Raw genomic sequence first — 72,089 nt, forward strand, 5'->3', positions numbered from 1 at the left:
GATATGTTCCGTGTTAAGAAAATGCTGAGATTTCAATTTTTTTTTCCTTTTTCCGCTACAATGGGAGAAGAGGGGATGGAATAGCCGGCTGCTTGGTGCTTGTCTTAATCGGCACATTTACAGGACAAAGACGCTGACGGAGAGGTGTGAACGGATTTAAGTTGGGCCGGATTTGCAAGTTTTCTCGTAGGCTCTGGTAGTTCTAGTGTTAATGCATGGTCATTTGCCCCTACTTCAAGTTAACTAAGATAAAGTTAGTTTATATGTGTTTGTCCAGTTATCTGATTCCTTAACACAGAAAGAATAAAAAAGCAACAATGTAAAAAGGATTTAAAATTGCAGAATTATGCATTTGAATTTTTTTAAAAATGTGAAGAATACGAAAATAATTTAGGTGAGCTTGAACAGAAAGCAGTGGAATCTCTGACTTTACAATTTAACAGAGCAGCAGAATGAAGATGCCAGTCTAGTTTTGGAAGTCGAGCTATTGATGTCACACATCATATTGGCTGTTTTCAAGCTGACACAACATCATATCCAAGACTTGTGATTATAATGTTGTTTTCAGGATCTGCAAGACATACAGTTAGAAAATCAGCAAAAGTCTGTGTTGGTTTTTTTTTTTTTTTTTTTTTTTTTTAAGGCCAACAGACTGTGACTTGTTAAGATCTCTCAGCCCAGGAGAGGAAGGCAGTTACTGTTGGTGCCAGCTATGGCATACCATAGCGAGGGATAGAAAGGAAGAAAAGATGGCATTTGAAATTTGTGCAGTTGTGCCTTAAAAAAATATGTTTGTTTGAAGTTATTGTTATTACTACTGTTCTATATATGCTCAGTGTAGGCTTTTTCTTAGTGGGAAGATGAGATGTGGTTTTCAAATGGAACAATAAAGTTAGGAAGGTTTTCTATTTTGGAAGGCACTTTTAAAGAAAAAACACTTTATAATGAGAGAGATCAGTGTAGTCGATGGTAAACATCAGTTATGGAAATATAGCAGTTTAAACTCTGGAGTATCTGTGGCTCTAATTACAAACTTTTAAATAAAATTACTGTTAAAGCGGTTGCAGATTTTAACAATTTTCTTGCCTTATGAGGTTGAAAATATGACTAAGTTACAAATGGATTTAAATGCTATATATGAAGAGAAAGCAAAAGGAGCGTTTAAGGTTTTGAAGTCCGGTAGGTTGAATTGGGGGAGAATAAAATACCAAATACTATCTGGTAAACCTCTGTCAATTAGGACACTAATAATTAATAACTTGGACACTGGGAATAGAAAGTAACTGATATCATTTGTAACACATTTTTATCAAAGGCTATATACCTGTGTTATGGTTTAAAATTCTGATATAAAATGATATCTTAGTTTCTTGCAGTGATTTTGATATCAGTAAGAAACATTTGTAATAAATAATTAACCAAGTGAGAAGTAAGGGGTAAAATTAAAATTAATGTATCACTAGTAAATGATGCATTAGTTAGTAAATTTTATAAAGCCAATGAAAGATCCTATTGTAGGTTCTGATAAAGAAGAGCTGCCTTCATCAATGAAACAAGTGTGGATTACTCTTATTCCAAAGTCTGGAAAGGGGATATTGTTTTTAGATAATTGGAGACCTATCACATTATTTAATACTGATGTAAACTTGGTTGTTCTTTTGCTTGCCAATAAACCTAAATTAAATTTACATTCAAAAATTGATGAATTTCAATTTAGGTTTCATAAAGGGCAGACATATTTATTAACAATATCAATTTGGTTCTTCATCTTATTGATTACATCAATTTAATTAATGGTTTTTATGAAGTATTTCATACAGTGGAGTATAATTTCATGTTTAAAGTGTTAGATTGTTAAAGTGTATTTTTTTATCAAATGCTGTTTGTACATTATATAAAGTTACAATAGTTCTATATATTTTAACTTCAAAATGTCAAAGACAATGATGTCCGTCCTCCCAATTTAGTTTAATTGGTTACTCAGTGTTTGGCACTTAAAATAAAAAAGAAAAAAATGAGTGTTGTGGCAGTTTTGAATAAAGAACTGAAAATCTGGCAGCAGATGATAATTTTTGAAAGATACAACATAGATATTTAAAGCTTTGAAATGCAGCAAGTAGTTTTAATTGGTTTCTACTCTATAGATGAACACAAACAAATGTGAACTTTTTCTATCAAGAATTCATGTATTCTCAAAATGAAAGACTGTGTACCATGTTTAGGTATTAAAATATGCAGAGATGAACTTCAAAGAAGCAGATTAAATTTTGAACCAATTATAAAGAAGACTAAGGGATTTAGTCCTGATTTAAGAGGTGGCTACTCCACCAGTGCTCTCTACAAAAATGCTCTTTTTAGAAGGATTTCATTATGTCAACTTTAGTTAAAAATTGCTTTAAGTATGATAGAAACACTTTGATTAGATATTTGAAAGTTGGAAGGAATGGCAGTTTTTTTTTTTTTGCCAGTTTGGAACTTGAACCCAAGTAACCACTTTAAAAAGTACTTTAATCGATGCACTGCCTGACATGCAAGCTGTATTTTATTTTAAAAAGACCCTTTGGGTGCATTGTAATGTGACTGTTTATAACATGCTTGTTTTTCTTTCTCTTCTTCTTCTTGAGTTTTCAGAATACTCATAAAATAGGGTACTGTATTGCTGCTCACAAAAACAATTGAATCTGGCTTCTAACTTAAATTGTTATTTGAATGGATGACTACATAGTTCTTCAATTTAGTCATACTTTTACAGTCAGTCAGTCAGTCTGTAAGTCATTGTCCAACTCACTATATCCTAACACAGGATCTCGGGGGGTCTGCTGGAGCCAATCCCAGCCAGCACAGGGCGCAAGGCAGGAACAAATCCCCAAGGCAGGGCACCAGCCCACAGCAGCATACTTTTACACTTTTTTTTTAAATGTCATCTTACTAACTGCATTATTTACATCAATCTAATATTCAGCGTGCAGAACACTACAGTTTGAAAAACAATCTTTAAACATCGGAGTTTCAGCCTTTGCGGGGACTTTTCTGTTATGAAAATTGTGTATGGGAAGATAGGGGAGGATATATGTGGTTGACGCAATCTACCAGAAACGTCAGATTGGACATTGAGCCAAGGAGTCACCTGCATCATATGGGTTGTTTCAAGAATGCTTATTGGTTTTGTTGCTATGGGGTTTGCTGGTTGTTGTGTGGGGCTGACTGGTTCTTGCTGCCTTGGCATGGGTTTGGGGGGGACGACTCTAAGATCAAACCTTTATCTCTTGATTCTGATGCAGCTACTCTGCCCTTGTGACATTTGGCCACACCCATCTCATACCATACAAAAATGCCCTTTACTCAGAATTTGATGACATCAGGGGCATGGAACTTTAATATGAGTGCACTTTCATTAAAGACAGCATTAAGTATGATAGAAACACATTCATTAGATACACAAAAGCCTTAAAGTAAAACTACCTATTTCTTGCCACTTTGGGAATCTCACTTACCACTTCGGGAACTTGACCAGGTTAGAAAAGCAGTGCTTTATTGGTGCAGCACTTGATATACTGGATTCAGTGCACTGTATTTATTTTGGTGCAAACTTGGGACCTTGTATTGTGTCCATCTAGGACATGCTTGCTTATTTATTTGTTTGTAAATTTATTTATTTTGGAAACCAGAATCACCATAGCAAATAGGTCTCTGAAGTTGGAGCTCCAATTCAAGCAATTTGGAGAAAACAGTTCTATGAGTTGCAATGTTAAGCTGACATTTCACATTAGTAAATTGAACAAAATAAACAGTATAACCTATTCAGACAGAAATTCCATTTTTTGTTTGAATTGTGTTTGGAACGAAGTAACACGTTTAGTTTGCAATCTGTTTTCAAGGAAATACTGTAAATAAAGCTTGCATCAACTGCTCTTTTACAGAGTAAGCAGCAAATCAGCTGGATGATACGAGAAACTGGAAATTTGTTTGAATATACTTAAGTGGGCAGGTGATAATTAAAAAGTTCAGTCTCTTGGCACAGAAATGCAGCATTATACTCACTTCTATGCAATTACTTAAAGACTTTACTACTTGCTTACAGAACACCTTAGATATTCCACTGAACAAAAACAATAGCAATAAAATGGCAGTAGTGTGTTTCCTAACATTTTGGGGATAATGGAGCAAATTTAGCTCTTTTTACCACAGCCAGTTAAAGGATAACTGTTATTTATTCACAATTAAGGTTTTTTTTCACTCTGCCACTAAAACTGTGTTCTAAAATGAAGTGTTTTTTATACATTTAAAAAACTCGGGGACTTCACTCCCTGCTCGCTTTGCTTGCCAACTCACAGGGGCAGGCGCTTGGTACCCACTATCTCATGGCTGAGCCTCTCAAAGGGCGTCGGGGTGCTCCTCTGTTAGAGAAAGAAAATGTATTTAAAGAGATGATGTATAGAAAAGTATGCGGGGCACGGGAGGAAGACGGTTTGGTGCTTAGCTATTATAGATTGAAAATCAGTTACTTGAGTATGTCACTTCAACTGTCTATTTTAAATGCTAATGAATAATAAAACATAGTAAAATATACAAGTAGAAGTAAAAAAAGTAAAATGTAATAAAAGGAAATAACTTAAAGTACTTTAACACCTCATCAAAAACATTATAATGAATTACTTCATCCTCTAAATTACATTCTATAACCATTGCATTTTTGCATTTCTGTTTGCATATTGTTTGGGATTTTTTTCTCTTTTTCATTTATTAGACGATTGTCTTTGTTCTTTGTTCATTTTTTATTCTTTATCAGCTCTTGCCACTCTTTTTCTATTGCAATCTAAAATTCAACATTCTTGAATACATAATTTGTTTTTCTGCCTTCCCATTATAACAGACTGTGTTGAAGAGCGAGTTAGCAGCACTGAGAAAGTCATGGGGTGGTACGGAGAGAGGATGTATATAGTAGGAGTAACAATAGAGCGAGCAGTATGGAGGGGAGTGGTCAAGGCTGAATATTGTGGACATGACGGAAAACTTTTTTAATATAATGGAGAGATACCCTGTCCCTTTTTTGCTGCTTTCCATGGAGATTAAAGATATGCATGGCCATAGGTGAATGAAAAAGCCTTAAAACTTACCTAACATGTCTACTCTGAAGCAGGAAAGGTTTTAATTTTAGAAAATATTAACATTCATCCTTGTTTATAGTGAAAGGAACCTAGCAAAATTTATATATATAATATTGTGGCAGACGGCCAGGACCCATGTCCGGCTGGGACACCCCTTCAACACTGGATCCGGGGGAATAGCCATGGGGTGCACTCTATATTCCCCAGAACACTTGGTGGTAGCGGGGCCATTATCTTGGAATTCCGGAGCTCATACCTGTTGGGCTTCATGGCCACCACCCGAAGAAGCTGCACAGCTTAATGAGCCTCAGTGGGCTGGAATGCAGCCACACCCGGAAGTGCAGCCTAATTAGGCCAATTACCACCTGGAGCACTTCCGGCAGGGCTACAAAAGGAGCCTACAGTCACTACTCAGGGCACCAGAGTCAGGAGGAGAAGGACGAAGCTGCCTGGGAGTAGGAGCAGTGGAGGATGAAGATTGTGTTGTGGTGACTTTCTTTTGGGGGTATGTTTTGGGACTGTGTTGTGCCTGTGGGACATGGGGAAGACGTGTCCCACAGGTGAAGAAAAATAAAAGTTCTTTTTGTTTATTTTAATGTGCCTCCGGTGTGGGTCTGTGCCACTATATATATATATATATATATATATATATATATATATATATATATATATATATATATATATATATATATATATATATATATACTATATCATTGGATATTAATACAATAAAAAGTTTTTGAACATTTGCCCAGTTGTATGGTGATGAAGGTAATTTATTAATTCATTCTCATCAATGTTGCCAGATGTCACCTGAAATCATTTTAAGCCAAAGTTATCAATATTATTAAAATATTATTTTGCTAAATGAAAAACAGAACATCATGTTGCTTCTTAAACAACAGCCTCACATCAACAGGGAAAACAGCTTAATCAGGTACATGTTGTTTGTTTTATTTCTTTACTGTGATGGTCTTTAACTCACAACAAATTGTTTTGCAGTTAAAATAAAATCTTGTTGTATGTATGGTACACATACAGTATTTTGTGAAACCCAAATGAGTTTCAGAAGGTAAAAGCTTTGATCAGCCCAAGGTTTAGTAGGTCTTCACCTCCTGTGGCATCACTTCCAAGAAACCCTGTAGCTTCTTAGTGAAGATATCTGTAAAATAATAAAACCAACATGTCAAACGTATCGTTAACAGAAAACCATAATTTCAACTTCTCTGTTTGCTGTCTTGAAATGAGTTGATTGTTATGTCTGATTAGGAACCGATTAAATTGAATGCTGTAAAAACAAAGTTGTTTACCCGTAAATATTCACATACAAGTCTAAGATTTGTAATATGCACAGTTTTGAACACACTTTTTGCTTAAATAAATCAGTGACATTATTTGAAATCTTTCTGAACTTCTCTGGATAAAACAGAACTTTTCCTGTAATATTTATAAAGTGTACATTTTAAATACACATAATTGTTTTCTATTAAAACAGCTTATTCTGTTACTCGGTTACTACAAAAAGTACCTTATCTGTTTAATGCTTTTTTATTTGATTAAGATATCCTTAATATTATGAATGGCAATTAGTTAACTAGAAAGTGTAAAAAGTTCTTTGGCATTGTAAGTCAATAATTTTAGGAATGCTGCTGTGGGATTTTTTGTCTGTGAGAACTAAGGAAGTGCATCTGACACAAAGTTACAGACGCATGTTACACTATAGCCTACGGTCCGTAGCATATGAGTTCTGAGGGGACTTCTCAGAGACAGGAAACAGTTTTTAAAAAGCAAATATGTTTTAGGGAGAGGATAATGAGAAATAAGAAAGTAGGAAAAGTGAAGTCAACTCAAGAATGCTCTGACTTACTGCTGACACTTAAAGCAACATAAGAAATGAGTAATTTGGAAAAACTGAACATGTAACAGTACCAGGTTGTATGGTGTGCATTGACATACTTTATTACACACTTCACACATTTAAAAACATCTTTTTCAATATCTTGCAGCATTTAACCATTATCTGCATGTAAGCCTGGAACATACAATAAAAAAATTAACTAATACTACAAAGTTAGTGTACAACAAACTTCTTCACCCCCACAATGAACTTTGTGTCTCCCTGCTGTCTATAAATCAGTATTTTAGAGAATCAAGTCTCATAACACCAAAATGACACAGTTTCTATTTCAGTCTGTTAAGCTGCTTATGTACATACTGTTCACTCCTCTGTCTGAACTGTGTTAATGTGACTCAAACTCCCATCATGCAAAGTACCTGCACTGTTTGCACAACTAACTCCACTTGTACCTCCGATCTTATTTTGCTACTGCTCTATCAGTTTAGTACTTTACCGAGTTCTTACTTTACATTTAAGTTGGTTACATATTACAATCTGATTTATTAGCAAATTAACATTATTCAGTTTTTACATTTGGAATTGTTAATTTGACATTATTACATTATCATTTATTACTTTTATAAATGTTATGTTTATTGATATGTGTTTGATGCACTACATACTTGTAACATGCCTTGTATTGTTCAATGTTTCTGTACCTGTTGGACTGTAATGTCCCTGAGTATAATGAAAATAAATTCAATACAAAGAACCAAATTTTTATATTATGTATTAAAAAACAGCAAAATTATCATATCTTGGTAAACACCTTAAAAACAGAGCTTTATTGATTTTTCACTGAACTACATATCTATTCATTTTCTTAACACCCAGTCTCCTGGGAGTCACAGCCTATCCTGGTAAAATGAGGCACAAGGTAGGAAGCAACTGTGGATGGGATGCCAGTTTATCACATGTTCTCCCAGTATGTGGATTGTAATACCCGGGGAAATAGGACTATCGACCTACTGTATGCAAACATTAAAGACGCATACAGCACCACCCCGCTGCCTGCGCTTGGAAAAGCAGATCATAACCTGGTTCTACTTCAGCCTCACTACAAACCAAGAGTGAAGGTGCTACCTACAACCAAATGATCATTCAGGAAGTGGTCCCCTGAGGCAGAGCAGGCTTTGAGAAACTGCTTGGGAACTACAGACTGGGATATACTGTAGGGGTCACATAGAACATTGAAGAGGCTGTTGACTGCACAACTAATTACATCAATATTTTTTTCTGTGAATGTCCCCTTGGGGTTAATAAAGTATCTATCTATCTGTCAGTCTAGGGAGAAAATGAAAATGCCAAACACTCAGTAACTGGGCAATAAATTCAACCAACTCACCCAAAGTTGCATGGTGACAGTGGTAATTCTGTACCACTGTACTGTCTACTAAAATTGTCTCTTATTTATGACATCTTATTAGCAACCTCGGACAGGACTGATGCACAATTTTGTTAAAGGCTATGAATTTTAAAGATATACCAGGAAAATTACAAAATACCAAAGTCGATAGCAGAATCTCAGAATAAATCCTGCTGGCTACTTACGAAAAGCTCTGATGAAGCATAAAGGCAGTCTCTGCTTCTGAACCACAAGGAAATAGACTGGGACACCAGTCAGCGTGAGGGCAAAACCCATGCCCGTGTTGAGTGGATCAGAGTAGAGGGATATCCCCACAATGAAAAAACATACAATTGAGAAAACAGCAGGGATGAATAGATTAACCTGTGCAAGAAGACAGGGAGAAAATATTAGCACTGTGCTGAAAAAAATACACAATTCATTTACAGTTCAGCTAAACTATTAATGAACCAACCGTCAGCTTTAATAGTTAATTGAACCAGTTTAAGAAGAACTTAATAAATTACCTATAAATGTGAGTGTGCCAGTGTGAGATTTCCTTTGGGAGCTCCAGTTTTGCTCTCAAGTGCAAAAAACGCATAGTATGTCAACTGGTAACCCCAAATTGGTCCATTATGAGTGTGTTTGAGTTTGGGCCCTGTATTGCTCTGATGATCCAATGAGGAAAATGTAAGGTTCCTTTACATAGTGAGCTGTTTGCTGCTATAATATGAATTTGCTCCCATGGCCCTTATGATGATTATAAAATGAATGAATTGAAAATAAATGTGAAAAACAAAACTAATTAGAAAATACACATACAGTAAACGTACACATATACGTGTGCCTGTTTTTTTTTTGTTTTTTTTTAACTTTCTCCATGTAGCATATGGCAGGGTGAGCGTGCATGAGTAGTGGGCCCTCTGATGACCTGGCACTCTGTCTACAGTTGCATATTGCCTTCTGCAAGTAATGCCTTATCAAACTCCAGACCCTGAATTGAATTAAAAGGGTTTTGGAATGTTACCTATGTTATATAAAGTATGTTATGTATGTTGTTGATTAAAAGGCTAAATGCAGTTTTAACATTGTATTATAAACACTATATTTTGGATCCACTAGAACTCTGTCTCCTTGTCCTTCTATCATTTCAAGTAGTACCGTACAAGTTTCAGAAAGCATTTGAATACTGTATTATTATGGCTGGTTATCCTGTGAAAGTCGATGCTATCGCTCTTTCTGTAATGTTTTGACATTTTCCGCAGAAGGCAGTCATGTCTGTTTGCAATTCATACACTTCAAATTATTTAAGAATAGCAAAATACCCGCACTTCGCAGCGGCGAAGTACTGCATTAAAATTTTTATTAAGAAGAAAATTAAACCTTTTTAAACTGAGGGAAAATATGCCAATAATTATTTGTTAAGGATCGCTTTGTATACCATGTTGTCAGTTCGGCCCTCCGGCTGTAACATGACCAAGCTGTGCGCTGAGCTTAGTTTTAAGCATGTAACTTACATGTGAACAGTAATCTTGTCTCAAATCTCACAGCTTGGATTGCTGCTGTCATAATCACTTTGAGTTTCATGGTTTGTTTGAATTACGACAGTATTTGCAGGATTTGTTGTGTTGAAGTGACATTTGGCATCTGTCAAGCATTGTAAGCACACAACCGGTTTCATCGATAAAATCACATCCAGACATCCACATAAACATCAAAGTGTCCACTACTGAAATCGTCACCTGTCAATCTAAGATGTTTAAGAGGGATTGGCGGTTTCGAAAGGTGTAAAATATTTGGCCATTTTGGTAAACTTGAAAGCGACAACCAAACAATTCAGCGGCAGCCAATCAACTCACATGCAGAACCATAGGTGAAGGTCTTAAGCATTTCACTCTTATAGTGCTCCTTTGTAGTATAATTATCTCCTGTACCATCATCAGTCCACAACTTGAACCTGTCCCAGTCATTCAATACACAAGACAGAATGTTCCTCCAGATATCAAGAGTGAGCCTGATATGGCCATGCAATATGTAACAAAGAGAATGGAAAAGGTAGGTGCTATCTCCGGGCATGGAAACCACTCGGTAAGTGACAGTTCTTTGATCGATAGTGATCACCTCGATAGACATGGTAATGGGGGTTGGAATGATAAAGGAAATGGGTACCTGAGCAATGTAAAGTAAGTCTAAAATACCTACACAATAACTATAATCGTAATAAATGAACAATAAAACAGCGGAGAAGTCGTGGATTAAACACAAAGGCTGTAGTTATCAGTAGGGAGACGTGAATCCCGTGGCGAAGCAAGGAAGGGAATGTAGAGACCGGAGCGACGGACGGCCTTATATAGGCAGGCAGCCAACAACGTGGGAGGCATTGGGATGGGGGACCCAACGCCACCTCACACGGTGACCGAGGTGCAGGCTATGGACATGTATATGTACGTAAGTCGGATTCAGTTAGCGTTGGGAACCCGTGTACCAAATTTCTTGAAGATGGGCCCATAAGTAACAAAGACTGTTGAAAAGTCCAATATGGCGGCCGACAGTGGCATCATACCACCGAAATAAGTACGTACATTGGTTTCGGTTAGTGCAGGGAAGCCGCCGACCAAATTTCGAGAAGATGGGGCCATAAATAAGAAAGTTCAACATGGCGGACGTTGTTGACCGTTATGACCATTACGCGTAGAATTTCGAAATGAAACCTGCTTAACTTTTGTAAGTAAGCTGTAAGGAATGAGCCTGCCAAATTTCAGCCTTCTACCTACATGGGAAGTTGGAGAATTAGTGACGTTGGAAAGTTCAATATGGCGGCCGACAGTGGTGTCATACCAACGAAATAAGTACGGACATCGGTTTCTGTTCAAAGTTCAATATGGCGGCCGACAGTGGCATCATACCACCGAAATAAGTACAAAATTTCAGCCTTCTACCTACACGGGAAGTTGGAGAATTAGTGACGTTGGAAAGTTCAATATGGCGGCTGACAGTGGCGTCATACCACCGAAATAAGTATGTACATTGGTTTCGGTTAGTGCAAGGAAGCAGCCTACCAAATTTTTATTTTCATTTTAACAGCATCACCTAATCCTAGTGAGACAGAAAGATGTAGGCCAGTCATCCTCAACAAACTGCAGCATCTGCCAGTGAACTGGGAAAAGTTTACTTGATAAGACTGCATCTAATTAAAAACACAAAAAAAATCTTCATATCACAAATAAAACATCTTAAAATGAGTGTATTTTACTGCATATTCAGGAGTCTTGAATGGTTTGATTTTGGAGACAAGTAAATATGCCACTGCCTGCTCCTCCTTAGACACGGTAACAGGCTTGTCTCTTATATTGGTAATTTTTAAGTCAAAATTTTCTTGAAATTGGACTTAAAAAGTCGGATAACTCAAGACAAGTTATTCTGAATTAAGCAAAATTATCTTAGAAAACAAAATGTTAGATATATTTAATCTTACCTGGGATACTATAAGAGATATTCCCTCAAAAGAAGATAATAATACTTGCTAAGGTAATCACTTTTTTGTGCTGAACTTTTATAAAGGTTTCGTTTTCTAGGTTTTGGTCTAATCATTAAATAATTAGTTCTTATTCTTTTTAAAATAAACCTTATTTGAGGAACATATTTTGACCCCATGATGAAGAAATATTTCCAAAGGAAACTTCATGTTGAGGATTTGTAATATTAATTTTAATATATAATAATAGGAAATGTAAAATAATAAAAATATATTAAAATTGTCTTAATTAAAATGTTTTTCTTTGTGTTATAGAAATTATTTAAAAACCTTCATGTTATTGTGTTGTAGCGGGTCCACAGCTCATGTGAAAAAGGCAAATTTTTAAATAAATAGTCGCCGCGCTCGCGGCTTAGAGAGGGGGCATGGTGAATTTGTGATGCAGGCGATCCTCACTTAAGTGCACAGGTGAGGAGTCATCCACATCCGTAATTGATACCGGGAGCTGCTAATTGCCACACCTGATCCATGTCCCCGTGATAAATAATTAGAGCGTGATGCGGCTAGGGGTAGAGTAACAAAATGCGAACAGAGGTTAAGAAGGAGAAAAGGCAGGAAGCAGGGAGGAGAAAGCTGGTGCATGAGCAATGAGCGAAGGTGCTCGTTGTAGAGAACAAATACAGCTGAGCAGTGAGCCTGGGTGTTTGGGCAGTCGGTAATAGTCTCTCCCGCTGAGCATTAATGAGGAGTGGGAGTGACCGGAAGGAAGATGGTTCACCGCATAAGGCCGAGAAGGCAGCGGGAGTTAGGACTTGGGAAATGAACCCCCTATCGTGAGCTCCCTGGTCGCTGGGGAGCCCATGTCATGGTCTGGTGAAGCCCAGGTTGACAGACTGGTGAACAGACAAGAAGAAGGCAGCACAAAGAAGGTCAGCTGCAGGTAGGGTGACTCCCCTGGTGCATAGCCTGGACGGGAGAAGCAGGGGAGTCACCAGTAGAAAGAAGGCACTGGGCTTTGTTTTTAAAAGGATGGCTTCAAACCATTATTTTAACCTCATTTTTAAAAGGATTTATTTATTTTGTTAACCTTCACAGTTCACCTGTTTTTACTGGATTATTTATTTAAAGATTTTGAGACACTGCACCATTTATTTGGACACTGCTTTTGATTTTGTTGTTTTTTAATAAAAGCACTTTTTGCATCATTCCCTTGCTTCATTGTTGTGCCTCACTGTCCAGCTCATCGGTGACATTACTGACGGTGTCGGGTTCAGAGCTCCCAGAAGCAAGATGGGAGCATGGAGCAGAACCCACATCGTCACAGTTACACAAGAGTTTAGTCAGAGTATTTGCCAGATTATTTTGCTGTGTTTGTGTATTACTAGATTAAAACCAACCAGAGTGCAAATGGTGAAAATAACTTCTCTGACTATACTGAATGAAATGTGTTTGGCCTTAACCTTACTTACTTCAGTGAATAAAGAGAATTCAACATTAAATGCATCCCTTCTCTACTTATAAAGTATTTTATAGGCAGAAGAAACAAAACGATATAGAGTGGATAATAAAACCTGGTACCTTGAAAGGCCTTGGAAGATCAGGGTTCCGATAGCGATGGACAATGAGGCCCATAGTACTCAGGCCCATAAACAGCCATCGAGAAAAGCTATAAAAATTTAACAGTCCAAAAACTTCACTGACCAAAATCATGAAGACCATCATGGGATACTGCAAGGAAGTGAGTAAGGGCATTAATCCCACAAATTGCACAAATCATATTACTTAAAACAGTGCACGAATGAAAAAACACAATGTAATTGCAATTTTATAAGATTTAGAACTAAAATTAGCTTTGTATCGACAAAGGAAACTGTTAACTAAATAAAGCAAGGCTTCTTTCAGTGAGAGATACCTGCTGTAGTAAAAGCAGGCTGATTAAATTATATACTACATTTGCTGTAATCAATGAGCAGATAAAGCCTTTGTTCAGTAGAAACATCCACGAACATTATAAGTAAGTCGCATGTTACCAATATAAGCACTGCCGGTAGAGGAGTGTGCCTTCGAATGTGAATCATAGAGAAGAGAATAGGCCACTGTCCTTCTCTGGAGGCAGAAAACAGCATCCTGCATAATCCAAATGAGGGTAGAAATAAGACAATGAGTAAGATTTACAAGAAAAAAGCATCATGAATTCTGAACAAAACTTTAAACCAATCTATCATTGTGGGCTGGGCTAAATAAAATCATACGCATAAACAATAAGGACAAATTAATAAGATAAAATGGCCTTAATATTCATGTTGAATAAACAAAATAAAAAAATAGTGCTGAATTCCCATCATCTAGAAGTATACAATTTTTATGCAGATATCTTTTTACACAATGTTTGATTTGGCCTACTATATAGTATATAGCATTCTAAAGTCATTTACTCTGTGCCCACTGTATGAAGAGCCTTCAAACTCTGGAATCGTATTAACACAAGAAGAGATGAGAATTTAGTATCAACGCTCATTATTTTAGCACCAGTAACGGTTTCCGCAGGATAACGTGCACTGAATACACTTGACTTGAGCATTCATAGTTTTCATGCTCTTTCTATGTACATTTAGCATTCGTTTGCTCAGAGGTTAATGTGCTGGTGCTCTTCTTTTCTCCACCCTAGTGGTTCGCTTCTTCTTTTCTTTCGTCTGCATCTTTTGGTGTTAAAACTGATTAAGTCAGTGTTTGTGTTGCAATTACTTAGTCCGTTTTCTTTAATTTTTCACTGAAACTGGCACTTAGGTATTCAGTCTGCCTCAAGAATGATTTAAGATAGGAAGAGGTAGAGGAAATGACGGCAAAGGTGGTAGGGATGAACACAGCGCCCATACGCATGCTCCGGATGGCTGCCCTGCTGCTGAGTTGATTCTACAATAAAATAAAATAAAAATAAAAAGAGGAATAACCTTGGAGGTCAATCGTCACCCGAAAGCGGATATTAGACGTCATGTAGTATATGTGTACTATATTTCAGGTCAATAGTTCAAACGGTTTGCGAGCTACAGGTGATTTAAAATCCTGGACAGACAAACGGACAGCCGCAGTGGCATATTATATAAGAAGATTGTGTAGTCATATCAGAGCTGCTGCAGAGACCATTTGAATAATTTAGAACATCAAAAGTTTGATAAGCCATTGAATTACATGTACATGTTGTGTATTTAATGCTTAATTGTTGTTTTAGTGTTTTTCTCATATCTTAAATACAAAGTTTTTCTATTTGTTTTTATTGTCTCCTATAAATTTAAATGTATGGCCATTCTGTGTACTTTGTGGGTGAAGCCTCAGGAGAACTGGTCATCCTGGCATCACATCCACACTATAATTTTTTAATTTAAAAAGAATCTTTTAAACAAAAAGAATCTCCATCCACTCTGGAGTTTTGGCATTTTTTATAAAAATACCAAAAACCGCATATGACTTAGACTTTCACCTACACTGGGCATGCACATGTTGTATTGAAAATCCTTGAAGGGACTATGTAGTGAAAAATTCAGAACCCTGTAAAAATCAGATTCCCTTGTGTTTTATGCTCTTTCAATGCTATCAGAATATGCAGGACCCAGTGCATTCACAACATATTGAAAAAGACAGAAATTATTAAAGGGGCCATAGTGTCATATTCATGCACTGATTACAGTTGAAAGTAACAATCTTCAGAACTGGAAGTGGTTATCTTGCCATTAAATAAAAACACTGCAAATGTTAAAGCGACACTTTAAAAAAGCAATCAGCTCCATTTTCATTTGCAAGAGTATTAATTCTAAGCAGTCCACAGTAACCGGAATGCATCTTTTATCAAATAACATCTATAAATCTGAACAGAATAAACATATAAATGTGTGTACAGCTGTGTGTGTTTATAACTTTGCTTTTGTAATTGATCAAAATTTGGTGTTTATAAATAAAAAAGACATTTCTGTGTGTTATTTTTAGAAAAAAAAAAGGCAATAGGAGATGGGGCAATGTTTGACACTGAGATTACAGTATAGGTGAAGAGGCTAATTTCCAGGGTTATTTTTTTACAGGATATTGTTGATAGCCATCTGTAGAACATTGATATTTACCAGTCTTCAAAAGAGTCACTTGCTCTAATTGGTATTTGCTTGCTTTGAAAATTAATGCGTACTGGGAATACTGGTCTCTAATGAACATACATTGGTATGTGTACATCTTGATAGTTACCAACAATAATATTGTTTAACCAATGAAAGTTTGTATACTCCATTGTTAAACAAAGGAAACTGGTATGTACTATTGTTTAACTACCCGACATGCTGATCTAGGCAGAGATTCAAGCAGTTATACACCATATTGCCAAAAGTATTGGGGCGCCCCTCCAAATCCCTGAAATCAGGTGTTCCAATAACTAACATGGCCACAGGTGTATAACATCGAGCACTTAGGCATGCAGACTGATTCTACAAATATTTGTCAGGAGCTCAGTGAATTCCAGCATGGTATCGTGATTGGATGCCACCTGTGCAATAAGTCCATTTATGAAATTTCCTCACTACTAAATATTCCAGGGTCAACTGTTAGTGGTATTATAACAAAATGGAAGCAATTGGGAACAACAGCAACTCAGACACAAAGTGGTAGGCCATATAAAATCACAGAGCAGGAACAGTGCATGTTGAGGCGCACAGTGTGCAGAAGTCGCCAACTTTCTGCAGAGTCAGTAGCTCCAGACCTCTAAAAGCTCAAGAACAGTGCATAAAGAGCTTCATGGAATGGGTTTCCATGGCCGAGCATCAGTATCCAAGCTTTATATCACCAAGAGCAATGCAATGCGTTGGATGCAGTAATGTAAAGCACACCGCCACTGGACTCTAGAGCAGTAGAGATGTGTCCTCTGGAGTGATGAGTCACGCTTCTCTATCTGGCAATCCGATAGATGAGTCTGGGTTTGGCGGTTGCCAGGAGAACGGTAGTTGCCTGACTGAATTGTGCCAAGTGTAAAGTTTGGTAGAGGGGCGATTATGGTGAAGGGTTGTTTTTCAGGGGTTGGTCTTGGCCCCTTAGTTCCAGTGAAAGGAATTCTTAATGTTTCAGCATACAGAGTCATTTTGGACTATTTCATGCTCCCAACTTTGTGGAAACAGTTTGGGGATGGCCCCTTCCTGTTCCAACATGACTGCACACCAATGCACAAAGCAAAGTCTACTGTATAAAGAAATGGATGAGCGAGTTTGGTGTGGAGGAACTTAACTGGCCTGCACAGAGCCCTGACCGCAACCCAATAGAAACCTTTACGATTAATTAGAGCGAAGACTGTGAGCCAGACTTTCTCGTCCAACATCAGTGCCTGACCTCACAAAGGCTTGCTTGGAAGAATGGTCAAAAATTCCCATAAACACACTCTTACACCTTGTGGAAAGCCTTCCCAAAGGGTGGGGCAACTCCATATTAAAGCCTATGTATTAAGAATGGGATGTCGTTAAAGTCTGCAGTGGGCTGGCGCCTTGCCCAGGGTTTGTTTCCTGCCTTGCGCCCTGTTTTGGCTGGGATTGGCCCCCCATGACCCTTTAGTTAGGATATAGTGGGTTGGATAATAGATGGATGGATGTGATTAAAGTTCATGTGTGTGTAAAGGCAGGTGTCCCAATACATTTGGCAGTGTAGTGTATATACCTCTAGGCAAATCGGAACAAAACTAAGTATGATTCCCAACTGCTGCCTGCTCCTTTTATGCTTTCAGCACCTCACTGTTGCAGCTACACCCTGTAGCAGCAGTGGTTTGTACCTCGCCCAGGTTCTCTTAGGCCTCAGGCCAGGTAACACTTTACTGCATTGTGCTTTGATGTCTGTGTCTTGTAATATTATAAGCTCAGCTGCATTTTTACATTCATTCACTTTGTTAAATGCTTTGTTGTTAATTTTTCTGTAGAACAGATTAAGTTTAAGTAATAAAGATTGATAAGAGGCTGTCAAATTAGTTAATTAGAATCTGATTTTTACTGGATTCTAAATTTTTCACTACAACAGTAATGCAGTTGGCCACAGGATTTATCACAGAACCATGACAGCCAGTAAAATATTTGTTTTTTGCATATGTAAGCAGCATCCAAACTGTACAAAACACAATTAGATGTTTTACAGGCAAACAGCAAAACATGTGCCATAGAAAACAACACTTCTATGCCTGACCTGCTATAGTAGAATAATTTTTCTTTCCTTGAAGGGTGACCAATCGGTGAATGAGACATTGTAATGATTGAGAATCAGGGAAGGGCCACAAAATAAGCAGAAACCAACCAGAGTATTGCTTTCAGAAAAGCCAGTTTGTGCCCATTCATCTTACAACACTGACACTGTAGTTACAAATGTATTCAGCCCCGGAGAACGTTTTTAAAAGTCGTTCTTTTCGTCAGTTGAAAATGCTGAGCTGGTGTGGTTGAAAGGTGAAAATAGGGGGAAATCTGTTAGTTTTTAAATGAAAATGTGTTAGTGTGTATGAGACTTCAGTCAGGAAAGTGAGAATAGTCAGCAGAATATGAAGGTTGTTTTAGAGTTTGTGTGAGTAATGCATATCTTATTATTTATTCTGGTATTTTGATTTTGCTTCTGTTTTGGGATTAGTGTTACTGGATCTTGCATTGGGCCCTTTTGCTCTAAAGTGCCTTTTTAGGCAAATTCTTTTGCCTTGTTTGTTTTTGCTTTAAATTTAATTTTTGTTAATGAATCTTTACTTATGAAGATTATTGTGAAACATGGTCTCTATACAAGTCAGAGTTTGGCAGTGTTTGTCTCCCTGCTTAATGCCTGCTCTAACTGAAACCAGAAAGATAGTATTTGGGGCCTGGCTGAGTTTAGAGGAGTTTAAGAAAGATCATGATCAGTTTTATGGGTCTTTTGGAGGCCTTATACTCCCATTTGCCATATTTATGACAATTCACTACCGAGTCACTCAAGCTTGATTGGTTGCCTTAAATATGCCCAGATACTTTGTAAAAGTTAAACAATTTTGAACTCCTTTTTCTTTTAATTCATAGTCAAGGGAAGGTGGCAAATTAGACAACATCAGTTGCAAGTTGGGAATCCAATCCAGGACAGGGCACCTTTCCACTCATGAACACACTAACATGTAATGTATTGTAATGTAGAGTCTGTAATTAATTTAACATGCATGTCTAAATCCACACAGACGTGACAAAATTTACAGATGCCACACGGACATTGACTGGGTATGGGGCTCAAACTCATGATGCTGGATCCATGATTAAAATGGAAGGCATTAGATGAAGTAAAAGTTTTCAAGTCAGTATTGCTATTTTATATATATATGAATTTGAATCTGAACCATCTAGATAAAAAAATCATAACCACTAGACTATATGGGACACTGGTTTCTTAATAATGGTGGCAATCATTGTGATTGCCTGTTACTAAACTTTTCCTTTCCTTTTTCTCTTCCTGTTGTGGCAAATGGTGCCATTTACACATTAACCAAAACACTTCAGTTTTCCTCCACATTGAACGGAGACAATGACATTACTGGTGTCAAAGCCAACATCAGACCATCAAATTATTTTTAAAAATTGTATCCGATACTCTACCACAGTATATCACAGGCCGATGAGACAGGACTGGGAGGTCTGCATCATATATAATTTTGTTTTGCATTTTCACAATTGTCAATGAACTGCTGAGAGTCATGAAAAGGGAAATGTAATGTTCTTTTCTTTTGTTGACATCTACCTTTAGACTGGCTTACTTCAAATAAGTTTATTTTGCATAACGCTATTTACTAGTCTTTTAGATCTATGAATACACTAAAAGAGAAAAAAGTTCAAGGATCATAAAGATTAAAAGTTTGTACTTGTATATTTACAGTATATTTGTATGTACTTCATATGTTGCATGATATTTTCTATTTTACTTGAAATTAAATTTAGCGAGAAACATATATAGAAATATGAGCCTGTGTACTATGTTTAGAGTAAACTAACTTAAACAATTCTGATTATGGGACTTGATAAACACACATTTGCTAAAAGCTAAAATTTATAGATGGAACAGGTATCTCAGGAAGATGACTTTTTGAACGAAAGACTTTAATGGTGATGGATTATCTGGTTACACACATGGCAATTATGTGACTATTATAGGGCAGACAGACATATGATAGATAGAATGCATTTCCATCCTAAAAGACAAAGCAAAAGAGAATCTCCTCTCCATAAGTCAAGTTTTAGTTGTCGTCTCTAAACAAGCATTTAAAAACCAGAGGATCAAGACTTCGACTTGAAGGTGCCATACTGAGTCACATTACTTGGAAGCAGTTAACTTCTTGCTTAAAGACGATCTGTGTTATCACACATGTGTGCATGGGAGGCAGCTAAAGGGCCTGAATTAGAGCAATTCCATGAAAGACCAGGGGGTGATGGACTGCGCTAACTCTTTCTCTCAATTTTCTGCAGATCTGTTATGGGAAATTCTGCCTGGCCCCAATGATGTCATTTCCGGTTCCGGTCCTATTGACATCACTTCCTCCAGTCTCCTTTAAAGTTGCAATCTTTCTACAAGCAAATCAGTTCTGTTCTGGACTCCAACCAGTACACTTCAATACAAGTATTTTCTAAATTTGCAGCCGGGAAATAATATACGGGTGGCTGTCCCAAACCTTTTTGTGGCTTATTGTCGAGTTTGTGACAATGTTCACTACCCTTTTTTTCTTTAAAACACTAAAACAGTTTCACTGTTTTCCAGCGCTTTTATAGACCAATATGGGCAAATTTATAGAGCTCTGTACTCATCTTCAGTATAAAATCCATTTATCATTTTCATAACTCCGAGCCATAGAAATCATATGCCTTCAGTCAAACGTTGTGGAATTATCTTAACCTTTTGAACCTCTAAAATGTTCAGTTTTATAAAAATATTCTGGAAATACTCCTTTGCATACTCCACTCTTCTTTATAAGCAGAATTATTCTTAGCTTTACTTTATGTGCAGTTCCGTTTCATAAAAGCTACCTTAGATTTAAATATTAAACTCTGATATTCGCACCTAATCAAAATGGTTTGAAAACAAATATTTTTACCTGGGAGTAGTAAAGCATCCTCTGATCAGAGCTCCCAAACAGGACACAGCAACAAGGATGGGAATTATAGACGAGAACCTTTGGAGTGCCTTGTCAGCAAAAGTCTGAAAAAAATTAGATGAAGAAAAAAGTAAAGTAATGGAAATGTGCTAAATACTGTGGCGCATCTGTGCCATATTGCTAGAGTCTTGGGTTCAAAACCAGCCTGGTCACTCTCTGTGTAAAGTTTGCTTGTTCTCCTAGTGTTGAAGTGGGTTCTTTTGCTGGTGCTCCATTTTTACTCAGACGTCTCCGTGACATAATTTTTAGGTTATTTGTGAAACATTCAGCCAGTTTGTGGCTTTTGACAGCCTGAAATAAGGGCTGATTTCTATCTTGAATCCAGTGTGGTCAGGATAAGCAGAGACCCCATTGTGACCTTGAACTGGACAAGGAATGTGCAGATAATGGGTCGATGGATGGATTTAATTATAAAACAATAATGCATATTTGAATGCAGCAACATTAATAGCCATCAGATCCCAACGTCAATGATTAGACAGAGCAGATCATGCAGTTTATTGTACTCATTTGGTTTCCTCATAGCTGTCAGTTCCAATCAACTCATCCTACCATCCTTCACAAATGTCCAGTCACCCTTACTTATGACTGCCTGCCTCTATCTTCTCTTTCTTTCATTGCCTGATTTAATTTCTTCATCAGGGATATCCTGACACAGCTTTGAAATGAAGTCTAATAATAAATTACCATCAGCATCATATAAAAGAGGTGAATCTAATTACACAAACTGATTTTAATCTACAGTATAAATTAATATTATGAAGAATACTGAAACCTAGAAGATTGTAACTGACACAAGGCAAACTCACTAACATCTTTTGGCACAAAGAGATGCTATTGTGTGTTATGTGCACAGTGCAAATTAATACAATGCTTTCTGTTCTAATTTGTGCCACTTTTTGATTTTTTTTAACATATTGTAATGTAAAACGTTACGATGAATCACCGGTGGAAATTACTTATGAAGGACAGAAACTTGCCATTTGTCAAAAAAAGAAAGATGAACTTCTGGCAAATTGATCAGACCACTTAAGACCTCTACCTCTGCCCCTTCTGCCATAGAAGCATGATAGCATCTGTTGTTCAATACAGCCACATTTTAAAATGCAGTGAGAAACACAAGATATATGTAAATGGATTAAAGCGCTCATATTTATATATATATACTGTGCGTTGTGGCCAATACAGGGCATATCATAAACCCCATATCCCAGTCACAACTTTTTTTTTTTTTTTACTATTATGAATAATTAAGAATTTGTGTTTAATAGGAAAACGTTGAGTGTTTTTGGTCGGGAACCAAAGTACAAACATGGGAATAATGAAATAAATTTGAACGTGAGCATAAGTAGGCTTTGGGACCTAGGAACCACGTTTACCTGAACTATTGTATAACATTTCAGTAATTATTTACCACTCTGATGTTGATCTTTCTGATCATAAAATAGGCCATTACAGTAGCAATTGATTAGAAAAATTCGTAATTAATTGTAGAATTTCAGTATCTGATGGTTCCTCTAGATTGCCTCTTTCTCTTGCACAATTTGGCTCAAAAACTAATCAGCACATTGTCATCTCATAACAGGCTTAAGTTTTGATTTTGGTATTTTTCTGTCCAGCTGTTTTAGCTCTAGACCATCCTCAAGAAATGTGACACACACACACATACATAGACAAACACACACTCCTCATCGTCTAGATATCGATGTTTTCAGTATCAGGTGACCCTAAAATGTTTAGATCCATCAAAAACCGGAGAATGTAATTTTTGACTAATCTGATGTTTTATGCATAGATGATAGGTTGTGATGGTGGGGGGGTTCGCAAAGCAAAAGTGGACAGAATCAGCCTTAGGTCAAATATTAAAAGAAATGACAAGACAAAAATTGATTGTAAAAATCTGAAAATGATTGGGAAAATAAAATAAAAAAATATGGTAGAATTTCCAAAACCTGTCTGATGTTTTCCTTTCCTTAACCAAGCACACAAAATAAATGGTAGCATTTGGATATCACACACCTGTGAAAGAAAAATTAACTGCTTGCAAGCTACTTAGGGTAATAGCTGACAAAGCCATTTTGCTGTAACGGCAGGTTATTCATACAGGCGTCTTTCATAAGACAGGGTGCAGTAAGCTGACCTAGGACAATTTTCAGTTTCTTTAGGAACGTGTCTATTTGACACAGGAAAGAAGACCTTTCCTTCTTTAGGGTCTATCTGACAAGTAAAAAAAATAGAAACAGATGGCCTATTACCATAATAAAATAAAATGCTTAAGTTAACGATATGTTTTTTTGATGAATAAGGGGAAGTGGGAGGAAGAGGAAAATATAAAAAGCCAATTGGAAAATAGAACTTTGCTCTTCTGCTTTGCAATGCATGAATCCACATACTCATCTATGACTGCATAAAAAAACTGATTGATTTGAACTGTTCCTGTCTTCCTCGGAGGTTTCTTCCACACACCACACCCATGTGACCTGCAACAACATAAACAATGTGGAGGAACATTTGCCTAAATGTGACGACAATACAAATTAATGACTGCTAAATTAACATCTCAATTTTATTGAGGTCCAAAAATAATGCTATATATAACTAATATTGGAGGAATCAGGGATGGATTTAGAGGTCATGCTGTTCTATACGTAGACTTTATTAGGGTCCTATTATTTTATCAAAAATTAGATCGGATTTTAAAAGGAAACTAAAACCTAACAATGCTGCTTTAGATTTCAAATGTAAATTTTTATTCACATTCTCTCATCCATTGCTTCTTAAACTCAGTTCTGGAGACCCCTTGTGGCTGCAGATGTTTGTTCAAACAAGTTGTTTTTTTAAGTGGACTCCTAGCCTAATGAAGAAAGCTGTTATTTGTTAGTAATTGAACTAAGTTTGGTAATTTTTTTTATCAGAATCTGCCAAGCATTTATTTAAGTTACATGTTAATCATCTAGTGTTCTTTTTTACTTAGTTTTTACAGTTTTCACTCAACATTATTTACTAATGAACATGTTAATGGGGCAGACCCATTCAGTGTTTTGAAGTTGGTGGAAACAAAAACCTTGAGTCACATGGAGTCCTCAGGACTGAGTTTGAGAACTACTGCTGTGGCAAATAAATGTATATGAATTTAACACTTAATTGACTGGAATTCCAGTCATGAAACCATAAAAACTGGACAGAATCACAGACCACATTGCACTGTTTATATGAATAAAATGAATGTAGTAAACACCTAAAATGCTATCTTCATTTCAGTATTACCATTAGATTGAACTTTATTCATTAAAGTTCAGTATTTGGATAAGCTGCTTACACTGGTATTACTTTTAATTAAATATTGGTTACCATCAATATTTCAATATCTGCAGTGGGCTTAATACTTGCAGGAGGAGCAGTAAGGATCCCATGGCTTAGGCAGCAGTTGTAGGCAAGTGCCTTGGTAAGAAATCCCTTGCAACCAAAACTGACTGTAGGGACAGGAATGTGACTTCTCCGGTAGGGAAGGTACCTGAGCTTGTGTGGGAGGGAGGTTAGACAAGTGTCGTCTAGATATAGTTGGTCTCGCCTCAATACACAGTATAAGTCCTGAAACTAACTCCTGGACTTGATTCCATTATTGATAAGCACCAAGAGGATGTGGACTTACTTACAGCCTCCTGGCTTGGCATGTGAACATTGGAGTTTACTCTATTAGATAAGAGGTCCACCACCCTATGAATTCTGAGTTGGTAAAGAGCTCTAACTTTTGTCTGTGCTTATGCAACAACAATTGTATCAAAATATTTGGCCTTCTTGGAGACGTTGTGGAGACTGCTTTAAGTTGCTCCCACTTGGGACTCTATTGTTCCACTGGGGGACTTTAATACTTTTCTGGGCAATGACCGTGAGCAGAAGAGTGTGATTGGGATGAATGATCTACCAGTTCTGAATCCGAGTAGTGATTTGTTTTTGAACTTCTGGGCTAGTCACAGTTTGTACATAACAAGAACCATGTTTGAGCATGACAGTACTTAGCCACCATTACCACACAACAGTACAATATCTAGCAGTATTTATTCTAAGAGTTTAGTAGCGATGATGCGCTGTGCTGGTGTAAAAGTAATCCGGCCAAATTACAAACAGATAAGACTGATGTATGAAATGAACATTAAAAGGGATCTTTTGTGAAGACCAACATGTCATTAAAAACCATATATAATGTTTTTAATTAAGATGACTTGGGCTACATTAAAAAGGTGCATTGGTCAAAGGTTGCATTTGACACCTCTGGTATAAACTCTAAAATAATAACACATAAATATGCAGTAAGGAAGAGTGCACAGCAATCCCTATATCGAGTGAGATTTCAGTTTGGGGATTGCTGTTTACTGAACACAAAAGAGCATAGCACAATATCCATCCATCCATCCATTATCCAACCCGCTATATCCTAACTACAGGGTCATGGGGGTCAACACAGGGCGCAAGGCAGAAAACAAACCCCGGGCAGGGCGCCAGCCCACTACAGCATAGCACAATATATAGATACTAAGTAATAAATAAACAGATTAAAATTAACACAAACAGCATAATTACAATAAACACATAAAAATTATGATAATCAAGGGCCCATTTAAAAGGAAAATAAACACATACCAGAAAAAAAAATCCTGGCTGTAACATAACAAGATATTTTATCAGTCTGAAAAAAAATTTTCAAACATTCTGCAAAATGCATTTTTTTTTTTTTGTAAATTTGTTAGGTATTTTTTTTACAAGTAACTGAGAAGTTGATTCTCTGGAATGTACCTCATAACTTGCATACAATTTTGGCTAAAAATATTGGCACTGCTACAATGTTTTCAGATAATGCAACAATTCTTCCACAAAATTTATCAGACCACAAAATGATAGGTGTTAACATATGTATTTCATTTACTTGTATTGGAAAGACACAAAAACTGGGGTGGCAGGGAAAATGTAATCTTGTTTCAATACCCAAAAAAAACATTGACGAAATTATTGGGCAATGTTTTACCAGTTGTGATAAATAAATTGGATATTAAGCAGGTAATCCTGCTGTAATTGGTTTTCCAAACCATCTGTGCAAGATGATTTGAGTTGTGTTTTGTGTGCCTGTGTGTACCACACTAAGTATGGAGACAAGCAAGAAAAGTAAAGAGCTGTCTGAAGAAGTGAGAACACCATAAAGAATTGCATAGTTACAACTCCATCCCCAGTGACCTTTTACTTTATGTAACATCATGAAGAAGTTTAAAGTACATGGCTCTGTAGTTAACCTCCCTCTACATGGAAGGAAGTGAAAAACTGATGAAATATTGGAGCAAAGTATTGAACAAATGGTGGAGAAAGAATCTAAAGAAGATCCCAGCTGATGTTTAGACACAAAGTACAACAGTGTAAACTTGGACTGTCGGTTGCCATCTCAATGAATGGGGCCTCATTAGTAGAAGGCTCAGGAGGACCCCACTCCTGACACAAGGACATAAAGAAGCCAGACTGGAGTTTGTCAAAACACATTTGAACAAGCCAAAATCCTTCCTTGGATGGATCGATGAGACCAAATTAAAGGTTTTTGATAAAGCACATCATCTTTATGTTTACAGAAAAAAAACAAAGCCTTCAAAGGTAAGATCAAAATCTCTACTCTCAAACATGGAAGTGGATCACTAATGGCTTGGGGTTGCTTTACTGCCTCTGGCACTTGGTGCCTTGAAACTGTGCATGGTAACATAGGAATGTTGGGGCACAATTGTAGCGGTGGTGCATGAATGGGGATGTCTTAATGTGTTTTGTGTCGAGTCGCGTCTTTCGTAGTGTTGTCCCGTTTATGTAATCTATGGTGCATCTATGTAAATGTTGTCCCCCTGGAAATAAAGGGGAAAGGAGGACACTGCAGGACCGTGACCCCTCAAGGTAATTTTCCTGTCCACCCATCAAATCCATCCAGGTCATTTCCTATTTAAATAAGAGGAGGGAAATAGGAAAGGAAGGAGATGAGAAGGAGACGGTAACAAACCAGAACACAACCCCAAAACACATCACAAGAGACAGAGAAATGCTGATCCAGGCCATCAAATACCTATCCTCAGTTTGCTGCTGTCAATCCTGGACCTGTAGCGATCTCGCCATTCTCACAAAACCCTGGGATTCAGTAGTATACGGACATGCGGAGGATTATATGGTGAGACCGTTTCTTTTTTATTTCGGGAAAGGAGCGAACAGTCAATTGCTTCCATATTGCAGTTACCGATGGACATTTTCTAACCGGTCATTTCAATTAATCATCCTCTGGACAATTTCCTGGACTTAACGTGTGATATGTGTTTCTTGTGCATCAAATCTGTTTTATGCTCAGTGTAGCGTCAAGGGAGGGTTTGCATTGTATTTTTAGTGCTGCACTGTTTATTATAATATTCACTTGTGAGGTTGTGGGTGTTAGGGAAAGAGAGAGGTGAGATATTTACACTGTTTTAAATTTTGTTTCACTTCGTTTTCATTAATATATATATTCACTTTATTAACTTTACTTACTGGTTGCCTTTTTTGCCTACTTGATCGATTGGGGAAGTAATTGGAAGATGTACGGTTTGTCTAAGACTAATGCCCCTTAGTTTGCCAGGCCACAGGTCTTGGCGGTGTAGATGCCAGTCCGGGTGATTGGGCGAGCCATTACACAATGTAGGACCCAGTGTCATTAGGCTTGGTCACCGTCGAAGATCATTGGTCTTTCAGCATGACTGACCCACAGTACACTTTTAAAATCACTCAGAAATAGTTTCAAAACAAGCAGAGTGTTAGTGGCCAGAAATGTGTCCTGATTCAGATTTTACACATGTGGCAAGATCTGAAAAGTGCCGTTGGGAGAAGGCCCACATCAAACCTAGGGGAATTGGAGTATTGTCCCAGGGGTCAAAGATGTCATCACTACAGAAAGTGCTTGACTGAAGTTGTTCTTTCCTAAGGTTTTGCCACAAAATATTAAGTCAAGATTGGTTCCTGCCTTGTGCCCTGTGTTGGCTGGGATTGGCTCCAGCGGACCCCCGTGACCCTGTATTCGGATTCAGCGGGTTAGAAAATGGATGGATGGATATTAAGTCAAGAGTGCTATTAATTTTGTCGGTACCCTTTTTGGGTTCTGTGTGAACTAGATTAGATTTAGTGTTCTCTCCCACCCCAAGGCATTTTGTGTTGTTCCAACGTAAATTAATGAAATACATGTATTAACACCAATCATATTGTAATTTTTATACAATTTATGGAATAATTGGTGCATTATCTGGAAAAAATGCAGCAGTGCAACAGCATCCATTTTTGACATTCTCATATCTGTACAGCTCTTGGCCACAAAATATTGGCAGAGCAGAGGGACCATTAGCATTATTAGCACCATTAGTAGAGCAATTCAAAGCAATTCTAGGATCCATTACCTGTTCTAGACTGCCAATTTTTGGACTACGGCTACTATTAACTAAATATCTAAATATCTGGACCTTGTATTTATTTTCATTTTCCATCATTTAGATGTTTACCCTTGGGGAAGTTTGCTTTAGTCATGTAGTAAGGTTATTCTAAAAATATACCCATCCATCCATTTACTGGCCCTGTCTCACTTAGTTTCTGGTTTGGGGATGCTAAGAGTTCATTTTGGCAGCAAGTAACTCTGGACAGGGTGCCAGGCTCCACAGAGCACTCTTATGAGCACCAGGCCAGTTTAGAGTGACCACTTAATCAGGAATGGGAGAGGACCAGGAGGCAAATACCACACAAATACAGAGGAGAACCTGCTTGTTCTAGCGAAGAAGTGGCCATGCTGGGATTCATATCCTGTCTTCTGAGATTGTGATGTAGCAGACCTTCTAAAAGCATTATTATTAACTGTTCATATTTATTAGAAGTGAATTCACAAACCACAGCCACAGCATTGGATGCCAGAATATCTTCAGATGTCATCACTGTGTAATAAGAAATGTTCGTCAGGAGATAAGTAATTGTCACTGTTACCATGGATAATATGATCGACAAAGGGATGGTTCTGAAGAAAAAAAAAATCGTGAATAATATGTTTTCAAAATCTAGTCACAATAAATGCTTATTGCAGGGAGTGTTATGATTCAGCACCCCAAAGAGTAAAAAACTGCCTAAAAATGTAAAGGAATACACTACCCAAATTGACATTTTGTTTAAATGTTACTAACTCAATGTGATTTATAGTAACAACTGAGATGAATTTTTAATCACATATTTTCATTTAGAAAGGAGGCAAAAAAATGTATGATTCATAGTAGGTGACCAATGTTGCACAACAGAAAACAATATCCAAATGTGCATGAAAAAAATTCTTGCATTTCCCATTTCACATAATCCACATGAAAAGTCATCTATTTATTTGGTCTCAAAGTCCCAAACATGAATTTTTAGTTTTTTACTAAAATATTTTTAAATGAACCTCTTCCAGGTAACGCTCTTGTGACTGTGCACATACACACACACACACACACACACACACAAACAAGCTCCTGAATCGAAGTCCTGCCTGTCCCTCTCATTCATTGGTCAAAAGTCCAGTCTTCATTTCAAAAGCTCAGAAGTTTGGAAAGGCATTATATTTTTTATAAGGTATGCTGCTATTACAGAAAGGAAATGTTAATATTTCAGCAAAATAATACATATTTTTGTATGTTTTGAGTATTCAACTAAACAACAGACATATGGAAAATTTGACAGAGTAAACTGGGAATTTTCTTTTTTTTTTCCATCAGTGTTTTTTCAAGTTATTTGCTTTTGTCCAGTAATGGTGATTTTTCGATTCCATCACATGAAACTATTTTCCCTCATTTTGCACAAAATTTGAAATAAAAAATTTTGCAACCCTCTCTATAAAGCCCATGGGGTAAGAATACTTAAACAACAAATAATTTTTGAGTGGAGTATTCATTTAAATATTAACCAAGAAATTATTACAATTAAAAGGAAAACACCAAAAAGTTTTTAAAAAGTGTGCAAACTCCAACAAGAAAAACTACTCAATGTCTTTGTCAAAAACAGGCAAACAAATAATAAAATAAATCCCCTAACAAGGATCTGATTTAAACAAAGTGAAAAAAGCCATAAAATCAAAGCAGAGTGATCAGAATATCTCCAAAACCCAAACCACAGTGGGAAGAGTCAAAAAAAGAAGAGGAAGGAGGAAGAGGAATAGGAAGGAGCAGCACAGTAAACTAACCAGCTAATACTTCACTGAAGCCACACTTATAAGTTTGGAGCCCTTTAAAGTCCCCACCCAGTGCTGTAGTTGGTCTCCTCTGGAGCTCCTGTTGACTGTTGGTTAACAAATGGATTAGATCCATCACCATCAAAAACAATAATTGGCAGAAAATAGGGGAAAATAACTTGACAAAAAAAGTGATACATAAAAGAAACAATAAAAGAAAAAAAATTAAAGAAAAGAAACAAAACACAAAAGAAATATAAAACAAAATGAAGGGCGGAACCATGACAGAGGATAAAGCAACAAAGAGAATAAAGCAAGCTGACTTCACCACACTGTAAATACCATACCTGCTCAAACTCTTGAGTAAATTAAATGCTTGCCTTCATCCAAGTTTCAGTGTAATTTCACACTCTAGTCCATGCATCCATACTGGCAGCAATGAGCACCCACCACCTTCCTTTCTGGGTTTACCTGGTGACCCTCCGATCTCATGGACTCATTTGCTACATTCCTTTGAGATCTGTTTCACTGACTTGGGGCTTGAGGATGTCTGCGCTGCACTCAACAGTGGGTCCTCATTTTCTGCCTGGGAGCGAAAAGGCAGCAAGTGCTTGGAAATTTAGTAATGGTTGACACTTAGGATGCTGCAATTGCACTTTTGAATGCTCACTTCTCTCCCCCACAAAGTTCTCTACTATGGAGATTGACTTTCTGACTGCGCCGTCAGTATCCTGGTGAGACTATGCATCAGCATAGCATGTTGCAGACTTAAGGGGACTGGCAAGCTAGAGGATGAGATAATCTGCGAGCAGCTAAATGAATGCACTAGCAACACTAACGTTCAGAAAGGCTTTTATTTAAAAAGAATGATTTGGCATTACCAAATGCAGTCACAATTACATTCAGTGTGGATTCTGCAGCTGTTTGAGCTTTCAAAATACTCTGTTCTCACCACCGCATCAGACAGTTACACAGCAGCACTCGTGTGCTGATAATTTGACAGCATCTGAAGTCAGCGCAATAGACAGAGAACAGACAATGCATCTTGTGCAATACAGGCGTTCAGAACAACCTCAGCAGCACTGTGGAAACTGTGACTCCCATATGTCCCTGGTGGGTCCCGTCCTCCTCATTGTTCAGGTTAAACAAAACATAATATCCTAGGGTGAGACCCACTGCATATCATAACAGAAACACTTTACATGAAATTGGCACCCTGTATGTATTTAATTTGCCGCATATTCCATTTTCTTAGTAGTTCTAACTATAATACTATCTATATATATATACTGTACACTGTAATTCACTAAGGCAAGACAACCATGAAAAGCACGCCGACAAGTGAGACACCTATGGCGCAGAAGGAAGGAGCCACGCCCACCAACTCCATTGGATACGACGACAACTCGCAGGGCCACGCCCACCAAGTCGGACGCGAGGACACAGAAAAAGTGGCGTCATTTATATTCGTCTGTCGTGGAGGCCACATGCGGTGCAGGGCAGGTTAATGTCATGTTCATGTCATGCACCTCCGAGCTACGTTGACTGTTCATAGAGGCATGTTTCTCGCGGAGGTGAATCGCCATATGCAGCATGTGAGGGGTATCTTATGAGATCTTTAAAACAATCCTTTACAACTGAGGTTAAAACACAATGAAGTAAGCAGTCTTTAAAAACCGAGTTTTCGGTTACAACGCATGACCGCTTGCACCATAGCAAACTGTTTTACACACTACATACAGCAATTCGCATCCGCGACAAACATGCGTCTTCTTAGATGCTCCTGCAGGAACACGGAAGACGTTTTCCTACCCACCAACACTTCTTTTTCACCGGCCCGCGTCTACCCTCGCTCTCTAGGCATTCATACTGCCTGCCCATGTGCCCGGACGCAAAAACTCACGGACCACCCAGTTAGCCCCTTTCGTCTGTGCTAGGAGTCCACAAGCACGTCTAAGCCACGTTGACTTTTCATTATTCTTTTTGGTTTCGACACCATGAAAAACCATGCGAAAGGAACAACGAAGCCCCGCCCAGAAACTCTACCCCTCCTCCCACGTGCTCAGGAACGCACCTCAGACCACTGCCCGCCAAATCAACCAGCTCATCAAACACATACTCACTCGCTTTGGTCTGTGCTGCGGTCCAAACCCAGCTGTGAGCCAGGTTGACTATTCTTTTGCCCTCCATGGCTGCCGCTTCAAATGTATTTCATGGAAACAACACTTCTTTCAATGTTATGGAAATTCCTGCTTCAGGTAACTGTTTGTTTCTGTCAGTCGGGTTTTTTTGGAGAAATGTCATTGACGAAACTGTTGCTCTCAAACTTCGTGACATGGCTCTTAGCTTTGTTTGCCAACATTGGGATAACTTCGGTGACGTGGTGTCCGTTGTTCTTAGTCACAGAGGCATTGTCATATAGTCTGCTCAACAATACGCTGATTACATGAATACGTCCGGACTCTATGGTGCAGCTTGTCAAACGGTTTGCGAGGGGTATCCCATGGGATCCTTAAAACAATCCTTTACAACTGAGGTTAAAACACAATGAAGTGAGCAGTCTTTAAAACTGAGTTTTCGGTTACGACGCTCCACCATGTGCTCCATGGCAAACTGTTTTACACGCTACATACAGCAATTCGCATCCGCGACAAACATGCCTCTTCTTAGATGCTCCTGCACTTTGTTCACACCGTCCTCCCACCTCGCTACTACCGTGGTCAGGTGTCTTGGTGGATTATATATAGAAAGGCAGCCGAAACCGCACAGAGCAATGAAAAGTCTACAGTTCCATCTTTTCATTCACTTTCTGTTGTATCCTCAAACCCTCCCTTTTTAGACAACTGTGTCTTTCCAGAAGTGTTTAGCATTCAATAAATAATTATGCATGTCATTGACCGTGTGTCTACCCGGCGTGGGTAAGCCGTTGAGCCCCATTCGGGCTGCAAACCATGGAATTCCCACTAAGTGCGACTCATACGCACCCCAGGGCCGATCCTGGCGACGGGCAAAAACGTGCCCCGCACGTGGGCGGCCAAACTCAAAGGCGGCCGTTGAGGAGACGCAGCAGCCGGCGACGCTGCGACCGGCGGCTGTCCGCCTTTGAATTTTAAAGTCTGAGGGCGGCCGACGACTATAGCAGCGGCGGCGTTTGCAGTGAGCAAAGTTTGACAAAGTTGCATGTGGCGTGTATTGTAGTCGATGCGTTGATGCCTATTAGGGACTCCACATACATAGCGATTTGCTCGCGCGGCGCAAAAGCCTTTGATGGTCGCCGGCTCATCGCACGCTCTGTCTGAACGGTTCCATTGCTTACAATGTGTTTACGACACGCTCTCTAAATGTGTGTAGTCCCTTGGTCAACGTTCAACTTGCATGCTTCATAGTTGCGTCGCGAAGGCGATAGATTTCATGTAAGACGCGTACGTTCCTCAACGGGATTGCGAGTCAAGAGAAGCGGCAAAAGACAGCGGGCTGCGGCGATCTCTGAATTGACTGTCACTGTGTGCAGAGCTGCCTGTCGCTTAGAACGATTAAATAAACCGGCTTTCTAATCTAGGCTGGTTTGGTTTGAAATTAATCATTTGAAATTAAATTTTATTTATACATCCCGACTCTAACCCTAACACCGTCTTAATCCTGTTTGAAGTAGTACATGTAATAGTAATAACCGTCATATCATAATAGAAAATAGTTACGTAGGGCGGCGAAACCACATTCGCACAAAGGCGGCCGTCTACCCAGGATCGGCCCTGACGCTCCCACTGTTTGCGTCGCGACAAACATGCGTCGTCTTAGATGCTCCTGCACTTTGTACGCACCCCCCTCCCACCTCGCTACTACCGTGGTCCGGTGTCTTGGTGGATTATATATAGAAAAGCGGCCAAAACCGCACAGAGCAATGAAAAGTCCACGTTAGTCACATGTACATCTGGACTGTGTAAAGACGACGACTCAAGTGACAAGTTGGAGGTGGGCACATGACCGGGCAGTACATACTGAACGAGAAATCAGCAGATTAGCATGACGGACGGAGCTGAATGGACGTCCTTCTCTCCTCCCGTTCCACTCTCCGCGCCGTGAACCCCCATCCCTCCGTCTGGCAGCAGAAGGCGCGAGGACGATCCGCCGGTTTTCATTCACGGACGATTGTGTGTTGGTTCGTTCCGTGCATTGTTACAATGTTGCTTTTCTTGCCGATTTATTACATTCCGATTTTTCAAATGTAAATTTTCTCCCTGTGCTTAAAATTCATTAAAAAACCGGCCTGATTATGCGGCGTATGGTACGCCGCGGGTTGGCTAGTATATCTTACTTAGTGTGCAAACTGACCAGCACATGTTAATGTCTGTGATTTGAACATGCAAGCCATGCTCATCAATTAACCCTAGGCATTGTTATTCATTATTGATAAATAGGCCACCATTAACGTTTTTCAGTTCTCTGTTATTAATATTGTTTCTATATACCTTGATCCTCAACTTGTTATGTACTGTTACTCATATCCTTATCACAACTTCACTCTAAGATCAGTTTTGTATATAAGATACAGAATGTCAGTACCTTTTGGAATTGATGATTTCTTCTGTGGCATAATTCAGGACACCCCTGTTAAAAATAAAGCAGAATTCTGTTACAGTGTAATAGTAAGATCCAAGACTGCCTGCAGATCCAGGGGGCATGCCAGGCAAGATACAGTGAATCAGGTCAACCACAATTCCTTTTAGTATGCTATACTATTTGGGGATCCTACACCTGAAAATGACTATATTTTATTTCATATTTCCCCAGAAATGTTTGTAGTGATGGCTGAGAAAAAATCTACTCTCATGTTTTAATGGAAAACTGAGATAACTCAAGTTTTCCATACAATAAAATTGAAGATAGGACTCTTGATGAATGAAGGGGAAGGCAGGTGTTCAATTCAAAAACACAATCCCTTTTGAATGTGCTCTACTTTCATACATTACTCTGATTTAACTATAGCATATATTTAGCAATATTTTAAGAGCATATACATGTGTTTTGGATATTGTGAGCATGTTATTGGATATTGTGAAGCATATCTGGGGTCTGTAGTGGATCAGAATGGGTGAAGGATATTTTTAAAAACTAGGGGGCTCTGCCCCCTGCTTACTTCGCTCACTAACCCCCAGGTTTAAAGAGATTGTTATTTTCATTTAATTAATTTTTTATTTCTTGATATTTGTCAGTAATAAAGCTGTGGTGAATGAGTTATCCCTGGTTGCTAGTGCTGTAGTGCATGATCTGTATGTCGCGCTGTGCATCGATCATTTAAAAGCCTGTACAGCAGCTGCTGCTGCTTGTTCCATGCTACGTAATCTGCATGTTGTGCTGCGCGATGATCATTTAAAAGCCTGTACAGCAGCTGTCCTTTAAGCAAGCTGCTGCTTGTGTCGTGCTGTGTGATCTGCATGTCATGCTGCTTGTTGATCATTTTAAAGCCTGTACAGCAGCTGCTGCTGCTTGTGATGTGTTGCGTGATCTGCATGTTGTGCTGCGCGACGATCATTTAAAAGCTTGTACAACAGCTGTCCTTTTGTCTCACTTCTTTGTCTCGCGGGACGTTAAAGTGTCTCTGAGAAATTGTTTGTAAGTAGGGCGTGACATTCAAGTAGTCTCGTGGGACTTCAAAGTGTTTTCCGTGCAAGTAGTCTTGCGGGATTTCAAAGTGTCTTTCGAGTAGACTTGTTGTGCATGTGTACCATGGCAACATTTTTGAATTCTTTTACGACGTTCTGTTTGTTATCTACTCTTTGCCCTTTATTTCCGGCCCCAGGCATAGTTAAATGTCTTTCTCGTGGGACATAAAATGCTGCTCGTGTTGTGAAGTGGGGGGCTGAACGCACGGTATGGAGTTGTGGTCAGATCAGCAACTGTCTTACTGCTGCTGCTGTTGAGCTGCATGTTCTGCTTGTCGCACTGCGTGTCAGTCATTTAAAAGCTTGTACAGCCACTGTCCTTTTGCCACTTCGCATCTGTGCCACACATGTTGTTGGGGGGGGGAATCTGAACTCACGCTAAGGCAGGGTTATTCAATTGGCGGCCCGCATGCAGCCCAGAATCAACCTCCGAGTGGCCCAGCCCGTGGTTCCGCCCATAGATAATAAATTAATATTTATTATTCATAAATTGTTATTTAATATAATTTAATATAAATATATATATTATATTAATATAAATATATAGTATATTAATATAAATATAAAGTATTTATTATGTCTATGGTCCCGTCAAAAACGCGAATTCCTACGTAAATTACGTAGCCTGCAACACGCAAACAATGCAGAGCGTGCCGGTAGTAGCTTAGATTACTATCAATATGTCTTTCAACACTGAAACGTAAAATTGCCAATGAAAACCGTAAGTTTAACCCTGCCTGGACTGACAAATACTTGTTTATTTTACCGCCACATCCAAACGCCAAACCGATGTGTTTAATTTGTAATGAGTGCGTTGGAGTATTTAAAGATTACAATGTGCGGAGGCATCATGTTGAGAAACACCACACTTTTCGCACCAATTTTCCAGAGGGATCTCAAGAGAGGGCTGCAAAAGTGCAGAGTTTGATTGCATCTTACAACCAGAGCAGTACTACCATGGTGCGGTCATTCACAGCCCAAGAGAGAGCTACGGCAGCATCCCTTCGTGTTTCCTGGATACTGGCAAAAAATAAAAGGCCATTCACAGACTCTGAAACCATGAAGGACTGTATGCTGGCTGTCGTGGATGAGGTGATAAATGATGATAAAATTAAAATGAGCGTGGTATCTGCTATAAAAAACGTACCCCTGTCAGATACTTCAAACATTCGTAGGGTTGAAATTCTTGCTGCAGATGTGTATGAAACGCTGTTAGGAGACCTGATGAAAGCTGATACTATGTCTATAGCAGTAGATGAGTTCACAGACAAAACTGATACTGCTCAGTTGTGCATATATGTCCATTTTTTTGATGGCAAATGCTTCCGAGAGGAGCTGCTCAGCCTACTGCCGTTAGGACATACAACTGGCGATATAGTCTTTGGGAAAATTTCCAACTTTTTTAAAGACAATGGTCTGGATATGAAGCGTGTGTGCATGCTTGTGACAGATGGGGCTCCGTCCATGACAGGGAAAGTGAATGGTTTGGCAGCACGTTGGTCCGCTGTTGCACCTCAGTTGATCTCCTTACACTGCATTGTGCATCAGGCGGTGTTGTGCGCAAAACTAAGCGGGTTGCTCAAAACGGCAATGGACAGCGTTATGGCTATAATTAATTTTATTCACTCCACATCAAGCCTCCAACACCTCTTATTCCGCATGCTGCTGTCAGAAATGTCTGCTGGGCACCACGACCTTCTTTTGCATAATGACGTGAGGTGGCTGTCCAAAGGCAAAGCACTGGAGCGTTTCTGCGGTCTCAGAAGAGATCATAACTTTCCTCCGCAGCAGCAAGCAAAAAAAGGCAGAAACGCACTTGAGTCGCATACTGGATGACAACTTCATGGCCGATGCCAGCTTTCTGAGCGACATATTCAAACACCTGAATGATCTCAATTTGGGACTACAAGGCAGAGACAAAACTGTCATTGACCTTGTGGAACAGATGCGCGCATTCCAAGTTAAACTGGACCTTTTCGCAAATGATTTGAGTACAGGCCGAATGCTGCATTTTCCGACACTCCGCAAATGCATCTCATCCCCCGCACAAATCACGGATGTGATGACGGATTTCATTGCGATGTTGAAAAATAACTTTGCTGATCGATTGGATGGACTTGATCTGCCCACAGAGTTGGCCGTTTTTGTCAGAGACCCGTTCACTGTTGCAATAGAAGGGGACTTATCTGCCAGAGCTAAGAAACTGGTCCCTTCCATTGACGAGGGGAAATTCACACTCGAACTTGTTGACATGCAGTCATCTGTAACCATGGCACAGGAGCTTTCCATTAACGGGCCTGCAATGTTTTGGACTGATGTCAACGCACATCAGTTCCCTAACATTAAGAAAGTAGCGATCGTCATGCTCAGTATGTTTGGATCAACATATACATGTGAGTCAAGTTTTTCACACATGAATTCCACAAAAAGCAACTCTCGTTGCTCCCTGACTGACCATACTCTCCACCAATGCCTTCGAATTGCATTGACAACTTACAAGCCTAAAGTCACTGCTCTCGTTCAAAACAAAAAATGTCACTTCTCCCACTAAGTCAGCAGGGTAACTGTAGCCTACAATACATCAATATAATGTGGGATGCGTAACAGAGGCATGCCTAATCACGCATGGTGATTTAAAATATGTTCCCTCAGTGTTGTTATAGTTGTGAATACTGTGCACTTTTTATTTTATGCACTTTGAGATGTTCCTGGGTCAAATGTGTGCAAATTGTTTATTTTGTTTCAAAAGGAAACAATGTTATTTCTAATAGCCTACTACTGTGCACTATTTTGTTTTATGCACTTTGTGATCAGATAGGTCAGATATGTAGCCTAGGTCAGTTTTTTTTCTTTTGTAAGTGGAAAAAATAGGGGCTATCTCAGATTCTGTTAATTCAGCTCTTTTTGTATGCACCCTTTGCTCTGCAACCTGACCAAAGTTAAAAGAGAAACAACGAATAAACCTTATGTTTTTCAATAAATTTTTTTGTGTTGGTTTTAAAATTTGTCATTACGAGCTGCTTTGCCGCTAAAATGACTGGCCCAGCTAACCTTCTTGGTTTGACAATCTGGCCCAACTGAATTTGTAATTGAATAGCCCTGCGCTAAGGACATACTGTTGGATCATCTGCTGGCTGGCTGCTGCTGGCGAGCTGCATGTTCTGTTTTTCGTGCTGCATGTCAATCATTTGAAAGCCTGTACAGCAGCTGTACTTTTGTCTCACTGCCTTGTCTCGCGAGACGTCAAAGTGTCTTCCGAGAAGATCATGTCTCGTCTCCCTCCCAAGATTTTTTTTTTATAATAGATGTGTGTGTGTCTATCTATCCATCCTGCTGGTAACTTTGTACAGGATGAAGTAGGTTAGCTGGTTTTTCATAAGAGATCTTAAAGCTAAGTATTCAAGAAAGAATTTACCAGCAGGAATTATGCAAGAGAAAGAAACGGATTTAGAATGTGTCCCTTTTTCTCCCTTTCCTGTAGACCATTCACTGGAGATCCCACCTGGCCCTCTTGACGTGACTTCCGGGACCGACCTTATTGAAGAAGACCTTTACAGCTCCGGCCCCTGTGATGTCACGTCCTGGCTCAAACCAATGGCTGAGGCCCATGAGCCCGATCCCTATGATCTCACTTCCTGTCTTCCCCTTTAAAAAACTGCACCTTTTCCCTATTCCCTCAGTTCTGTCTTGGACTCGGTTGTGTACACATCAGTGCAGTATTCACTTAAAAAAAACGACTTTTGCAGCCAGGAAACCAATTACACGGGTGGCTGCCCCAAACCTTTCCATGACTCTGTGTCGAGTTTGTTACAAATGACAGAGAGAAAGGATACCTACCATCCTGCATAGGCATATAATCCTGCATAAAAAGCCAAAGGCAACTTCGCCAGTCTCAAGGAACTGGTGTCAAAAGCATTGTGGAAATTTTCAGTTTGTCCTGCATAGATAAAAATGCAGACGTGGTCAAACATTCTAGCAGTAGACTCGAAGGTGAAGAGATCAGTGAAAATTACGGCATCAATTTAATATATTTCATCCTTTGGAAATGGGGGCTGAACCACTACTTGTACATGGTTACTTAAAGCACACATTTCTCTAAAGTAGAAAAAATCTCTCAGGAATGCTGAAAGTGGTAACTGATGAAAAAGTTCTCAACCTAAAAGGGAAATTTGTCCAAAAAGTGTCCAAAAATTATCTTATTTTAACTAATATATGTAACTTGCAAGTTCATCGTTTTTGTGATGTAGTATAATGTGTGATTTGTTTCAAAACCAAGTCAATATGGATACTGAGAGTGTAAAATGTAAGCATCATGCTGTCATTGAATTTCTAAGCCTAGAGAACAATACATATATATTTTGGGAGTACTTCTCACCTGTTGGATGTGGAGTGAAATCCATAACAACTTGAAATGGTAGTTCAGGTTTCACCAGTAAACAATCACATTACAAATGATCTCATAAGCATAAAGGGATTGGGAAATGTTTTGGATTCTTACAATAGAGGCCATATGGCCATTTGAGCCAGAACTCAAGGCTTCCTTCAAAAGAATCTACTAAACGGCAGCACAGTGAAACACATAGCTTTCAACTGTGGCATCCATTTTTATAAATATTGAAGAAGGCAATTTGTTAAAGTGAAATTTCTATTAATGGAAAGAAAATGACACTTCATATAAAAGTTGATTAAAGTATTGGAGAAAAGTTCCAATTATAGGTTGTTTTTTTTTTTGAATCACTTATGGAATCTATGCATTTTAATTGAATTAAATTAACTATTTTATGGGCACCTCACAATTTTATTTTTAGTCACATATTACAAACAAAATCTTAGTACAAGAAAAAAAAATATTTTTTACTTTTTAGTGCATGTTTGAATAAAATCATGTCACTTAAAAATCTTTTTTTAGTCACCCTAATGCCACACAGTCCTCCGCACGTTACAAAAACCTTGACTTGGTTGGGAAGGTGATTTGACAGAAATGACATTAGTGACAGAGTGGAATCAAACCTACAATCTTAAAGAGAAATGTAACATTCAATAATGTTCATTTTTCATTTCAGAAAATCTTAACCACGATAAAACCTTATACATGTGAAGTACTAGAAATGTGCATTTGTCTATTACAGAAATGAACCTTCAATCTTTCTTAGAAAAGCCCAACACTTTATCCACTGAGCCTGTATCCACAAATCACTGAAAGGAGTGTTTCACCAAATTTGTTTATAAATGATAAAAAAATTGGTAAAATTAAAAAAAAAAATTAGTTTGTGTGCATTGGTCTGAAACCTTCGGCCATTTGATTGAGCATGCTAACCACTTGACCAATGCTGCTTAACGGTCATATTGAAGCAATTTGACAAAACTTCAATATAAATGAATCAAAATTAATTTTTTTAAATTAACTTGTGTACATCGGTCTTGAACCTTCAATTGTTTGATTGAAAGTCCAACACGCTAACCATTTCACCAAAAACACTAATTTTTCATATATAAGTTTGTGTAATTGCTAAAATTAAAATATAAGGAAATGAGAAATTTAAATTTGACGTAATTTACATACAGATCCCAGGTTAAAAATATTACAGTGTCATCGGAGATCAGCATGCATGCAAAGTTTGAAGGAAATCAGTTTGGAAAAAGTGGGTAAAAAATGATTTGCAAAATTTGACCCAGACAAACAGAGCTGAGGCAAGCTGAGTAAAATTGTGTAATAACAATAATAATAATAAAAACACAAACATATTTAAGAAGCCTGGTGTACCATAAAAAAGAAAATAGAGGAGTTTTGTTTTTTCAAATTGTAGAGAACATGTAGCAGCAAGATTAATATACCTTCTTCATTTGAAGCTTGTAAAAAATATAGTAATAATATGATAATCATCCAACTAGAGCAGCGTTGGATAAGGAAGCTTATTCCTGCCACTCAAAAAAAGTTATTTCTCAGAATACTGTGTTATTTCCCAATAACTACTACGTTTTTTCTCAAAAGATATTGCCTGATGTGGTGGGTATCATTGTGCATACGCGTGCTCCAGATGTTCTGTAATGGCTAGTGAGGGACTGGATAAGGATGTGCATAGTAAGCAATTAATTGACAAGAACTTTACAGACGTTATAGGATGTCCAGGGCATGTGCGTGCACAAAGATACTGTCCACAGTAAGTAATATCCTTTGCGTAATAACACAATTTTGTTTATAATTTGAATGGTCAGATTAAGCTTCATTAGTAAGACACACAGAGAAAGCAAGATAGAATTAAACAATCAATATAACAACATGACTGTAACTTCAATCTTTGACCGCATTGGTTTGATTAAATTCAAAGTATGCTGGACATTAAGCAGGTATAACAGGTATTTGTTCAAAGATGGCTGTTATATTTTGATGCCAAGTTGAACTGGTCCTTAAGTCATTTATAAAAGAATGAGTTGAGCCTCCTTTTGCCAGGCCCTTCCTGCTCACTTTGGAATTTCACCAATGTTACAAATTTCACAATTAAGAATTGTTTAGAGCATTTATTAGAAGGGTTTACCTATTCTTCTTTGATTTGAATTTGAGGGAAATGAGGAATATATGATACAGAGGACATTGGACTCCCAACTTCATGGATTATAAATTGGGCATTTGGTGTATTGGTGGGGCTACTGTCCCGAGGACCATTCTTGCGTTTGCAGAGATCATGTTCATGCTCCCACTTTAATACATTTCACAAAAGAAATTCCAGCATGTTATGATCTGGCCTACAATTTACATTTTCGTTTAACTATTCTTTAGCCTCTAAAATTATTTTGAGTAAGCCAAGACATCTAATGGTAATATTAAATTTTGTTTCTAGTTGTTTATGACTCCATTACCTTCCCCCACAGCAATTTCTTATTTTCTTTGTAGTTGGCCCCATTTTTGTTGATGGTTGCTATGCCATTACTGGGTTGGACAACTGGGAGTATGTGACACGTTACATCACTACCTCTAAAATGTGAAGGGTGGCATTGTCTAAGCTTGGATTTCAAAGAAAGAGACTTATTCTGATATTTAGTTCTGAGCATTCTGGTTACAGCCCTTTTTTCTCACCTTAAACTACTATTTATATCTTACATTTTGGCTTTGGTTACATGTAGCATTTTTGCATCTGACTACTTCGCTCTGTTTTTTTACTATGATTCTTGGACTTTATTTACTAAAATGTTCTGTTCTTGGTGATGACTTTGGCTTGATATTTGATACATCCATAAATCTTCTGATTCAATTTTCTCTCTAAGTTCCTTTTACCCTCAGCAAGCCATAAAAAAAGTCTATGGCCAAGATTGAACCGAATGTCTAGATGTCCTGACTCTTTGCAAAATAGCCCAATAAAAATGTATTTGCTGCAGCTAGCTACTCCTATTCCCTCTTTTTTAGTACAGGGCAACACTCGAAGTGAGTTGAGCTCTTAGTCAAAGCTTCTGTCAACTACATGCTCCTGGAAACTTCAGGGGTGAGCAGACATTTAAGAATCCTGGAAAGATGGATCAAGGCATGCTAGTTGTACAAAAACTGTTGATCACACGATCAAAAACAGCAAACAATAATTTATTTTACCTGAAGCAAGCTTGATCATGCCTGGCACAATAATTAAAGCCAAGGCACTCATCTTGATTGTGGTTGATGCTATCTGCAATTTTGTGAACCAGTTGACACTCCAGCAGTTCACAGCCACACCAAATGCTAGGCAAAGTAAGAAAAAATGACAAAAGGGGTTAAATAAACGTGAACAATAAAATGTCAGGGGCAAAGATAACACTATATCACAGTTAATGAATTTGGTCCAAAATTTTACTATGTTTTGTCTTCTAGCAATCTGTCACCATCAAAATAGGACAGAAGTAAACCAAGCATTGACATGAGAGCATGTCGGAACACTGTGAGTTATTATGTATTATGTTTATTTCCATTTAGAAGATCATTGTTTTTTGGATTTTTTTTTTTTGTAATTTGGGTGATGTCAATGAATTGCCTTTTTGAATTTAATTTTGCCTCACATGTAATGCTATTTTCTCTATTATTTTTGTGGGCAACAAATATTGTTGTCACCTTGATTTGATATGTGCGATAATGGATGTGTGCCATATGATGTCACAATGTAGCCACTATAAGCTGTTGAGGTTGCTGGGCACCACAAAACTAAACAACTTTAAAAATGTATGCATTGTATAAAATTATGGTGAGTAAGTTACCTGATATGAAAGTTGGAGCATTTAAAATCTGTTTACTTCAACCAAGAATCAGTTAACAATATTTTTGAAACAATGAGTCTTACTCAAAAATAATAGTAATAATATAATGCAATTCTAAATGTTAGTACAGTACAATAAATATGTACATTTTAATAGTACTTTAGAGTGTCATGTAGTTAAAACACACAGCCTCAATACACTTGTGGTGGCTCAATTTAAGTTATGCAGCAAAATGCATTGATTGATGTGTGTTAGTTGTGGACTGTCTGTGGCAATCTCTTCTTCAATTTTCTTAAACATTTTAAAGCTTACCCAACAGAGAAGTACCCAATAACTACCAAAAAAAATGTTTAAACAAAATGACGAATACTAACACAAGATCACTATCCATATTATCCTCTGAAAGGGGAAAAGAAACTGAAATAAATTCCCCATGTACAGTAGCTATTAATAACAGGTAAAACAAGTAATTCATTAAAATAATCTAGATAACTAGAAATTTGAAAAGGAACTGGTTATTGTATAACAGGAATACTGAAGGTGACAATTATCTTAAAGATTTTAATACTAATCTGAAAATATACAGAAACGACTCTCCAGGTGAGAAAGAATTGTAAAACACATTCAGTCTGTTGTACGCTTTTGTGCTACATTAATTCTTTCAGCGTGGTGCAAACTGTAATCCTGCTCTGTCCTGTGTATTTGCAGCACAATCAGACTGTTCGTGCACTGTAGAAACTGTATTCTACATTGCAGTCCTCTTTGTATGCCCAGCAGAAGATCAACTGCACTTCTCATTCTAAATCCATTCTATTGTTTAAATTAATGTAGTTGAGCTGTACCTTTCCTGTGTAATTAATTAGCTCAAACACTGCTTAGCTGCAGGTTGATAGCATTGACAGATAATATTACTTCAGTCAGTTCAGTCTTATGCTTACATAATTGCTTTCATCTTCCATCCATTTCAGTGAGTGAGTTATTTGTGTATGTGTGTGTACTTTTGTGCTTAACTTACCTAATACAGCAAAGAGAAGGGCACTGCTATAAGAGGGCCAATGTTCTTTTGAACTTTTATAAATTATCTACACAAAATTGAATCTTAATGAAATGGTTAATTTGCCAGGGAAGCTAAACTATGTGAAATGTTGATTACCCTTGAATCAATAAAATCTTCACAGAAGGATCTGGACAAACTTTACGATTGGTCAGATATGTTCAAATGAGATTTAATTTAAGTATGTCATAAGCAAAAATGTTGGATTAGATTTATGAGTTGATGTGGACTTGTCATTGTCCACATCTATGTGGTGTGCAGAAGCCATTAGGATGGCCAGTAAGGTGTTAGGTTAACAGCATGATGAGTCGAGCACAAACCAGGAGAGGTTATTCTTAAGCTATATGATGCACTAATAAGTTGTCATCTGAGACCTACTGTGGATGAAGACAGAACTTCAGCTTTGAAGTGTTACTTTTTCAGTATAAACAACTATTTAGAGCAACTATGACTGCTGTAATCATTTTCTTTATTTGTTCTTCAGGTCATGACAACAAATGGGGTTTCCAGAGAGAGCACCAACTCATTTTCTTTTGTGCTTTATGTTTATACAAACACATATAGTCACACATGTGTTCATTGGAAGCAGCTAGACGGCCTGAACGAGAGTAATTCCATGCCAGATCAGAGGGTGGCGGAGTGTACTGATGCTTTTTCTCACTTTTCTGCAGACCGTTCACGGGAAATTCCACTTGGCCATGATGATGTCATATCCAGTTCCGACCCCTGTGACATTACTTCTGTTTCCAGCCCCTTTAATGACATCACTTCTGCCTTTAAAGCTGCCATCTTTCCTGTATCCCCTCAGTTCTGTTTTGGACTCTGATCAGTACACATCTGTACAACATTTAATCCTATTTTGAGGCTAATATATAATATATGGGTGGCTGCCCCAAACCTTTTTTGGACTCTTTGTCATTTATTGTAACAATATATAGATATTATATATTTTGCAGTATTCAGTTTTCATAGAGATACATGATCAGTGTATACAGTATATAATTTATATTTAGATTAAAACAGGCATGAAGAAAAGATCATAGGAAAATCTAATTATGACTTACAGACTCCAATTATGCTGACCATTTTAACAAGTAGTTTGGGTGCTGGGCAGGGGCTGAAGAAAGGTTCAACGATGTACCGGCCAAATGCTAAAGCCACCACAGATGAGGCAGCAGGCCTAGATTGTTCAAAAGACAACAAATCATTTCATGGTAATGAGGGAGGCAGTGTAACTTTTCTTAAAAATGTTTTCTTAATTTGTCTTATTTGCACAGTAACCGTCTACAAAATACTTAAGCATGTAATAAAAAACAAAGCTAAGAAACAAAAATGCTGCATTTCTACCCAAAGTGGGCGTATTTCCCCTTAGCCTTACAATGCAATGCATTTATTTACAGCAGTGAAATCCAAGCCTGCCACAGATTTTATAAAAGGACCTTTAGGTAACAATTATATCATCAGAAGTATAGTATGTGGTTGACACTTCATACTAAATAGTTTAGCACTGTTTTAATGCTGGATAGAGTTCATCTTATTCAAGCATACAGAGACCAAGTGATTTGTGGGAAAAGGACAAGAGGGATCAGATCATCTACTGCATGTGAATGAGCAAAAGTGTACAATGGGGTAAACTTACAGTTTGTAATTCAGACATTGAAATTCTGGCTCTCTGAATTTGTCCACATTATTTACCCAAGGAGATGAGTTATATCATCCTTATTAATGTTTATATTCCTCCCTCCACAAATGGAGACATAGCAACAGAAATGATTCATTCTGTCACCAACACTTTAATGACAACATGTTGAATTCAATCATGTGACTGTCGGAAAAACTATGACAAATTTCCATCAGTTTGTGTTCCACTTGAGGAAATAAATGTTAACGATGCCTTTAAGTGTAAACTACTGCCATTTTTGAGCTGATCTGTTACTATTTGAACAATGAGGAAGTACAGCCTGCAGACTGAAATGGTTCAGAATGAGAAATGATGTGGAAGTTTGATGGGGATTATATTGGGGAACTCAGTCACTGTATCACAGATTATATTAACTTTTGTGTTGACACTGTGATATACTCATGGGCAGTGTGTGGCATTGCAAACAACAAGCCCTATGTTATTAAGGAGATAAAAAGTCTACTGATGGACACACAGTAAGTGCTGAAGAAAATGCTGAGTGAAGGAAAGGAAGCTTACAAAGCTAAAATAGAAAACAAATTCACTTATAATAAAATGAAAGATGTCTGGAAAAGACTGAATATAAATTCTGGGCTTAAGCTTAAGATCTATCTATCAATTATTTAATCTATTCCACACTCTATTCCCCATTCTATTCCTACTACATCAACAACTCCTACTACCTCATCTGGTATAGCCAGTAACGAGTCCACCAGTATGGACCATCAGTATGGGTTGTTCATAATGGAAGACCAAATAAGGAGACAATTGAGGAAGCTACACACAGGAAAAGCCACAAGACTAGACAAAGTCAGTCTTTGAGTTCTTATGGCCTGTGCTGACCAGCTTTGTGGAATCCTCTGTCACGTGTTCAGTCTGTCAGTAAGGCTCCAAAATGTGCAGCTGCTGTAAAAAAACAATCTGTATTGCTCAAGTTCCAAAGAAGGCTAATGATTAGAGATTAGTGGCCCTTCGGTCCCACATCATGAAGCCATTTGAGAGGATGGTCCTGGACTATACGAGTCCCCTTGGGAATGACCTCTTGTACCCACTGTATTTTGCTTATTGGACAAAGATTAAAGTGGAAGATGCAATTATAAATATTTGCATCTTCCATTTATTTCTGTTTCCCATTTAGTGTTTGGTCACTGCAGATCATCTGCCTCCATGTATCCCTGTATTTTCCATCATTTTCATTTTACATCATTATCTGCCACACCGACTGTCTTCATGTCCTCCCTCACAACATCCATAAACCTCCTCTTTAGCCTTCCTCTTGCCTCATGGTTCCATCCTCAACATTCTTTTCCTGATGAGCCCCTCATCTCGCCTCTGCATGTGCCTGAACCATCTCAATCTAGTCTCTCTCACTTTATCACCAAAATGTTGTTTTCCCTCTAATATACTCAATCCTAATCCTACCCTCGCTACTCTGAGGTGAAAATGGTAGCATCCTTAACTCTGCCACTTTCAGCTCTGCCTCCATCTCCAAACAATACAACATAGCTGATCTCACTATCGTTTTATAGACCTTCTCTTTCACTCCTGCCACTCTTCTCTACCCAGTCCACCCTGCCGTGGTCTCTGTTGCTTTGGACTGTTTAAACCAAGTATTTAAATTTGTCTGCATTCACCACCTTTGCTCCATGCAGTCACACCCTTCCACCACCTTCCCTGTCATTCACGCACATGTACTCTTATCTTACTCCTGCTGATTCTCATTCTCCTTCTATCCAATGCATACCTCCAACTCTCCTAGTTCATCTCAAGCTGTCTGTTACCACTGCAAACAGGAAAGGGCTCAGAGCCGATCCTTGATGTAATCCTATTCTAACCTTGAACCGGCTGTTCATTTCTACCATACTCCTCACCTCAGTCACACTGTCCTTATACATATCCTGCACCAGCCAACACATACTCATTTGCTACTCCTGACTTTCTCATACAGTACCATAACTCCCCTCTTGGCACCCAGTCATATACTGTACTTTCTCTGAGCTCACAGGCTTGCAGTGCAATTCCTTCTGACCTTTCCTGTATTTCTCCATCAGCACTCTTAAGACAAACATTACATCTGTAGTTTTCTTTCCTGGCAGGAAACCATTTTGATGCTTACAGATCGCCAACTCTACTCTCATCACTCTTTCACATACTGTATCTTCAAGGTGTAGCTGATCCTGTAGTTACTGCAGCTCCACAAATCTCCCTGAAAATTGGTACCAATATACTTTTTCTCTATTCCTCAGGCATCTTCCCGCTTAGTTAGAAAATCTACTGTTGGCTTCTAGTTTGAAATATCTGCTGCCATCTTACCTAAACATCTCCATGCCTCCATTAGTACATCATTTGGGCCAACTGATTTTCCACTTTTCATCCTCTTTATAGCCTCCCTCACTTCAGCCTTTCTGTACTTTGTGATTTACTATCTCCACTTCCTTAAACCTACACTCTCTTCTCATTTTCTATATTCATAAGTTTTTCAAAATACTCCTTCCACCTTTTGAACACACTCTCCCAGCTTGTCAGTAAATTTTCATTGACATCCTTTATCACCCTGAGCTGAACTTTATAAATTATGACTTACAGACTCCAATTATGCTGACCATTTTAACAAGTAGTTTGGGTGCTGGGCAGGGGCTGAAGAAAGGTTCAATGATGTACCGGCCAAATGCCAAAGCCACCACAGATGAGGCAGCAGGCCTAGATTGTTCAAAATACAACAAATCATTTAATGGTAATGAGGGAGGCTTGTCCTTCCCTGCTCAGTACCTCTGCCTGCACAAATCTATCTATCTATCTATCTATCTATCTATCTATCTATCTATCTATCTATCTATCTATCCATCCATCCATCCATCCATCCCAGGGCAAATTTTGTACCGTTATTAAGGTTTTATATTTTTGCTTGCTGTTTTTGTTTTTTTTTTATTTTTTAATTTTAGCTGTTAATGTTCCTTCCAGCTGTTCTGCATTTACTGAGTATTTCAAAGGCAATTCTGAAAGATGGCTGAGAGTTTAATATGTGTTACTGTGGTCTAGCTAATTTTTTTACAGTTGAGATTCTAAAGGAGAAAAATTCTTATGCTTGAACAAAAGTCATAGAACAGATTAAAAGTGTTCCGTTTTGCTTTGTGCGATATCTAAGTATATATCCAGATAACAAGTTTCAGTAATACTCACAAGCACTTTATTACAGAAATAATGCAAGGTGTTACTACATCTAATTACAAATTGTATTTTACGAATGCCTGTGCCAGTGTCTGATTCACAGTAAAAAACACAACATAAACAATTTCATCTTCTTCTAAATTTTCATGAGAGTGTGGACAGAGTATTCTTTTTTATTTTGCACTGCAGAAATAAACCAGGTGGGAGACACTGACCATTTGCTCTCCAAAGACCACAATCAAATACCAGCACTTTTACTCCATGGATATGACCTAAACCTTTATGTTGCAGGTGATGTCAGTCCATCAGTTCTTCTAGAATTTAGAACTTCCCAAAACTTAATCATTATGACTAGACCATACAGGATATATTATCTGCGTGCTTGTCTCACAGAAACTTACCGAATAAGAACAAATTGTGTCCAGAGACGAAGAAATGCTGGCATGGGTCCCAAGGTTTCCAAAAGATAAATGTATTGCCCACCAGACTTCTTAATGCTTGTGCCTAACTCAGCATAGCAGAGCGCTCCTAGAAATCAAGAAAGAAATAAAGGACATCACTGTAAATAAGTGGGACAAATATTCACAAATCTTAAACAAACTAAAAGGTCATATCGTTGAAGCCCTGACCCTAATATTTTGAAAAAAAAAAAACACATTGGTACATAATTTTGGGGCAACTACTAACTGAGCAAATGTGCTTGATTGACTGCATAGTTTCCTCTCATTTTCTCTGTCTCTAATGTTCAGCACATTTTTAACGTTGTAATGTGACAGCTTTTACAAAAAAATAAAGACAAAAGCCCCCAGTACACAAAATGGGGGATAAGCAGGTTAGTAAAATAGAAGGATTAATAATTGCCAATCTCTGTCTTCATAGATTCTGTAAGCAAAAAAAAAAATTAATAAGTTAATTGCAAAAATCTCATAATTTTATATGAATATATGATTTCATTTGAATGATCTATGGCAATTTTTACAATTTTTTTAAAAGTAAACAAAAGATTATCAATTGTTTGCAATCAAGAGATGATAAATGAAATACCAGGTAGCAAAGCTCATGTAAACTGTCAAATACCATGTGAAAATAACAGACTCAAACTAACTTTTATGAGAACACAGAAACACTTTGCACCAGTGCAGCTTCTGTCTTGGGAATTATTTTAATGTTATTTATGAGACATTTCCATAGTACTTGTATTAAGTCAATTTTATCTAATGCTTGGTTTGTAAATCTTAAAGTTGCTAATACAATGAAAAATTATGAAACAGAGAAATGATAAAAATCCAAATCTTTCACTACTCTAAAGAACAAGCAGCAAAATGCAGAATGAATGTTTTCAGAAGACATACTTTGGCAGTGTGGCTTAGTGGTTAATGGTTTTGCACTTCAAACCCTGAGGTTGTGGGTTCAGATCCTACTAGTGACACTGTGTGGCCATGAGCAAGTCACTTGACCTGCCTGTGCTCCACTTGGAAAACCAAAAGAAATGTAACCAATTGTATCATAAATGTTGTAAGTCACCTTGGATAAAGCTGTCAGCCAAATAAGTAAATGTAAATCCACCACACTCAGAATACCAGCCTTAGCCATCTGATCAGAAACACAGATTATAAAAATTAAACACTTTAAATATTCCTTCACTTCTGAATTTGGATAATATACCTTCTTAAAAGATTTATTTTAATTGACAGTCTTAGCTTGTCATTTTTTATATCATAGATAATCATTCCTGACAATGGTCTTGAGAGTGTTTACACTTGATTTATTTAAATTGTATTCAGAGCAGCTTGATATGATACCATACAAGTCACTAAAAACAACAACTTATGATGTCAGTACTTTCTTTCCTATTGCAATCACTCTGATCTTTTAGAAATTTCATTCACTTCTGTCTTCCACTGCTCTCCAGCTACCTCCATTTGGCCTAAATTTGATTTACTTATAAAAATGTATACAGCACGGGGTATAAGTACATCTGTAAATGCTGTCATATTCCATTATGTGCTTATAGCAAGTCTGCTAAAGTTAAAACATTAAATTGTGTGATTAATTTTAACAGTATAGTGCATTATAAATATATAAATAGATCGAGCATGACTCTATCAAGGTTGACATTATTCAAAAAAACAAAATTCCAGTTTTAAATTGCCTTTAAGTTGCCTTGTTTTTAAATAAACATATAAGTAACTGAAATCTTCTTCAATTGTTACATAAAAGCTATCATATATCAATGTAGCTCTACACAAGAGCAGCAGTCCTCAACCTAGGCAGTACACAAACAGCTGTTAGCGAGGAAACAAACAAACAAACAAGCACAGACACACAGAGACAGGCAGCTGTTCAATGGTCCTTAATTTGCTGTGCCACTTGTGCTTCTGTCTTCCCCACCTCTATTCTCCTCTTACACTGCTCACATTTCCTCCAATGAAGCCTTCTCCTTCTCACTTACACTCCTCTTAGAGCAGATCCATGCTAGGACAGAGAGTGCTCGGGACCCACACACCAAGACAGATGGATTTCTTTAAAAGAGAGCGTCTGAGGTGTTTGCTGTCCTAAGCATTCTACCCAGCATGTCTCCTGCCCTCCCTGAGGTTCAGTTCTCCAATGTTACAAAATTTTCAGTTGTGGTGAACTTGTCCTATGTAATATCATTTTTAGAACAGCTCACTGGCTGACTACTTGGTGGTTCTGTTAACAAGCTGCATGTCTGCAGAGTGCAGATTAGAATAGACATTGACCAACTAGCCACTTAATAAATTGCACTTGGGCCACATCCGGGCTGATTTTTCCATGTCATATCTTAACTGCTTAAGGCTGTATCATATCTATTGCCCTAGGTTAGGGGTTCCCAAACTTTTTTTTAAGTCAAGCCCTCTCCCCAGTATTTTGTACCATCTGGTCAAGATTTAGCCTTTTTTCTTGGCTTATCAACTCCAGGGACTGAAATATTAATTTATAAGTACCAATATTTTTTTATTTTAAGTTGTGAAGTGCTGAACTCTTACTCTGGACAACTAAATATGATATTTATATAATCCCTTCTCCCTAATATTGCATATGGAAATTTTAATATGGAATTTTTGACATTTTTTTGCGTGGGTCTACGTTTTTTCATTTTTCCCTGTTCCAAATTATTTTTTAACCAGTAACGACGCACTGCCCGATAACGTGCAGTGAATATACTTGACTTAAGCATTCATAGTTTTCATACTCTTTACCAGAACTTTTAGCGTTTGTTTGCTCAGAGGTTGAAGCACTTGCTGCTTCCTGAGCAGCTCTTCTTTTCTTTACCCTAGCGGCCCACTTCTTCACTTCTTTCATCAGCATCTTTTCGCATTAAAACTGATCAAGTCAGTTGCAATTACTTAGTACGTTTTCCTTAATTTTTCACTTAAGCTAGCACTTAAGTCTTCAATCTGCCTCAAGAATGATTTAAGATATGAAGAGGTAGGGGAAGTGACAGTGAAGGTGGTAGGGAATAAGAACAGCTTCCGTATGCATGCAAAGCATGGGCGCCCTCCTAGCCGCTCCCGAGAGTTGGTTCTACAATAAAATAAAATAAAAAGAGGAATAACCTTGGAGGTCAATCACCACACCGAAAGCGGATAATAGACGTCTTGTAGTATATGTGTACCAAATTTCAGGGCAATAGGTCAAACGGTTTGCGAGCTACAGGTGATTTAAAATCCTGGACAGACAAACGGACAGCCACAGTAGCTGTAATTATTTTAATGTGAAAACAAGACCGTAATTTTAATATAGAATAAAAAAAGCCTTTCAATATTTTACATTTGCAAAATGTATACAGTTACATATGAATAAATAACTCACAGCTTACATATAACCTATTGTCAAAAAATAACATAAATCATGAGCCTGCCCCATCATTATGCAGTTTTGTTTCTTTGTTTAACCTATTCCCATATTTATTTTTTAAAGAAAGATGAAGGTTTCCAAACATTAGCATCTTTGAAAAAAAAAGCTTTCTGCATCTGATTAATATTAATAACACTTAAGTGCAATGTTAGATACATGCATTTTATTATTAACTCTTTTAGGGCGGTGGTCGACTTTTGTCAGTAGGAGGGATTGAGAGCGGTAAGCAACTGCAGATACTGACAAAACCTGTCATTACATTTTAGTTCGTTTCCTTTTTGCTAAAAGGAAAGTTAGCTTCATTGGTTTGTCCGAGATTCCAATGCACTTGCAGGAGTAGTGAAGAGGAAACAACGACAAAAATGGCATCGACATCTGGTGAGAGAGATCGAAGTGAATACACAAAGCAAACTATTTCGCAGACAATGTTTTGTATGTTATCGCTGAATTGAACTCTGACCTGTTGGACTCCGATTCTGATGCTATTGTCCTGGAGATCGAGATCAAAAACGAAAATGAGGTACCAGCATCAGGTGATTGATCTCCATCTAACTGTGGTGCTGAACATGTTTCTAGATGAAGACCGCCACTCATAATAACACAAGTTACAAACCACAATGTGTTGCAGTTTGACTGTGACTGCTGCTACCGTCCCCACCCCCATCATGTGAATACAGCCTGGCAGCCAGCCTGCGATGCATTCCTGCCAGCCGTCATGCACGTCTCAAGCCACAAGAGACTGTAAACTGGCAGCCACAGCACCCATAAACTGATATTTCAGGTTGATTTATGTGTGAGACACTTGCTTTGGGAGCTTTTCAGAAAATTGCGTGTTTTTAAAAAATATTCAGCCCTCAAAGAGTTAATAAATGTTAGCATTCTTCATCCTCATTGTATTTCTCTACTGCACTAGTCTGCCCATTTCTAAAGCTGTTCTGAAAATGATGATACAGAAAACAAATTCACCCAAACTAAAATATTACAGCGACTCAACAGGTAGGTGGGACCAGTGGCAGACCTACATTTTTTTAGGCCTTGAAGCTTCAATCGTTAGGGGACCTTTTGCAACAAGTAACAAGGTCTGTGTAACCGCTGCAATCTTCTTCAAGGGAGTTATTCTACAACAGGTTACACCAAATTGTTAAAAATGTAACCATTACATCTCAGATTTTCATTTCTGGACTGGATTATCTCACATGTCAAAGTCACTGGTGTGAATACAAATTTCCTATGCCTTATAGTTTTCAAATTGTTGTGACAATTAAAGTTGCGTTCAGGGACCCTGAAGCTTAAGCTTTATTAGTTTCATAGTAGATCTGTCCCTGCGTGGGACTCCACAGGGTCAGGTGGAACTCAGCAGGGGGTGGGCACAACCATGCACACTAAAAGAGGTGCAAAGAACAGGTCAGATAGCGAGGGAGAATGGCATCTCCCAGAGGGCAAATGTTGGGAGTTTATAGGGTCCTTTCTTATAGAGCCAATACTCAGTCCTATTAAGGACCACTAAACAGCTGCTTGTGTCTGTATGTCAGTTCATCCCTTGAAGATCACACTAACATCAATCATATCATTAATAGGAAGAACTAACAAATAAACAAACAATAAGAAATACAAGTTTTTTTTTTTACTTTTAAAGTTATATTTGCATTCAATCCAACACTGTCTTATAAAGTGTCACAGAGTGATTTCTGTGGACCGCTTTCTCTAGTAATAGTCAATTGCATCATGATAACCAAACTGCAAAATAGTAGTACCTAAAATAATAAAATGATGACACAGTAGACACAACACATGAAAATAAACCACTGCAATAAGAAAAGGTGCAGCCCTAATCTGGAATGACAACAAGCAAGTTTGTTCTCTTCCTCACATCCAGATATAAAAGGAATCCTGGCCACCATCCTGCTTTCAATCACCAGTGTATCTTTAAAATAAGTCTTTCAAAGAACAACATTTCCTGATATTTTCAAAAGAAGGAAGCAGTGTCTACTTATATAAGGGAGAGAAAAAAAGACCTAAGAGCAGCATTTAACTGGACTGCCACCACTGCTGCCATTAGTGCAAGCTCACAACTAACCTGTTTTGTTGATGTTCATTAGAATAAGAGATACATGAGGTAATCTGGTTGGTGCTCCAAACCTTTACTGTTGTTTGTCTGTTATCATCCTTCCACAAAAGTACATATTCATTTCAGACATTTCAAATAACTCACCCTGGTAACAGTTAAAGTCAAAATTCCAAGGAATATATAGCGTTTTCTTCTGTGTCAACTGAGATGTAAAATTCTTAGGTCAAGCATGCAAAACATTAAGAGGGAGCCTAAAGTAAGACTTGTGAATCAATCAAAAGCGTCTCAGGTCATTGAATATAAAATTTTTAGACTTGGGAATTTTCCTTTAAAATATAAGTTAAACGTGTTTGTTCCGTAAGACTAGCTAATGAAAAAAAGTTAAAAAATTATTTTTATTCTAAAATTAATCTAAAATAAAAGCTACATTCTCCATTCCAGCCAAGAACATTTTTAAGAGACCCTTGGCAACTATATATATATCTACTCTCTATATTTAAAATCCTAAGCCTAAAAGAGCAAAAATTTTGTGCAAAGATTTTATGTCACGTTATTTGCCACTCTTTCATTTTAAAACCTACATTTATATGTTTGGTATCATTCTTTTCACAATTTATTAAACTTTAATGTGATGTTGTTAGATTTTCAGATTCTTGTTCCATTTTTAAATTGTAAACTAAAAAATATCAAGAACTCACGCCCCACAAGACGAGACATAACTAAGAATGCCAATAGATTTAACCACAGGGCCGGAAATAAAAGACAAAGTGTAGGACAGCTGCTGTACAGGCTTTTAAATGTTTAAAGGGCCGTGCGAGACACATTAGCTCATCGAGCAAAGAGGAGGTAAAAAAAACCTATTTGTTTCCCATTGTATCACCCTTTAAGAGGGGGTTTTGGAGGAGAGACTGTGTCTCCTTGGGGTGCGTTCAACCCCCCTCTTCACACAACGTGAGCGGCAGATTGGCCGCAACTTTTTTTTAACTTTATTTAGTATAAGACCATATTAAAAAAATCCTAAAATTATGCGGTGAAATGAAGCTTAAATTTTCCAAAATTGGGATTAGTATGCATGAGTGGTATCATTCTGGAAAATAAATTGGTCATCTCTGTGAATGAGCCATGGTTCGTTGGCTTTTTAATGTCCTAGGCATATCTTGGATCATGTGATATGTTGTGTACTAGAAGTTTCTAACTTTTCTTGGAAACCTTTCACAGTTTATAGATTTATTTAATATTTGTTTGTTGTCTTTCTTATTTATATCTTTATTACCGTAGGCATAAGGGCTGGGGCCCAGCCCATTCCTGGCAGTGCTGAGAACATATATTATTTTTTTTATTAACAGCCATGATATTATTTCCTCATGGAAAACCAATAACAATAGTCATCAATTACACTGAGGTCAACGTGCCAAAGAAAACAAAAAATAAAACACAAAAGTAAGCTAAAATCCATCAACAAAAAGCCAAGTCAAAAAGTTCTAGATTTATCCATTATTCTTTCCCTCTCTACTGTTATAAAAATATTGTTTTTAGTTCAGTCTATCCAAGGTTTAGATGCTAGTCTGAGTGTGCTTTTACCTTTCATAATAGCAACTCATGATGTCCTGTGTCCCTTCACCAGCAATTCACTTGACCATCTACTTAAATTGTTGACAACATAAAGATGACTGTGCCTAAAGTAGTAATACAGAAAATGGTGGCGCTTACAAGGGCATTTTGTAAGCCAAGAAAAATCTGAACTGGTTTCTTCCATTCAAGTTGCAATTTTACAAAATTTAAAAAAAAGAAGATTTCTGAATTAGGATGTTGCTTTACTTACCAAGAGTAGAGACAATTCCTGTTGCCAGCCAGATGATAAGAGACATGCCTATATTGCCTGAGTTTTTCAGGATGCCTTTTGGAGCAATGAAAATCCCACTTCCTACCACGGAGCCTATAATAAGGCACACTGACCCCAGAAGACTGACAGTTTTCCTTAAATACACAGCTTCTGTACTTGCCATTTCTGCAGTGAAGCTATGAAGGTACTTACTGTCTGTGTTAACAGTGTTTTTGGCCACTTTCCTACCACTCTCTCTGATCTCTCTCTCTCTCTCTCTCTCTCTGTGTTTAATGATCTGCCTGGAGTTACATTAAATCTCCCCATATTTACATATGCTTTCCAAAGTAAATGAGAAAATGGCAGGGAAAATGAAATTAATAAAGTTGTAAAACTGGGTGCCTCTGTAAAAGCAGTCACTCACTAACTGGGACTAATCAGTCCTTTGAAAACAGTTCAGTTTCTTTCAGCGAAAAGAACTACAATTCAATGATTACATCAACAAATTAACAATGACAAAGAAAATGTGAAATTAACAGAACTGAACTGAATTAGACAGGGCATCTTCACTCAGATATGTGACCAATTGAAAGTCACACATCATGATCAATTCATCCATCCATTTTTTAAGCCTACTTTGTCTTTCACAGGATGACAAAGAACCACAGACTATCCAGACAGCAGCAGGCACAACTTGTACTTAAACATACTCAAACCAGACCTATTTAGACTTACAAAGAAAAATTATATTTGAAATGAGGAAGGATTAACAGAACTCCTCTTAAAAATCCACGTGTAGGTAAAATGTGCCAAACTCCTAAACCTTAAAGGTAAAAGAGATCAGCACTGTACCACCAAATTAGGTATATTAGACCCTTCTGATTCACATATTAAAACTGCTTTATTAGCATGGCAATATGTTTTTTTTTTACTGCTGAACTGTTTAAAGAATTAAGATTACAATTCACAGACCAGAAAAATGAGTGATAAGGCCACTCTTGGAAAAACTTTTTCTCTGGGGACTTAAGTACATTTGACTTCTTTTGAGTGTTAGAAGGCTCTCTGTTTATTGCAGGCAGACACATAATAGACAGGTACCTTAACAACCTGAATTTTATCCAGAAATCATCATTTCAATCTGTCCATATTATCACAATTACCACACAACATGACAATGACCTGAAGCACACAGCCAAGGTAATGTGGTAGTGGCCTAAAGACAAATGTGTGAATGTCCTTCAGTGGGCCAGCCTGGACATTTCTCCACCTCTGTAGAGAAGTAAAAACAGAGGTGCATAAATGCTTCCCATCCAACTTCAGTTCGTATCTCCAGTAGCTATGAAGTTCTTTGGAGATGATCACCAAACCCAGTTCTGCCAAGCTTGTGGCCTCTTTCTCGATTGCTTACACAGTATTACCATACTTATTTTCTAAAAATCCCAAACCATACTGCTATTTACCAAAATACAAACTCATTTCCCAAAACTATAAACACTATTTGCCATTTTTGAAACATGATTCAAAGTTGTTTCACTTTTTGTGCAAAACTCTATACACAAATTCCTTCATGTATTATTGCCATCACCCTGCTCATTTAGAAAGCACTGGCCTCAATATCATTAACTCAAGTCAGCACAGCTGAAACAGATTTACCACACAATTCCCCAGATGCAAACACAATAAATTGTTCACACACCAGACATAGCTTTAGAAAGATATAGAAAAGGGCCAGGGGTTACTTCACTTGTCTTGGAAGAATGGATCAACCACCACACGAAGAAAGAGGAAAAGGAAGAGGACACAGGAGGGGAGGTGGAAGAGGGCAAGGAAGAATAACAGCAAGAGCAAGGAGACAAATTGGTCTCAAATGAGATTCATGCTACTCTTGTTGACCATGTCCTTATGCATGGGATGTCGATGGGAGAAGCTGGTCAAAGAGTGCAACCAAACCTGAGCCACAGTAGCATCTATAATATGAACCTTCATAGAGGAAATAGTCATTTACATACTTCTCTCGACTGTAACTTTGGAGTACTGTACACTGTTACGTAAAACACCTACATGTACTGTAGCTGTTGGCTCTGTTGGATGGTACAGTAATATGCAAAAGTTTTAGGCAGGAGTGAAAAAATGCTATAAAGTAAGAATGTTTATACAAATAGAAGTGTTAATAGTTTATTTTTTTCAATTAACCATGCAAAGTGAATGAACAAAAGAGAAATCTAAATCAAATCAACATTTGGTGTGACCATCCTTTGCCTTCAAAACAGCATCAATTCTTCTAGGTACACTTGCACACAGTTTTTGAAGGAACTCGGCATGTATGTCACTCCAAACATCTTGGAGAACTAACTACAGATCTTCTGTGTATGTAGGCTGCCTGAGATCCTTCTGTCTGTTCATGTAATCCCAGACACACTCGATGATGTTGAAATCAAGGCTCTGTACAGGCCATACCATTACTTCCAGGACTCCTTGTTGTTCTTTATGCTGAAGATAGTCCTTAATGACATTGTCTGTATGTGTGGGGTCATTGTCCTGCTGCAGAATAAATTTGGAGCCAATCAGACGTCTCCCTGATGGTATTACATGATGGATAAGTGCTTGTATTTCTCAGCATTGAGTACACCATTAATACTGACCAAATCCCCCAACTCCATTTGCAGAAATGCAGGCTCAAACTTGCAAGGAACCTCCACCATGCTTCAGTGTTGCTTGCAGGCACTCATTATTGTACCGCTCTCAAGCCCTTTGGCAAACTAACTGCTTTCTGCTACAGCCAAATATTTCAATTTTTGACTCATCAATCCAGAGCACCTGCTGCTGTTTTTCTGCACACAAGTACTTATGTTTTTGTGCATAGTTGACTAGCTTGGCCTGGTTTCCACATCAGAGGTATGGCTTTTTGGCTGCAATTCGTCCGTGAAAACCTCTTCTGGCCAGACTTCTCCGGACAGTTAATGGGTGTACCTGGGTCCCACAGGTTTTTGAGTGTTCTGAGCTGAACTATGTTGGGCATCTTCCGATTTTGAAGGGAAGTAAGCACGGTGTGTCTTTCACTAAGTTTCCTTGGCCGACCACTGCGTCTACAGTCCTCAACGTTGCCCGTTTCATATGCTTTTTCATAAGAGCCTGAACAGCACATCTTTTCCTGGGAGAGACCTTGCTGATGTATTATAACTACCTTGTGTCTTGTGTTGTTGTGCTCCTATGACCTGTGGCATTAAATTGTCTTCCACAACCTAACCTTGGCAAATGAGTTTAGGCTGTTCCTCGTCCCGTTTTAAGCTTCATACACAGCTATTTCTGTTTCAGTGAATGACTATGTTTTAACATATGAAAATGATGATCATTAGCACCTGTTTGGTATAATTGGTTAATCATACACCTGACTATAATCGTACAAATACCCTAACTTTGTGCAGGTGCACCTATAAGAATTGATGCTGGTTTGAAGGCAAAGGGTAGTCACACCAAATATTGATTGGATTTCGATTTTTCTTCTGTAAGGTCACTTTGCATTTTGTAAATTGGTTAAAATAAACAATTAGAATTTATACCTGTGAAAGCAGTCTTACTTTATAGCATTTTTTTCACACGTGCCTAAATCCTTTGCACAGTACTGGTACTCAGCCTGAAATGCATTGAATTACTGTGCCATTTCATCATAGTTACTGTATGATCCCATTGTAAAATGTATGATTTTATTGTTAGTACTTGCAGTGTTTTATTTTCTAGAACTGAGAGACAACCACATGGTGGAGGTAGAAGAATTCTATTTTTCAAAGTGCAAGATAGAGTGATATCAAAATAGTTATAGCCAACAACACAATTCACTTGTGGGAAATATAATAGAAGGTTATTGAAATCAAAGAAATCTTCTGAGGGACTGATTCAGGGAGGATTTCCACAACTGACCGCATTCTTCAAAAGAACAGGTTGACGATAAAACAGGCCTATCGTGTTCCTTTCTGAAAAGAAATGCCTGGAATAGTACAGGAATAATTTTTTTCATACTATGTGAAGTATTCGAGTGTAATTACAGTATGTTTTACAGTACTGTACAGCACGACATAGTGTAGAACAAACTGTATTTATGGCTTCTCTTTTGTGTACTCTAGCAAAGTGTTTAAGAATAGTCATTCACTGTAGTGTGTGTCATCTTTTGTAGACAATCTTTGAAACAGAAGCAAGACATACTCCTCATGAGCTCATGTTTGTTGATGAGGCAGGCTTCAACCTCACTAAAAGGAGAAGGAGGGTAAAGAACATAATTTGCCAACGGGCCATTGTTAATGTCCCTGGCCAGCAAGGGGGGGAATGTAACAATGTGTGCCACTATAATCCTCCGAGGGTTCCTTCACCACCAACATGCCATGCCATCCTTGATTTGTACAACATCATGGTCACCAAGATCATGTATACTACCTCACCCAGAGAGAGCCAGAACAACCAGAGCAGCCATGCTACATTGTAATCTGGGACAATGTCAGTTTACAGTGGGCTGGTCTGGTTCGTGAGTGGTTTACCAACAACCTCAGATTCATCAACATCTTTCTGTCTGCATATTCCCCTTTCCTAAACCCTATAGAGGAGTTTTTTTTCAGCAAGGTGGTGGGAGATCTACTACCAATACCCCTACATTCCTGTTAACCCCTTTTGGGCCATAGTGGAAGTTTGTTTGGACATCAGAGTTAGGGCTTGCCAGGAATGAATAAAGCATGGAAGGGTTTTGTTCCTCCGCTGCCTGACCAGGTCTCATATTGCATGTGATGTCAATGAGATTCTTCAGCCTGCCTCTGGCCAGACAAGGGATGCTGTAGCTGAACAGACTTTTCTATTTCTTCCCAATTCCTTATGTATCGTGTTGTACATTAGATATCATTTACTAGAAAATTTCAACATATCTTGTTTATATAGTGTTCATTATGTAAAGAGGTAGTGGGGGTGGGAGGGGGTCACCATAAGTAACATTACTCATTGCAGTAACAGGTTTTTACAGTAGTGTTTTGAATTGATCTCAGCATGATGTAAGACTGTGTTGCAGTGTAGGTGTTTTGTGGGCTTTTGTGTGATGTCTGAAGGCAAAGTTTTTGTTTTGATATAAGATTACTTGGTTTTGACCTGGAAGTTTGAAGTTTGGGGAGCTGATTATGTAGTTATGAAACTGTGTTTAGAGTTTTGGGAAATGCAGCTTATTTCCAAGAAATGTGTCTAAGCAATCGAGAAAAATTGTGATATACAGTATGTACAAAAATATGTAAAAACTATTTTTGTTTTTTTGATTATGATGAATTGTCTGCAGATTTATGATTAAAAAAGAATTGGTTACATTTTAAAGTAAGATTATTATACAGTATGACAAAATGTAGAGAAATTGTAGTGGTTTGAACATTTTCTGAACGCACTGTATGCTGTTATTCTCATAACACTGTGCCCATATGTGGTCCTGCAACATCTGCTGTTTCTGTATTCTTTGCCACGATAGTGTAGTTGAGATACAGCATTCTCAGCAGTTGTGCAATAGCTGCATAACTCTTGACATCATTTTTTTCCACTGTTATCTACTTTGCAATTTATTTAAAAGATGATAATGATAATGGAAATTTTGGAATTGGCTTCACGGAAAGAATGAGAAGGCATTCAAATTTCTGTCAGCCACTGCGTGATAGATTCAGAGGCAAATACGCAACATGAAAATTAAAAAAATGAGTTCAGACACACAAAGTTTAGCATCGACCAAAAGCCAAAACAAAGAAGACACTGCAAGCTAAAAGTCTGAAAAATCAGTTCAAGGACGCTCAGAAACCTAACACATTCTCCATCTAATCGTCTGTGTATTTTACTCTTTTCTCATTTATTTTGCCAGGTAGCAAATAAATTGTAATTTTTGTCTTGGCAGTTTTGTGCAAAACAGACCCAAATTATGAGAGTCAACTTCTTCCATGCCCTTTTTTTTATTTAATTAGTAACAGACAGTCAGATAGTGGCAATTATTGTTAAGGCAGCAGAGGCAGGCAATAGTCAGAAAATGAAAGGAGACACTGTGCTCAGAAATCGTTCCAGCTTGTTGCATTTCTACTTGTAAAGTAAAGGGAAAAAGAAAAATAGCAGGGTGTGTGTGTTGTAGCCATATACAGCCCAATCAATCATTTCTCACATTAACAATACTTCGATACTCATAGAAAAATGTGGAACTCCGTTACACTGATTATGCTTAGCTGACTCGGTTGTATTAGGAGATTCTGTGTGAAGAAAGTGAAGAGTTCTGTCAGACTTTACAATGACAAGAGTCATAATTGCAACCATTGCAGCTAAATTGCTTTTAGCCTCTCGCTGGATATCTCCTGCCCTTGACTCTCCTGCTATCTGCTATTATTTTACAGTCTTGTCCTTCCTGAACTTTCTTCATCATGGATCAACAACTCTTCTGGCTCTACTATCTGGAACTGGCTTCACACTGTTCAATCGGTAAAGAGCAGCATGCTGGTGTGAGAGAAGCGGTGTTAGAATAGGTAAGGCCAAAAAAGCCTATAAAGATTACAAATGTACAAAACCACTTTCAGACCCTGATGAAGTTTTAAGGAAAAATGTTCTTTTGATAATAACAAAATACAAAAGAGACAATTTCTTTTAAGAATAAAATGCTGCTGGTATGTGTGTGTGATGTTGAGTATACCATGATGCTTTTGAAAAGTGCAGAATGTGTATTTAGCATAGAAGAATGCTAGTGTTGTGTGTGTGTGTGTGAACTGACTTATTAAATAGGTTCCAAATGTGAAGGTTCATATATATTATGTATATTGGTTTAAATGCTTTACTGGAGTTGTTAGGTAATTTAAGTAAGGGCGGTATGGTGGCACAGTGATTAGCACTGCTGCCCAGCAATGGGAAATAAGAGGCAAAGAGTGTGTAAATACTTTAAATAGTGAATTCAGCAAAAATAAAACTTGGATAAGTTTAAATGTGTTAAAGATAGTTTTTAAGTGACTCTGAGTATGTTTCACAGTATATTATAAGTGCATTATAAAGAAGTTCACGTGAGTCTGAGAATATGTTTTGTTAAAGATAATGCATTAAAATGTGGTATTCTTTGAAAGAATAAAGTAAATGATAAAAGTGGGCATAAATGTATATATTTTGAATTCAAACTGAAAATATGATAAGGTCCAAAAAGAAATCTCCAGATTATGTATAAATATGTCCACTACCTTCCTTTTTAGTACTGGTCATGCTCTGATTAACTGATGTTCTATAAGTAATTTTAAATTACATTTGAAGTAAAAAGGAGATATATTCTGTAAGACAACAAGGAAGCGGACAATAAGCACTATCTTCCAGGCCAGGTAGTGTTTTCCAAAAATATGATGCACTAAAGGGGGGTGTTGTGATGTGAGATTTTACATATAACTTGATAAATGTTTTGTATGTCTTTATTTATAATTTAGGCAAACCAAGTGGTGAGAGGTATTCGTGTTTGCACAACCCCCAACCCTTTTTACGACTGTCTCTTTGTAATTTTATGACAGGATTTGGGGGGATGTGTCTTAAACCAGTTTGATCCCCCACACAAAGCCAGGTTAGCTTAACATATGGCCTTGGGGGGGTTGCAGGTGTTAAATGTACTATTGCTCCCATTGGTCTGAGATATGGCTGTTTGGAATTGGCTTGTCTCAGAGGCCTCTAAGTACCATGATGTCCTATTGGTTCTAGGAATTGGAGAGAACATCTATAAATGTACTTGCTCAACCACATTCTCTCTCTGTGACCCACATATGATGGAAGAAGCATCTCTCTCTCTAACCAACATATGATGGAAGAAGCATCTCTCTTGCTAACCTGTGATGATGAAGACAACACAATGAAGAGCACAGCTCAGCAGCCATATTGAACAGACATGTGGCTGAAAGCTGAGCACCAACGATGCCTTAACTAGAGACATTTTAAGTAACTGCAAGTCTGTGTGCCACCTGAATTACACATCACCATTTTATCAGGTTGTATGGTTGCCAATATTCAAATGTACTTTGCATTTTGTTATTATTTATGAATATTATCAGTAATACATTATTTTATGTGTAACTTAACTCCTGCTTGTCTTTTTACTATATCTAATTGCCTGAGGTTATAGATATAGAAGGGAAGGTGGGGATAAGTTATATACAGTGGTAAGTCTGTGAGATTAGGCATTCTAAGGCTACATATTAATAATACAATAGGGGAAAGTAGAGCAATATATATTACTCTACCAAGATAAAACAGGGGGTTAAGTAACAAAAGGTAGACTGGGCTTTTTCTACAGAATCACTCTGGAAATGATGCAAGGAACATCTCCAAAGATCCAAACGAAAGAGTGTGCAAGAACATCTAGCTTTAGCAAGAAGTGATGGGTAAAAGAAATCAATTATTAAGCTTACATAAAATTTTATCCTACTTTAAAGTATTGTCTCTGTATGCAATTGTGTGATGCACTAGCTAACCTGAAGGCATAAAATACAAATGCATTTTGAATTACATATATATAATATTGTCACACTTGGGTCACAGATTTGCACAGAGACACTCGGGATCGTGAAAAAAAAGAAGGAGTTTTATTCAAGCACTGCAAACAAACATTTGCCACTTCAAACTTGCTCCTTGACAAAGATGGCTGTTTCGTCTTTCAATTAAAGGTTACATGAGTTTCTTCTTCTTCGAATGTAAACGCGTCAGGAGCAGAGGCAGTCTGAGAGAGAGAGAGAAAGCAAAAGAAATCAATACCAAAACCGACAGGTGCTGCGCACGGCTTTTTAAGTCGGCGGAGTACCTCGCGCGTTATAGTGCAAGGTTAATGAGCAATGCGAGGGTAGTCCGTGTTTCGGGCTCTGTGGTTTTCCCAGGGGCGTCCGTATCTTCTTGGGGTGCGATCAGCCCTCCAGCTCACACCCTCCCCCTCAGCTTTATTCACATTCATGTGAATCAAGCGACTCTCTGTACCAAGTTCATGTTCATGTAGTCGTGATAATACGTCTGCGTTGACGTGTTCAGAACCTGGTCGATGCTTAACTGTGAAACTATAAGGTTGTAAACCCAGAAACCATCTCATTAGACGAGAGTTTGTATCTTTTTGTCGGTACAACCACTGGAGTGGAGCATGATCAGTTACCAAAGTGAAGTTTCGTCCCCACAAGTAATATCGAAGTGCCTTGTGGTGTTAAGGGTCCACAGCTCACTGAGCACAGGCCATTTTTAAACAAATAATCGATGTGCTCGCGGCTTAGCGAGGGGACGTTGGGCCATAGTGGGTCTCGGGACGATCCGTAGGGTGTGGGCGTTTCTCACCTAGTGCACAGGTGAGGAACTGCCTACATTCATGATTGTCCCGTGGCTAATGCTGCAGCTGCTGTGGCCCTCGTCATTTTAAAAAGAAGCGCGAGTCGGTTTTAGGAAGGTGTAAAAACGATCGGAGAGAAAAAGGAAAGGAAAGAGAGGACGGAGGTTACAGGGAGCGAGTGTGGAAGCAGGCGGTGCCGGAGAGAGACAGACACGCGGTGCGTGCATGTGGTGGCGCCGCGATCGAAGCCGTGGGCAGCTGTATGGAAGCTGAGTGTTAGGCCAACACCTAGATGTTTGAGTTGAGGTTGCTCCCGCTGAGTGAGCAGGTAGCGGGAGTGCCTAGAGGAAAGCGACTGGCCGCATGAAGGCCATGGAAAGGCAGCGGAAGTCGGGAGACTTGGTGGTGGGAATCCCCACCGTGAGCGACCTGGCCGTTGTGGGAAACCAAGTTCTCCGGGACTGGGATGAGTGCCATACCGGAGCCAGGGTTCGGGAGGTCTCCAGTCTCGTGCGTGTGTTTCAGGAGGGCAGCTGCAGAGAGCATCTTGCCTGCTGCTTGGCCCAAACGGGATTAGCAGGTGAGACGCTAACAGAAGAGCAGCGGATTTGTTTGTTGGTTTTTAAGACTGCTTCCTGATGATTTTAAGGATTGTTTTTTCTATTTATTGATTTTTAACCTCCACGTGTTCTTTTTATGGATTATTTATTTAATGAACATTCAAACTGCACTATTTATTTGAACACTGTTTTTGTTTTGATGGACAGTTTTAAATAAAAGCACTATTGCACTTTTTGCACCACCCCTTGCTCAATTGTTTATTTGCCTTCACTGACTAACTCGCTCGGTTTCATTATCGACGGTGTGGGGTTCGAGTGCTTCCAATAGCAAAGGGAGTGTGGAGCCAGAACCCACATCGTCACATGCCTCCACAGCCCACCTGATTGCCAAGCATTCTTTCTCAATTGTAGAATAATTACGCTCTCTAGGTAATAATGTCCTACTTAAATATGTGATTGGATGTTTCTCTCCATCAAAAATCTGAGACAACACTGCGCCCACACCAAATGCTACTGCGTCTGTTTGCAAGATAAAATCTTTTGTGAAATCCGGGTAAGAAGACAATGCTTTTTTTAAATCGCTGAAGGAGCGTTCGCAATTTTCTGTCCATACGATAGGACGGTTTTTCTTGGCTCTAGTAAGTTCTGTAAGGGGAGCGGCTCTATGTGCAAAATTTGGGATGAATCTTCTGTAGTAACCAGCAAGCCCGAGAAAGGCGCGTACCTGTTTCTGTGTCCCAGGTCTTGGATAAGCAAGCATTTCTTCTATTTTCCTTAATTGTGGTCTACGTAGACCCTTGCCCATTGAATAACCTAAGTAATGAGTTTCGGACATGCCCAGTTTACATTTTTTTGGGTTAGCAGTAAGGCCAGCCTGTTTCAAGCTCCCAAGAACGGCTTGAAGCCGCTCTAAGTGTGTTTGCCAATCATTGCTGAAAATCACGACATCGTCAAGATATGCCCCAGCATATTCAGAGTGAGGACGCAGAATCTGGTCCATCATCGCTGAAAAGTCAGAGGTGCCCGTGAAGACCAAATGGAGTCTTGTAAATTCATAGAGTCCGTCAGGAGTCGCAAATGCCGTTTTCTTACAACTGCTAGCCTCTAAAGGCACTTGCCAATAGCCTTTCGTCAGATCTAGCGTGAAGATATAGCTCGCCTGACCCAGTTTTTCAAACAGTTCATCGACACGGGGCATGGGATAAGCATCAAATTTAGAGACCTTATTCAAGTGTCTGAAATCGATACAGAACCGAACCGAACCGTCTTGTTTTGGGACTAACACAACTGGGCTGCACCAGTCACTTCTACTTTCACGAATTACACCCAGTGCCAGCATCTTTTTTACCTCTTCGTGCACAATATTCCGCCGCCTTCCGGTATCCGAACGGCCGCATCTGTACGCGAACATCAGGTTCAGTGGTAATTTTATGTTTTGTAATGTTAGTCTTGCCTGGTAAATCTGAAAAGACATCAGTGTTCCGTTCTATCAAAGATAACAGTTCTGTCTTTTGCGTGTCAGTAAGATCGTTACCAATGGTAACATCGGTCTGAGAAACAGCAGCCAAGGAAGTGTTAACCTCTTGTCGGTCGTGCCATTCCTTCAAGAGGTTAATGTGTAAAATCTGGAATGGTTTACGCCGGCCCGGTATTCTAACCTTGTAATTTACCAGACTCACACACTCCTCAATAATGGCGGGGCCCTGCCATTTAGCTAAGAATTTGTGTGGATCCGAGGGAACCAGTACCAAAACACGATCGCCAGGTTTGAACTCACGGAGCTTGCTGCGCTATCGTAAAGACGCTTCTGAGTTTCCTGTTCTCGTTGTTGGTGTTCCACAGCAATAGAGGAAAGCATAGAAATTCTGTCTTGCAACGAAATTAGTCGATCTGCAAAGCTTGGACCTTTAGCTGCTCTCTCGTTCCCTATCCATTCCTCCGCATCACATCCAGGATGCCTCGCGCCTGCCGAATAACAACTCGAAGGGACTCAAGCCAGTGGACGCCTGTGGTGATTCTCGCACAGCAAAACAAAAGGTAGGACAGTGTTCCATGTTGTGGGATCATTATGAGCAACTCGCCTGATCATCTGTTTCAATGTTTTGTTAAATCGCTCGGTTAAACCATTCGTTTGAGGATGGTAAACAGTAGTACTCAATTTCTTAATAGCAAAGCTGTCACACAATTGTTTCATCACGCGAGAAGTGAAAGGTGTGCCTGATCAGTTAAGATTTCTCTAGGGATACCAATACGAGTAAAAGTTTCACATAGTGCTTTGGCTACAGCCGAAGAGTTGGCCTTTTTCAGCGCAATCATTTCTGGATATCGTGTTGCATAATCAACCAACACCAGCAAATATTGGTACCCATCCTTGTCTTAGGTAATGGTCCCACAATATCTAGTCCCACACGCTGAAAGGGAACTTCCAATATGGGCATAGGACACAGGGAGCCCGAGGAGGCTTATAAGCAGAGACGATCTGGCAGTCTGGACATGAAGTACAAAACCGTTCAACATCTTTTCCCATATTAAGCCAATAAAATCGTTTTGATAACCGGTCTCTAGTTTTGTTGGCACCGAGGTGCCCCCCCAAGATGTGTGAATGTGCCAGATGCAAAACAGTTTCCTATGTGCTTCAGGTACCACCAGTTGTTCAATAAATTCCCCTCCAAATGATCTGAGATCACCCTGAAAAGGCACCCGTCCTTTTCTATAAAGTGTGGGGTTTTCACACCCCCGGAATTACGCTCTTGGTAATAAGAGTCATTAGCAGGGTGAGCCTGTTTAAATGCATATTCTAATGAGCTATCAGTATGCTGCAAACGCACAAAATCTGATTGTTCGTTAACACTCGATTTGTGTTCGGAGGCGTTTGCAATCTGGGAAGATGTAGAAGGAGCAGCCCATTCTGGAAGATTGTCGGGGGTGACCTCCTCCGTCTCGCTGGAGAGATCGGGTTCAATTTTAGGTCGGGACTTAAATTTTCACCGGCCGCTACCAGTTCTTCGTCTTGGTTTCTTCTTCTCCCCCACTAAGTTGCATATTGGATTGTTCTACTGGTCCCTGACATTTATTAATCAGTTTAGGAAAAAGGGCATTTCTCCGTCCTATGAGTAATGGCCATGGGCAGGAATCTGACACTGCAGTCCAGACCTTAAAGTGGCGACCCTGTAAGTTAAAGGAAGAAGTAATGTCTGATAAACTTTAACATCACCATGTACACATCTTATTTTTACAGTCTCACAGTCTCTAAGGAATCTTTCTTCAAGACAGTCTCGTCTCACAATACACAGTTCACTCCCCGAATCTAACAATGCTGAGATTTCTCTGCCCCCCAATTTAACTGGAACAAATAATCCATCCTTTCCTTCCGGCGAACATGTAATATTCGAACAACAAACCTCGGCCAGTCCAACTTCCATCGACTGAGCTGGAGATAGACGACATTCTCTTGCCAAATGACCGAGTTGATTACACCAGAAACATCGACGGTCGGCGCCGCTGCCAAAATATCCTCTGCGACGTCCTCGTACAGCTGGTGCACCTTCACCAGAAACTGGCATCTCTGTTACGACCGGGTTCCCCGGGGGCCTACCTGACCCCATTTGATTTTCCTTTCCACCAGGTTGTCGAAGTTGCTGTCGCCGATCGAAGTAAGGAGGATGTCCAGAGCACTCGTTCCCTGTTTGCGAAGAATTGGCAAATCCACCATAACCGCTTTTCCTCCAAGTTGCTTGTGAACCTTCCAGTCGTCTTGACATAATCGTTAACGACTCAATATCATGACGTAGAAATTCATCTCGAATAACTGTTGGTATACCGTTCAACAGTATATTCATTACCACTTTCTCTACGACTCGATCCATCTCACTTCCCTCAAACCAGCAGTTCACTTTATATATCAAATCTTGAATTTGTGCACGGATCGGGCCATCCATATTCAGCTTCCAGTTGTTTAATTCGAACCGTTTTGCCAAAAAAGTCTTAGTTTTACGTAAAACCACTTGGTCTTTCAGGAACTCATAATCGCCAAGCTTGTCTCTGGGTACATTATGTAAAAAGTAAAGAGCATCTCCAGATAAAAAGGGCGTGATTATAACGGCTCACTGTCGTCTGTCCCATCCCAGCATGGTTGCGACTTGTTCAAAGGCCATCAAGAACATCTCCGGGTCATCGTTAGGGCCCATTTTCGTTAGTATATTCTTCGCATTTTCAGGTAGAGGTGGTAAAGGGATGTAGGGTTGACGGTTAACAATTGGAACATTCGGATCACGAATATGTCGTTGATTTCCCACAACAGGAATCTCAGGGATGTCATCTTCCGAATCAGCTGGGAGTGGAATACTTTGAGCCAATTGGTATAAATAATCTTCAGCATCCATCTGTGCAACCACTCCTGGTACCACTTGTCACACTTGGGTCACAGATTTGCACAGAGACACTCGGGATCGTGGAAATAAAGAAGGAA

At 38.5% G+C, this 72,089-nt stretch overlaps 1 protein-coding gene across 1 annotated transcript; it reads right to left on the minus strand.

The window, feature by feature from the left end:
- Positions 1 to 6,047: 6,047 nt before the first annotated feature.
- On the minus strand, positions 6,048 to 57,993 carry LOC120514833 (cystine/glutamate transporter-like). The gene is made up of 12 exons (XM_039735428.1): positions 57,749 to 57,993; positions 50,381 to 50,507; positions 46,195 to 46,310; positions 43,442 to 43,567; positions 39,697 to 39,796; positions 34,760 to 34,804; positions 28,894 to 29,017; positions 20,917 to 21,020; positions 13,856 to 13,952; positions 13,404 to 13,553; positions 8,557 to 8,734; positions 6,048 to 6,270 (listed from the first exon to the last, which is right to left on the minus strand). The coding sequence occupies exons 1-12, from the start codon at positions 57,930 to 57,932 to the stop codon at positions 6,206 to 6,208; spliced, it is 1,416 nt and encodes a 471-aa protein (XP_039591362.1). The 5' UTR covers positions 57,933 to 57,993; the 3' UTR covers positions 6,048 to 6,205.
- Between the last annotated feature and the right edge of the window lie 14,096 nt (positions 57,994 to 72,089).

The sequence above is a fragment of the Polypterus senegalus genome, chromosome 14, assembly GCF_016835505.1.
Source record: "Polypterus senegalus isolate Bchr_013 chromosome 14, ASM1683550v1, whole genome shotgun sequence".
NCBI lineage: Eukaryota > Metazoa > Chordata > Cladistia > Polypteriformes > Polypteridae > Polypterus > Polypterus senegalus.

Excerpts from the sequence above, each read along its gene's own strand:
- LOC120514833 (XM_039735428.1), bottom strand. The coding sequence starts at position 57,932 with ATGGCAAGTACAGAAGCTGTGTATTTAAGGAAAACTGTCAGTCTTCTG. Across the intron at positions 43,568-46,194 it reads GGTCAGCATAATTGGAGTCT|CATTTGGTGTGGCTGTGAAC; the intron begins GTAAGTCATAAT and ends TACTTTGCCTAG. Across the intron at positions 34,805-39,696 it reads TTATATGCCTATGCAGGATG|GGGTGTCCTGAATTATGCCA; the intron begins GTAGGTATCCTT and ends TATTTTTAACAG.